The sequence below is a fragment of the Antechinus flavipes genome, chromosome 3, assembly GCF_016432865.1.
Source record: "Antechinus flavipes isolate AdamAnt ecotype Samford, QLD, Australia chromosome 3, AdamAnt_v2, whole genome shotgun sequence".
Taxonomy (NCBI): domain Eukaryota; kingdom Metazoa; phylum Chordata; class Mammalia; order Dasyuromorphia; family Dasyuridae; genus Antechinus; species Antechinus flavipes.
This window is the reverse complement of record NC_067400.1, coordinates 585,407,424-585,473,703: the sequence shown is the minus strand read 5'-3', so window position 1 is coordinate 585,473,703 and position 66,280 is coordinate 585,407,424. Positions and strand designations below refer to the sequence as shown.

General features: G+C 37.4%; 2 protein-coding genes across 4 annotated transcripts; one reads left to right on the top strand and one right to left on the bottom strand.

Moving 5' to 3' along the window:
- Positions 1–6,110: 6,110 nt before the first annotated feature.
- Positions 6,111–47,455, top strand: OTUD3 (OTU deubiquitinase 3). Of its 3 annotated transcripts, XR_007952282.1 has the most exons (11): positions 6,111–6,424; positions 12,073–12,221; positions 13,677–13,789; positions 15,268–15,390; positions 17,555–17,686; positions 18,395–18,491; positions 19,262–19,467; positions 20,120–20,266; positions 22,335–22,415; positions 23,280–23,460; positions 47,197–47,455. XR_007952282.1 is itself a non-coding variant. In XM_051988373.1 (10 exons), the coding sequence occupies exons 1-9, from the start codon at positions 6,213–6,215 to the stop codon at positions 22,377–22,379; spliced, it is 1,224 nt and encodes a 407-aa protein (XP_051844333.1). In that variant the 5' UTR covers positions 6,111–6,212; the 3' UTR covers positions 22,380–22,415; positions 23,280–25,637. The 3 variants fall into 3 exon arrangements, 1 of the variants encoding a protein (XP_051844333.1); XM_051988373.1 differs by lacking the exon at positions 47,197–47,455 and having other exon boundaries at positions 23,280–25,637; XR_007952283.1 differs by lacking the exon at positions 47,197–47,455 and having other exon boundaries at positions 6,112–6,424; positions 20,120–22,415; positions 23,280–23,456.
- Positions 47,456–59,261: 11,806 nt separating this feature from the next.
- LOC127557523 (group IIE secretory phospholipase A2-like) lies at positions 59,262–61,463 on the bottom strand. The gene is made up of 4 exons (XM_051990836.1): positions 61,424–61,463; positions 60,004–60,235; positions 59,696–59,802; positions 59,262–59,542 (listed from the first exon to the last, which is right to left on the bottom strand). The coding sequence occupies exons 1-4, from the start codon at positions 61,461–61,463 to the stop codon at positions 59,400–59,402; spliced, it is 522 nt and encodes a 173-aa protein (XP_051846796.1). The 3' UTR covers positions 59,262–59,399.
- Positions 61,464–66,280: the final 4,817 nt, after the last annotated feature.

Sequence of the window (66,280 nt, the reverse complement as noted above, 5' to 3'; positions counted from 1 at the left end):
GAAATGACGATTTTGGTGGGTGAAGGCAGGGGAGTGGAAAAGGAAGGGGAGGAGAGACTTTTGGGATTGCCATTGCCATGGCTCGGCTCGCGTCTCTCTCTCTTAGCTGCCTTCCTGTCGCAACTGCCTATATTTGCTATCGCAATCTTTCTTGCCTATATTTGCTATTGCAATCTTTATTCACCTCTTCACTTCAATAAATATTGAAGATTTTCCCCTTAACCTGAATTCCTGACTCCGGCTGATTTTAAATACGTGGTCATTACATTCCAGTCACTGGTATGCTAATTATATGGCTTAGAGTAGAATTGAAGATTGATTTTAGAGGTAGAGTTGAAGAGTGTTGAATTCTATGGCTTAGAGGTAGAATTGCATGGAGAATTTATTACTACAGCACTGTTTGTGGAACTACAGCACTCCCAAAGCCAGGTAGCATTATGATTATTGCTACATCCTCCCTAAGAGCTACACAACATCGATGTCATAGTATCCAAGATTATGGAGATGTCATAGAAAGAAAAAATGGAATTAGGGTTAGAAGAACTCCAATACTATCTAGCTATTTGACTTTGGGGATACTGCTTCATGTCTTTGAGAGCCAGTTTCCTTATATGGTGAGAATAATAACACTAACATCTGTTTCAGAGTGTTACTGTAGCTAATATACTTTGTAAACTTTGATGCATTTAAGATTTCATTGATACAATATTGCTTCAGTGTTACAGATTCACATCTTTGTCATCCTATAGATCCCTTTCCTTTGCTCTTGGTAAGTTTTGTACAGAAGAGGTTTTTGACATTGTGTGGATAAAAAATGGGGCATGAAACTGTTCATTTGTTTTTAAGTGATGGCTTGCTTTATTTTCTGCTCACACATTTCCCCCATGATATTTTTTACTCAGCTTCTCCTATCTTGAAATATATAGTAGTCTGCTCATACCCATTATGTACTTCTCTCATTGCTCTTTGGGTAACCTACAACTGAGCTACTTTGGAGATTACAAGAAAAATATTTAAGATATTAAAGATTAAGATTTGTTTCAGAGGGGGCAGCCAGGTGGCACAGTGGATAGAGCACCAGCCCTAAAGTCAGGAGGACCTGAGTTCCAATATGATCTCAGACACTTAACACCTCCTAGCTGTGTGATCCTGGGCAAGTCACTTAACCCCAATTGCCTCAGAAAGGGGAAAAACAAATTTGTTTCAGATAAAATCTTGAGGTTATTAAAAGCAGATTTTTGATGCTGCTTATTATTTATATATATTTTTTCTAAACTATCTGACACCCCCTTACTGAAAACATTTTGATAAAGAAATAAACAGCAAATTACATTAGAATGTCTGTCAATAGACAGGCACTGGGAGACAGATTTGGAGGAATAGCTGATCTTTTCTTGAGAGTTTCCTTGGGTTTATTTATTTATTGGGTGAAGTGATTCACCATTCTCTCTCTTTTCTGCCATATCAAAATTCCTCCTCCCACCTCCCACCCAGTCCTCTCTTGCTCCATGATTGCTTTGACCTTTGGAAAACAGAAACTTAGAATCTCAGAAACCTTAGAATTCCATTCTGAGAGAGTTCCTTCATTTCAAACTGCTTTTGTGACCAGAGTTGGAAAGCCTGTTGGTATGGTCCTTATTCCTCACTGATAAAGAACAGAGTTCCTGCATTCTTGGAGGGAGGGGGGGAAGGGAGGAGTTGGTCAGCATTCTCTTTAGTGTCTTGAGATTCTACAGGTTCTTTGGGTGCTTCTAGCCTCCAGCTTTGAAAAAGAAGATGAGTGATTCCAACTTCATTTAGGGTTGCTTCTGAAGGGAGATTAAATCTCCAGGAAGAAGTTGACATGAGAGGAATTGGCAGTGCTCACCTTTTCCTGGCTTGCTATATACTACTGGTTATTTTGGGGAATTTCTTCTTTGCATGAGGATTGGGATTCTCTTGATTGGGTTGAGTTATCTGATTCTCAGTGGAAGAGTGACGCTACTCTCTATTATCTGGATATATTCTCATGTGTATACTTTCTCTGACTTATATTTTGCTTTCGACTTGGATAAATGAGTTTCTTTGCTATTTTCCTGCGTATGTTCATTATGTAACTGATATTTGGTGGGAAGAGTCAAGCTTGGATAGAAAGGTTAGGACCCTTCTTTCCTAATTGAGAAACAGGAATCAGCAGTCTAGAAACCACATTCAGACTAACAATATGTAACGGAGCAGATAGCTATAATTCTAGCCTGTTAACCCCACTTCTCTGAGAGGAGCAGAGTGGTTATATTCCTAGCTCCAATCTTCTGTTTTCCCTCTTGGCAGGAAGGAAAATTTTCACTGAAGAAGATTGTGGGGAGGGGAAACTAAAGATGTGCTTCCCTTTGAGCCACACAAAGATGTTCCCATGCTATATTTATGTGGCCTAATTTTTCATACAAGGCCTTGATTGAATCACATATGTGTAGAAGTCCCATTTACACTTAGTTCTGATTGTGTAATTAAATCAAAAAGTGTTCTCACTGAGTTTTGCTGTTTTGTTTTCTGCCACACTTAGTGAGAACACTAAGTCAAGGCACCATTGGGATGTTCTGTAGAACTGGAGTTATTTTATTTCATTTGATCCTCACTCTAACCCCATGAGTAGTTACTATTTTTATCCCCATTTTACAGATGTCAGGAAAGAGTCGTAAAATTGGAATGAGACACTTTAAATAGCTTGATGCAAGATTATAAAGTTGTTAGGTATCTTAAGCAGGCTTTGAACTCAGTTCCACTCCCCGAATCTAAGTTCCTTCCCTTCTTTTCTTTAGCCAAAGCTTCCACTAGCTCCAAAGACCAGCAGTGCTAGCAAAAATGTCCAATAGAAAATGGCAAAAACATTAACATTATTTTCTATATATTTCTATTTATTCTATATATAACATACAACTTTGCTTGTCTCTCCCATTAGATTATAAGCTCTTTGGAAGCAGAGAGCATCCTTTGTCTTTCTTTGTGTTCTCAGTTGCTTAGCACAACACCTTGTATAGAGTAGGTGCTTAATAAGTGCTCATTAATTGTCCATGGAAGCTTCCAGAAAAAAATCAAGCTCAGCAAATGTATTTAGTAGAGTAGTGTGGCAGAACATAAACAGAAGATCCCAGTTCATTACAGAAAAACAAAACAGCAAAAAAAAATCATCTTGCATCACCAGAAGACATATTCCTAGTGCTTAATGTGGTACCTGGGACATAGTAAGAGCTTAATAAATGCTTTATCTGATCTAATCCTTCAGAGGTACAGGTTGCCCTGAACATGGGTATGTATGCACTGACCACATGATTAGGACCTGGAGTCAGAAAGACCTGGGGGTTTGATATCACAATCAGTCTCTTACAAGCTCTAGGCAAACCATTTTCTATTACATTCCTTAAATGTAAATGTAAAATAAGTTTAATAAATAGATGTTGTGATTATTTTACAGGGTTGTGGTGAGGATCAAATGAAAGCACTTTGTAAACTTTCAGCTTTACATGGTTACTCTTCTCATTTCCCACCCAGATTCTCTGCACTATATATAGATCCACTGGCCACACAGAACTCCTGGATGTACCTCTTCTTGAACTGGTGGTACATATGGTGCTTGGAAATGCGTACAGTCTCCTGTGTGTATAGGGGAGCCTTTAGGCACTTATTTTGCTAGGTTGTTTAATACATTTTGCTTTGAGCTGATGTGTATTCTGAGAGGACAAAACAAACATATGAGTGATAACTCATGAGTTGTGATTTTGATTCTGACCTGATACCCACAATCTGCTTCAAATTTGGACCATAATTTAGGGCAGGATCCACATATAAGATGCTATGAAATAATTTTGATGATCTTCTGTGTCTTAAGTTTATGCTGAATCCAATTTATCCTCCATACAGTATCCTGGAGCTGTGGACAAAGTGTCAGGCCTGAAGTCAAGAAGACTCATCTTCCTGAGTTCAAATCTAGCCACTGACACTTACTGGAGGTGTGACCTCGGGGAAGGCACTTACCTACCCCTGTTTGTCTCATTTTTTTCATCTGTCAAATGATCTGGAGAAGGAAATGGCAAATCATTCTAGTATCTTTGCCAAGAAAACTCCAAATGTAGGTTCATGGAGAGTCAGACACTGCTGTAATGATAGAACACAGCAGCCAAAATGAATTTCCTAAAGTACAGGCCTAAGCATGTCTGTCACCCTTCTCTCCTTCCCACTCAATAAACTTTAGCAATTTCTTATTACTTCAAAAATGAAGTTTTGTTTGGTCACTCCTTATTTTTACAGATTTTGTAATAGATGATTCTCCTCCTTCCTCCCATCCCCCACTTACTTTGTGGTCCCATTCTACATATTTCCTACCTTCCTACCTTTGCACTTTGTTCTCCTTGCTTGAAATACTTTCCCTCCTCACTTCTACCTTGGAGTCTCTGAATTCTTTCAAAACTTAGGTCACAGGTCGAATTATTCTGGAGGCTATTTGATTCCTCTAGCTGCTAGTTGTGTCTCATCTACTCTGCCTGTGGTTAGTATAATTCAGGGCTTCAGTTGCAACCTTCTACCTGTTTCCTCACCTGTAAAATGGGAATAATAATAGCACCTAGCTCCCAGGATCACACAGCTCATGTGGTGAGATTAAATCCCTCTCTTTCTGATTCCAAGTATCCAATGCTATTCATTGCCTGGGAAACTTATGTGGCCAGGGCATATTGTTGGAAATGAAAACTTCAGACCCAAATTCTTGAATTGGAGGAATATATTCTTGCAAGAAGCATGTGCCATACCCCTTTGAGAGGACACAGACACACTTTACAGAGGCCAGAACCAGCAGTTATATTTCATAATCTCACCTTGCCTCCTCCTCTTCTCAAAATTTCCACTGATCCTTCTAAAATATAATATTTCATGCCCTCCTTGATATATTTCTATGTTCCCCTCTCCTTTTGCTACATCATCATGTGTTCAAAAATGGCTATCTCCTCCTTAAGAAATTAATATACATGAGGCTTATTAAACTTGCTCAAATAAAAATTTAGCTTGCCTGGGGCCTAAACCCGGTTATTGGACTCAGCCAGTTCCCGTGGTTTCTTCTGTTGACTTAAGACATTCTTTAATTCTCTTCAGCCAGGATGTACTGATGCTAGAATGTCTATTTCCACCGTGCCAACGAGAGGGAGGCTGCGAGACTCTGAAACTTTTCAACCTTGGAAACAAAACCTTACAATTTTACTTCTCACAGTACCTATGTGCAGGGCAACTCGTGCTTCTGAATAATTTGATTTGATTAAAGTATTTATTGTTGTTAGAATGATGTCAAGACATGAAAAATATCCTTCGCACTTAGTACAATGCCTGATAGCGCTTACTAAGTATTTGTTGATTGATGAGCTTAAGTGAGATAATGTATGCAGAGCCTCAAGATTCTGAGGTTCGCTGCCTTGGTGAGCTTGCCCCTCAGTACATTATTTTAATAGAAGTATCCTTATCTGCTTTGCCGCTCCCACGCTGTTTTTCACTTGATTTGCCTGGGAAACCTTCCTCCTATTAGTGGGAACTACGCCGGAGACACTACGCTAGTTTCTCTTTGTATCCCAGGGCTCAGCGCAGCGTCCTCCATCCGGGAAGGGTTTGATGCGCACTCGGTGGTTCCATCACCCAGAATTCTTATCTGCAAAGAATGCCCGGGCTGGAAGCTATAAGACACGCCCCCCTCCCTCGGAACACCACCTCTCTCGGAGCATCTGCCCTAGAGGACCATGGGGAGGGGAAAGCCATGACACGCAAGTGAATAGGACTGAAGTGAGAGGGAGGACTGTGCAAGGGCACCAGCCTCACTCCGGCCTCTGGAGCCATCGGGGTCCCGCGACAAGATATCGATCGGGAGGACCGGAGATGGCCCTGCATGCAGTGGAGACCTTGGCTTTTCTCCTTCCTCGCTAGGGGGCAGAAGGAACACTCTCGGACCTGCGGGTCCTCTCTAGCTCTCCCCACAGCTCTCTGTCCCCTCTGTCTCTGGGTCCTGCGCGCCTGGGCCACGTGACAGGGGCTCCTGGAAGCCGCTGCCAGGCAGAGGCTCGAGGGACGCGGCGCAAGCGCAGAAGCTGCTTCGCCGTTGCCCCGGCGCCGCTGCCGCTGCAGCCGCCGCCTGCTTCGCCTAATCGGCTGCGCTCGGGGCGTCGTCTCCTCCTCCCGGCGCCTAGGCTGGGGGCCGGGTCATGTCCCGAAAGCAGGCGGTGAAGAGCCGGCCGGGCAGCGGCCGGAAGGCCGAGGCGGAGCGGAAGCGGGACGAGCGCGCGGCTCGGAGAGCCCTGGCCAAGGAGCGGCGGAATCGGACGGAGCCCGGCGCCGGCGGCGAGGAGGAGTTTGTCAGCTTCGCCAACCAGCTGCAGGCCCTGGGGCTCAAGCTGCGCGAGGTGCCGGGCGACGGGTGAGGAGGCCGGGGGAGGATGGATGGAGGAGGAGGCGCGCGCAGGGGAGGGGTGTGGGGAGAGGAGGCTCGCGCAGGGGCCCGACCGGTGCTAGGAGGGGGAGGGAGGGAGGAGGCACGCGCTGCTAGGACCGGAGGACGAGGGACTGGGGAGGCGCGCGCCGGGGTTCGACGGGTGAGGGATGGGGGGGAGGTGAGAGGGAGGAAGCACAAGCCGACTGAACGGGGGAGCTGAGACTGGGGAGGGAGGATGCGCGCACTTGGAGGACCTGGGGAGATGCGGGCGCGGAGATGCGAGCTGGAGACCTGAGCAGGTGAAAAGGTGAGGAAGTCACACTTTGCAAGCATTTATTAAGTACAGTCGCATAACCTTTCTCAGCCGCAGTTTCCTCTTCTGTAAAACGGGACACCTACCTTCCAGGGTTGCATGTATGTGTCTGGGTGTGTGTATGTGCTTGTGGATTTGTATGTACATATATACATATATATATATGGGTGTGTATTCCAGACGATAACGTGAGGGTATCAGATGAAATAAACGCTTTGCTAACCTTAAAGCGATATGTAAATGACAGCTATTATGATTAATAGTAGGGAGCACCCACCGAACTAGCAGAACCAAATAGATTTTGTCCTCCAGGATTTTCCTATCGGGAGGCTTTATTAGCCTTGATTAAAACTTAACTGTGTGAGTATATGTCAAGCCTGTGCTAAGCGATAAGGGTACAAAGAAAGACAAAGGACGTGGCCTCAAAGGCTTCTTTCAGAAAGTGGGATTTGTCGTGAATTTCTAAGGAAGCCAGGAAAGTCTTGAGAAGGGGGAGCATTCCTGTCATGGAGGATTGCTTGAACAAAGGCAGGAAGATGGGAGATGTAGCATCCAGTTCAGGAACAGTAAGAAGGTCAGTTTGGACCATAGAGTTTGAGGAGAGTAATGTATAATAAGATGGGAAAGGTTAAGGTAGTGTTAGGGTGTGAAGGCTTATATATTTAATTCTAGAAGTAGTAGGGAACTATTGGAGGTTGTTGAGTGGCTGGTCAGAAAGGGTGTGGCTAGCTGACCTGGGGATAGAAAATTTGGAGCTAGTACCTGTGAGGGAAAGGAGTCCCCTAAGGATATGGTAAGGAAAGAGGAGGCTGTCAGCTCCTAGAGGACAGAGACTGGTTGGCTTTTGTTTTTGTGTTCACTGAGCCTGATCTGGGCTTTGTTGTTGTTTTTGTCTGAAACTTGTGATTTCATTGGTGTAGGGAAATCCCTCTACTAATTTAGATTCATACTTGTTTGACACCATAGCTTTAGAACTTGAAGGGACCTTAGGATTGAAGGGACCTTAGGGTCACCTAAGTCAACTTCTTCATTTTACAGATAGAAAAACTGAGAGCATGGGTTAAGTAGCTTGCTAAAGATGATAGAGATATCTCAGAAGTAGATTCAACTGCAATTCTACTGTAATTCTCAAAATCCAGTACTTTACCTTTATAATGGACTTTTTCAGCTTAGAATTGTTTGGAACACTGAAACATTTAGGTGATTTGCTTAGAGTAACAATAATATATGTCATAGGTGGGGACTTGAACCCAGATTTTCCTAACTCCTAAATCTTTTTGTTTAAGCCTCTGCTTATTAAGTTGGATTGGCTGTGTTAGGTGAGCCCCAGGAAAATGCATCAGAATGAAGGAGAGTGGCAAGGGAGTTGATTTAGGAAGGATGGGGCAGTGAGTGGTAAGAGTGTGGGCAGCTGGAAGAAAGGTCTCTGGATGATAAGATGGATGAGTCTAGAGGAGGATTGTTCTACTGAGGAAGGAGTCTACTTTGGGAAAGGAGAGGGTAGCAAGAGTTAGTCCCTGGAAGAAAAGCAATCCTAAGTGTAAGTGTTGATGGATTACATCCATGGCTTTCCTCATTGTAGATCATCATACTTGTTTATAAGTGGAAAAGTAAGGCCTAAAGAAGTCAGGTTACTGCTAATGTGCTCACAGAGCCTAAAAAAGTCAAGTTACTGCTAAGGTGCTCACAGGAACTAAGCTTAGTTAGTTAGGTCTGTGTTTTGCTTTCCGGTCCAGGGCTTGATTTTAGTCTGTTTCAGGAGAGAGCAAAGGGAAATAATATATGGAAAGTGGTTAAAGGATTGGGAGTAAGGGATCTGGGGGATTGGGTATAGTGGAAAAGAAGGTGAGAGGAAGAAATGTGGGTACAAGGGCTCATTTGATGGGAGTGGTTTTAGGGATCAGAGGTAATGGGATAGAAAGTGGGACAAGCCTCTGAAAGGCAGGAAGAGACACAAAGGAAGGACTTTGGAAATATAACCTGTCTCTTGAGAAAGAAGGATGGGATAGGAACAGGAAAAATCTTGGCAGAGCCTTTCTCCTCTTCTCTCAGGTGGTGAGGTTGTAGGAGTGCAAGAAGGATGGGATGCAAGAGAAGAAAATTCATTGGAAACAGGGTTCATGTACCTTGTCTTAAAGGTAAAGAAAGGGGCTTGTGATTCAGACTTCCACCTCATGTCCAAGGCTTTCAATGATATAATCTCAAACTATTTCCAGCTTATTCTCCTACCTTACAGTCCAGCTAGACTGGATTGTTCTCCAAGAAAGACCCCCTTTATTCCTTCCTTAACTTTGTTCAGATTCCATTTTCTCATCCTTCTTTGACTCTTGATATCTTAGTTATCCTCCAAGCCTCAGCTTGAACACCATCTTTTCAATAAGGTCTTCCTTGATTTGCCCTCCCAACCTTCTGCTCCTTATTAAGTACCTATTGTGCAAAACTGTGTAATATTCTGGGGATATAAAGAGAGAAACAAAAACAAAACACTCCTTGCCCTCAAGAAACTTGAGATTCTGTTGAATTATAGAGCTTATGGTCATCCTGTGGGCTTTGTCAGTGTTTGCCTTACTAAAGGTACTCCCTTGGGAAAGTGACAGGTGTTGGCATAAATTGTTTTGTCATTTATCATGTGGTAGTGATTTAATAGTTTATTGATTTTTACTTCTGAGCACCCTTTGGTTATTACATGAGGACAAACAAATTCAGAATTTAGAAAAATCAGCTGCTGCTTTGAAAAGTTTTAGACTTTGTTGTGATTCATACAAATGTGCAAACTGAAGTAGCATCTTTATGAAAACTGTGACTTCCAATGGGTATAGATGGTGATGGGAACTAGTAAGAGGGATCAGTCAGAACTGACTGTAAATCCCAGGCTGGGTCTGATAATTGTATTTTTAGTTAATATCCCTAGGAGACTTTAAATCATTGCTGAATTGACATAACAGCTAGCATTAAAATTTATTTAGAAATATATACTTAGAATATTCATAACAACTATTTAGAAGATTTATTTTGAATTTATTTAGAAAGACTTAAATCACATGAAAAAAATTACCTGCATGTTTTTCATTACAATTCCTGCTATTTTATCTTATCTACCTTTAGTTCTGACTCTGCTAGTAATTTGAGATTTTATGATATTTGGGCATGGATTAGCCAGTGTCTTTAGGAAAAAAGTTATTTAAAAAATCAGTGAAATTCTACCATCTCTGTCTTCTTTCTGCCATCCTCTCTGCCTTCCTTCCCATTGAGAAAGGAAGAAAACCGATAACCTATTATTAAAAATGTATAGTGAAGCAAAACAAATTTCCCATAATAGCCATGTCCAAAAATAATATATCTTGATCATCACTCATCAAGCCATCTTCCCTTTCTCAGTAGGTTGTTAGCATATTTCATCGGTCCTCTGGAATCATGGTAATATTGTAGAAAAGTAAGTACTTTGGAATAAGACTGGGCTACTGTTAGGCTTTAAAATGGTATAATCACACTCATTGCCAATCCTCCATAGGTTCGGAGATTGTGTTCTTGTCTTGTTTGGATCTCAGTGGTATTGGGACCTTTTTGTTAGTGATAAGAGAGGAAAATAGATTAATCTTTCATCGATTTGAAAGTTCAGATGGAGTGTTCTGGATTTGGAAAATAGAGACCAAGGTGAGTGATTTTCCTCTGACAAGATGTTGTTGATCCCCAGGTGATTGGTGAGGAGTCAAGGGAAAAAAAAGACATTCCATTTCATAAGAGAGTGTTGTTTGTTCAATGAATGTTCCTTTGTATAGGTTTCTCTATCTCCTTAGGGGTCAGACTAGATGTAAGAGCTTTTGTTTCTCAATTGCTTAGCTGGACAGATTCCTTTGGAATCTAAAAAGTACTTAACTTTTGGATGCTTTATCTAAAATGAGTAATGAGATAGCTGTGTTACAGAACCTCTAGTGAAACTTGGTTCAGAAAGAGGGCAGTGGATATGGATTGTTACACAGACTATCTATTTCTAGATAGAAGGTGATGTGGGGAAAATCTAGATCTTGGGTCCAGAAGATGGACTTCTGGAAGAAATCATCTGATATAGGCCCCTCCTTTTGCCTTTATGAGGTAAAACATTATTTTTATTTTACAGATATGGCAAATAAAGCACCCAAGAATTAAGTGGTTTTTCCAGGACTGCATAACTAGTAAGTGGGTTCAGAATCAGAGGTCTTGTGCTTCCAAGTGCAGTTTTTCCTATTGTGCCACATTTTTTCCTTAAGTAGATATAGTGTTCTTTCAAACACTGAAAAACAATCACAATGGTCAACTGAAATTTCAAAGCACTAGATGAAACATCTCTACTTCCAAATAGAAAACTAATGAACTTAAGACTGTAGTTCATCATATTTTCTTTCTTTCTTTTTTTAAATTTTATTTGAACATGGCTGTGGAAATATTTTTGTTTGATTATACATATTTTGTAATGGGTTTTGTTTTTCTTGTGTCTTATTGGATGGAGAAAGGAGAGAGAGATTATTATTATTATAGTAACTCTGGAGCCAGTAGATCAAATTTTTCTTTTCTCAGTTGGTAGCTGGGTGCTTGCAGGCAAGTACTTTCCTTCTCTGAGTATTATTTTTTTCCTCCACAAAATGCATAGGATACTATTTCTATTTCATACCTCAAAGGGCTCTAAACCTTAGAGCATTAGGTAAGTGTGAGGTAATCTGTGAAGGCAGTACCCTGGGTGCATAGCAGAATCTTTCCATAAGTTCACTCTCCATAAATCCATTTAAGACCATACCGTGTAATGCAAAGTAATGCAAAATTGTAATGCAAAATGTAATGCATTTTGTAATGCAAAATGCAAAAAAAATACATTTTGTAATGCAAAAAAATTACAAATGCAAATTACAAAATGCAATTTGTAATGCAAATTTTGTAAATGCAAAATGTAATGCAAATGCAAAAAATACAAATGCATTTGTAATGCAAAAAATGTAACTGCAAAGAGCAGTGGATTTGTATTTTTTTTTTTTTTTTAAAGAATGCTCTGAAATTGGAGTTATGATACTTATTACCTGGGGGACTTAAGACACATTATTGAACTTCCTTATGTTCAGTTTCCTTTTATGTAAAATGAAAATGATAATGCTTGTGCTGCCTACTTCACTCATAAGGCTTCTGTGAGGAAAATAGCTCATAAATCTATAAGTACTGTGTAAATCGATAGTTATTGTCCAATACTCTGGAGTCTTCCCTCAGATTCATTTGATAAGAATTAATTTGTTAGCTATTTTTTCTTGCTTTATTAAAATGAAAATATTGTTTACTAAAACTTCTTTCTTTGCAGCAATTGTCTATTCCGAGCTCTTGGTGATCAGTTGGAGGGACATTCACGAAATCATCTCAAACACAGACAGGAGACTGTTGACTATATGATAAGACAGCGGGATGATTTTGAACCCTTTGTGGAGGATGATATTCCCTTTGAAAAACATGGTAGGTCAATGGGATATTCTATCCTCCTTGACACATTCATTAGGTAATTATACTTACTAGCAGCCTCCACTGTATTGTCCAAAATGATTCTTTAAAAGCTGTTTTTTCCCAAATGAATGTCAGTTAAGAAATATCACTGTACTTCTCAAATAAGCCTTTCTTTGGATTTATAACTTTTATTTCTTATAATCTAAAATGAGAAGAAAAACTGCAGATCTTGTGGTTTTGTTTTTACTTAAAGATTGTTCCAAGTAGAAAGTAATCCTTTAAATGTACAGTTAATATTGCTCAGTGATCTGCAATATGGTCCCTCATAAGATCTATTTAGAATTGGAAGGGACTTTTGAGATCATTTATCTCAACCCCATCCTTTTATAGAGTCTGCCCTGTAACTGAGCCTCTGAGAGGCAGTGACTTATCCAAGGTTACACTGTAAACCTATAATGGTGCTAGAGTTCAACTCAGTTCCCTTACAACTTAATACTGTGTTATTTGAGCTCCTTTTATTCTGAGAAGATTGCCATAATTTTATTGGAATGTTTCAGTTTTTACACATTAGGCTGACATACCTTAGATAAAATTCTCAGGTCGTTTTCTAATGTTTAGTCAGATTATATGCATTTTGCAAAATGAGTTTGTGGCTTGGCAAGCATGAATTGCATTCTGAATGTTTTTGGTCAGAGAAACTTGTTGTGTTTAGTATTGTGGCCCTAGGGAGAATAGAAACTTTCAATTTAATTTCCTGAGAAACTTTTATGTAGATTAGGAAATGATTTTTAGAAAAAAAAATGTTACTGAACATGCCTGATAGTCCTTTGGAGGAATATAAGAATGAGAATGAAATAATTGAGGGAAAGACTCTGTTACAGCAAAGATGAAAGAATTCGGAATCTGTACATCTTCCATCTGTAACAGATAAAGATTTGAAAGCCAGTCTTTAATATATGTTGTGTAAAATTATAAGATATTTGTTAAAAATTTCAAGAGTGGAACACTCCTAAATATTAGGGAAAATAATCTTTTCTTTGAATATTAACATAAGAATTAGTTATTATGATTTTAAAATTGCAGTTAGCTTAGAAAATAGCAAAATGACTTAGCATTTTAAAAATTGACAGTTAATTCCATTTTTCTGTGGATATCACATAGGTCTTCAGTCTCAGAGTCTTACTTCCTGTTAGGAATCTGTAACTCTTGAGTATGAATTCCCTAGTTCTTTTTCAGAAGTCACAATCTTGTTATGACCACATTAAATCTCCATCTTTTCTGTAAGAATTTCAGACAAGGTATGCAGGTTGGGGTAGGTATTTCTTTCCAGAAATGTATTTGATCTATAGCTGTTTATGAATCTTTTATACTACTACTTGTTTTTGTGTGTAGCAGAATAATTACTGAAGCTTTGCTTGGATTTTGAGTGTTTTTTTCTGAAACCATCTTTCTCCCATTTTCTTGTAGTTGCTAGTTTGGCAAAACCTGGTACTTTTGCTGGAAATGATGCAATTGTAGCCTTTGCAAGAAATCATCAAATGAATGTTGTTATTCATCAGCTAAATGCCCCTTTGTGGCAGGTAAGTCTCCTAATAGAAAATTCATAGCAAAGTCTTTTATAAATAAATCAGCTTTGGGGCTTCTTTAAGTGCAGGATAGGGACTGGAACTGTAATTCCATTGGTATAGGAACTCTCAGATGAAAAAATTCAGCTTCTAGTGCAGGTCAGCATCTTCCTTGTAACTTTTCATCCCCTAAGTGCCTAAAGCAATGAGAGGTCAAATGACTTTTCCTAGGGTCTTAAGTAATAGTGGACAGAAATGTAATTGATGGCTTATTCAGGAAAAACTTATGATAATTAATCTGAGTGCATAGGAATGGGATTGTAATACCATAAAATTACACATTTGCTACACTGAAGTTGATAAGCAGTCAGTTTTAACCAACATTTATTCAAATTGGGTTAAGCATACTTTGAGACCTATCAAAGTTAGAGGTGTTTGAATAATATAATTAGTTCTTTGGGAAAAGAGTGAGCCATACCATATATATTATAGCAATATTTCAGAAATTTATTTTACAGAGAATTTTTAGAAATAAGGATTTTAAGGATGTTAGGTGAAACATTTCTTTATTACAATTCTGGATTCAAGTACAAGGAATGATAACAATAGATATATTGTTATATCTTTTATATAATACTTCCTTATATAGTGTAATTATACAGACACTGTATAATTATTGACTTATTTGATCCTTACCTCCCCCACCCCCCCAGGAGAAAGATATTGCTATTATCCCCATTTTACAGGAAAATGAAGCCCACCATAACTTTCCTAGAATTACCTATCGGACAAGTGGTCTTTAGGTCCAGTAATCTTTCCACTGTGCCAATTTGTTGTACCTAAACAGTGTATAAAATTCTAGTTCTGTTTCATTTTTTGTTGTGAGAAGGAAAAAAAGGAAGCCTTATCTGTACACTAAAAAAGATAAGTTTTTTTTTTTTTTATAAAAATGAATACTGTTGATAAGAATAGTAGCTTATATTTTGTCAGACAGTCCACTCTCTCTTGTCTGTTGGCTCCTTCTTATTCTTCTCTAGGGTTTGCAGAACCAGTCTTCTTACTGCCCTCTTAGAAGCAGGCGGTGCCTCTATTACCTTTATTTTAAAGGTGTGAAAGTTGGGGCTCTTAAATTTGGGGCTTGACTGGAATAACCCAATTCAAAAGCTTCAGTTCAGCAGGCAATGATTAAGTGCTTGCTATTAGTGTAATGTTTAAGACATGGATCTGGAATTATCTTGGTATCTGTGGGACTTTTTCCTTCTTTATTTGACCTCCTTGCAATGTATTTCTAGCAGTGTAAGAGGGTATAGATGGCATAGTTAGTAAATGAAAACCAGTTTGATTTCTCCTTGATGTGAAGTTCTTGTGTGGTTCCTACTGGCATATAGGTCCTTCTTCCCTCATAGAAAAGCAATGTCACTGAAGGGTATTGGGTGTGGTTCAGGGTTTCAGCATGTATTGCTGGCACATATCTCTTCTTGCTTTGCTTTCAGATTCGTGGTACGGACAAAGCCAACGTCAGGGAGCTGCACATTGCATATCGCTATGGCGAGCACTATGACAGCGTTCGGAGAATCAATGATAATTCAGAAGCACCTGCCCATCTTCAGACAGACGTGAGCATGGTCTTCTTCCCAAATCCCTCAGCCTTGTAATACTAGCCCTTGAGGGAAAACAGAGGGAACTCTTGGTGTTCAGTAGCTAATATGGAGAGCTAGCTTTAGGGAGTTTCCTGTTCAGAGTTTAGGTAAATGAAACAGGTAATGTTTTCTCTCACCAGAGTGCTTTCTGCCTCTTAGAGAAGCACATGGTACTTAAACTGATCTCTCTTCACTGAAATTTTCACTCAACCACTTATTCTTTTGCTTTTACCTTTGGTTTTTATATGAAGTAGCATTTTCCTTACCTTGTTCCCATTATAGACTAGAGCCAGAGATGGTGATTCAGTACTTTCTTTTCTTCTTTGCAAATTAAGGCCTGATGCCTCTCGGAGTGAATTATGTATGTGAAAGGTCTTAGGGAGCCAGGAGTGGATTATTCTTTGTGACTGTGGAAATGGAGTAAGGATATTCAGATGGAATTAGAGATGTGAGATTAGGTAAATTATGGTTGGATAGGGTTGATCAACTGGCATAGAAACTATATCAGATCATGAGTTTTTTAATTTTTAGTCAGAACCCAGGAACCAGATGAAAAATATATATGATGGTGGTTTCTCCCATCATATGTGTCTTCAAACAATATCTAAAAGTAGACAAGCTCTTTTGTTAGAATTCAGATGGGGCTAGAGCAGTGCAGAGGAGATGGAGGTGGATTCTTTTATTCTTCCTTCTGGCACTTCATTTTTTTTTTTTTTTATTTAATAATTACTTTATATTGACAGAATCCATGCCAGGGTAATTTTTTTTTACAACATTATCCCTTGCACTCGTTTCTGTTCCGATTTTCTTCCCCTCCCTCCCTCCCCTAGATGGCAAGCAGTCCTTTATATGTTGGATATGTTGCAGTATATCCTAGATACAATATATGTTTGCAGAACCGAACAGTTCTCTTGTTGCATAGGGAGAATTGGATTCAGAAGGTATAAATAACCCGGGAAGAAAAACAAAAGTGCAGATAGTTCACATTCGTTTCCCAGTGTTCTTTCTTTGGGTGTAGCTGCTTTTGTCTGTCATTTATCAATTGAAACTCAGTTAGTCAAAGAAATCCACTTCCATCAAAATATGTCCTCATACAATATCGTTGTTGAAGTGTATAATGATCTCCTGGTTCTGCTCATTTCACTTAGCATCAGTTCATGTAAGTCTCGGCAGTCCTCTCTGTATTCATCCTGCTGGTCATTTCTTACAGAACAATAATATTCCATAACATTCATATACCACAATTTACCCAGCCATTCTCCAATTGATGGGCATCCATTCATTTTCCAGTTTCTAGCCACTACAAATAGGGCTGCTACAAACATTTTAGCACATACAGGTCCCTTTCCCTTCTTTAGTATTTCTTTGGGATATAAGCCCAAAGAAACACTGCTGGATCAAAGGGTATGCACAATTTGATAATTTTTTGGGCATAATTCCAGATTGCTCTCCAGAATGGTTAGATTCGTTCACAACTCCACCAACAATGCATTAGTGTCCTTCTGGCACTTCTTTGTGAGAAGTGTTTGCCCCTAATGTTAAATCATCACTATCAATATTATGGTTTCTAGGACCATAAAGAATAGCTATGGACATTGCTTATTTGGTATAGATAGGGCTGAGGGTTCTCCATATCTAAAACAATTTAGTAAAGGCCTTAGTGGGACAGCTGGCCCTGGAGTCAAGAGGATCTGAGTTCAGATTTGACAATTACTAAGCTGTGTGACTCTGGACAAGTCACTTAGTTCTGATTATCCTGTTCTTCTTTCCCTTCCCTCCACTCCCCATTGTTTTAGTTATCTTTTTATATTGAGGCCTTCTGTCTATACATCAGAGTTGCTTCTGGAAAAAAAGATCTCCCTCATTGCAACCAAGAAAAACAGTTAAACAGAAACAGTGAGGTGTCTGCACTTAGATATCTTTTTGGGGGAATGGGATTGGGGATATATCTCAATTTTCTTGTTTGAATGAAATATTGACCCACTTAATGTTATTATATTTAAGTGATCTTGAAATATCTTATTATATTTACGATCATTTTTCTCTCATGCATTTTATTTGAGATCAAACTATCTGCCTCTGTAGAAAACAATAAAGTCCATATCTACGATTCTTGTCTCCAAATTTAATTTTCTTTTAGTTTCAGATGCTTAATAAAGATGAATCAAATAAGAGAGAGAAGATAAAGCCAAAGGAGGATGACTTTGAAGATGACTTGAAAGATGAAGTGGAAGATGCTGTTCAGAAAGTTTGTAATGCAACTGGATGTTCAGTTAGTATCTGCACAATAGACAAATACTTTTTTTTAAAAAATAATTTTATTTATTTATTTATTAATAACTTTTTATTGATAGAACCCATGCCAGCGTAATTTTTTACAGCATTATTCCTTGCACTCACTTCTTAGACAAATACTTTGTAATCAATATTAGAGGACATAGCTCTTGTTGATCATAGTTTGTAATGTTAGTACTACTGAGGAGTCCTACCACTTTCTGTGATAAAAGCATGGCTGTTGTGCCAAATAGTTTCATGAGAATTCTTATTCCTGCCTAATGATAGTATACTTGCTGGATTATATTGGCTAATAATATATGATGGGATTTTTTTTTTCAACTTTAATGAACATTAATTATTTCCCTTATATTGCTCTCATTATAAAATAACATGTGGGTTTTTAAATCAGTGTTTGGTATTAATAAAAATCTCTTAAAAAGAAGGAAGTTTTTTACATTAAAAGTAGGCAACTAAACTAGTATTTGGCTCTGCCCCAAAGTTATTTAAAAGGCTGTATTGATCATTTTAGATACATACTCTGAGGTAATGCACTGTAGTATTAAAGTAAGGAAATTTTCTGTTGAGTAAAGTATATAGAAATCTTTCATTAGGATAGTTGCTATATTAAGTTGCTGCAATAGAATATTGACATCTTTCCTTTTTTTTTTTTTTTTTTTTTTTTTTAACTTTTGTTTTGGGGTAGGATGTTAATTTAATAGTCCAGAACCTGGAGGCTGAGAATTATAATATTGAATCTGCAATACTTGCGATGGTACAGATGAACCAAGGGAAAAGAAACCGTAAGTATATAAAACTTTTTATTGTTTATAAAACTGAAAAATGAATTAGCATTAGTGGAAAGTGAAGTCTTCTGTTCTCAGACTATAAGCATTATAGATTTTGTTAGCATTAGCTCCTTGAGATAGAAGTTATTCACTTCATAGTTGTGAGAACTCTTCCAATTAAAATAGGACAGAGTATAAAATTATACTATTTGGAATTCTTAGCGAGACTGTACCATGTTATTTAAATCACCAACATCTATCAAATGATGGCTTTTAAAATATCATCTTGAATTGTGAATCTTTACTGGTGCTGCAGAGATAAAAGGTTTTAAATTTTCATCAATAATCTTGAGCCATGTAGTTTTCCAGTTGCTTGATATATTGTATCTACCCCAAAGGATACAGTTACTGTATCTGAGATTTTTATGACTGGCAACATTCTTTCTTTAGGGAATTAAATGAAAATGAAAATATGTCAAAAACTTATGTTGACAACTAAAGTACCTTACTTAATTTGTATGAAGGCTAATCATGAGAAAAGCATTAGGAATGTGTGTGTGTGTATTTTTGTGTGTGTGTGTGTGTGTCCATTTATCTGAAATATTTAAGCCTGTTTGGATCTTTTATTTTCTGTTGTGATCATTTGATATTTGTGGCTTGTTAGCAGAATACCTCAAGAAAGCTAGCTTCCTAAATAATAATGTGCTAGGGACTCAATTAACCCTGGAGTCATTTAACATGACAGTGATATTCTTTGACCATCTTGGTTTCTCAATTTATTTCAGCACAATACTTTTCTTTGGATGAAGCAGAGGAGAAACCGGAGATCTATGGCAAAACTCAGAAACAACGTGGCTCGATATGGGAGGAGGGTGGCAGTGGAAACAGAATCTTTGGAAATCAAGGCCTAAGTGAAAGTGGAAATGAAAACAATAAAACACAAACCAGTCCTGTTGGAGAAAACAAAACAAATAAAACCCAGACTCTAAAGGTATATATGGAGGGAGTGAAAAGGGTATGGTTGGGATGCTGTTTATTAAAGTTATTTGGAATTGAAGACTCAGAATTGGAAGAAACTCCAAAGGAACTTTATCTTCCATTTTACAACTTTTTACTGAATAAGTGCCTTCGCTTAGAGCAGAGAGCAAACTGTGGGACTACATCAGATTAAAACATAATGGGGAAATATTTAACAAAATAAAAATACAATACAACATAAATTGTTAATTTGTGGTTTTCTAAATCAGCTATTCTATTGGAATTTGATATCACTGCTCTACAGCATTCCTGACAATTGGTCATTAGAGTCCACTGGAACATTTCTAATGGACAAGAATGCATGAAGACATTTCATTCCACTTTTAAATAGTTCTGATTGTTAGGAAGTTTCTCCTTATGATAATTAGTCCCTTATCTTCCTATGACTTTCAGACTTTAATTCTGATTATGCCCTCTAGAGCTACGGAGAATAAAAAAGGAATAATAATTCCTCTTTCATATGACTGCAGCCTTTGTATTTTGAAAAGAGTTACTATGTTCCCCAATCTTTTTCTGAACCAGATATAGGATTTAATATAATTATTGGTATTCATTTTAAATGGTCAAAATGTGCTTCCACTGATATGGACAATCTTCTCTTTCAGGTAACAAATAAACAAAAGAGAGAGCAGCAGCGTTTGGAGAAGAAGAAGCGCCAGGAAGAACGACACCGTCAGAAAGCTCAGGAGAACAGGAGTAATAACACTGATAATAATCGCAGCGAGACAGATGCTAGTGCACAGGTCACCTTGGTGAAGACCTTTGCTGCCCTCAACATCTGACTGGTCTTAGTGTCTTTTAAAACAATAATCTGATGGAGAATGGATTGCTGAATAGGAAATAGACTAAGCTTTCTGATAAGGCCATCATTTAAAAAAAAAAAAAGGAAAAAGCTTACAAAACATACAAAAAGATTAGTTTGTCCCTAGCTCTTTTTAATTTAAGCATTTGTTTAGTGATGTGGTTTTTTTGTTTGTTTTTTGTTGTTGTTGTTTTGACCACATGTGCAGTAAAAATCACCTGTAAAACTCAAGAACTTAGGAATGGTTAATTAGGTCAGTGGAACATTTCAAGTGTGGCTCTGCTCTCCCTGACAATGAGTTCAGTGTTTATGAACTCTTTCCTTAATATTTGGGGTGAGTTTTGCTGTATTGTTCACAAATTAATTCAAGTTAGTAGTTTCAAATTTAGAGTGACAAGCTTTTTTTTTTTCTGTTCCTTGTTTTTATGCAGACATTAATATACAGGGTAGTTTGCAAATGATCTCCAACTCAGGAACAAGTTTAGATTTATTTTCTTCTCTTTTTAATTGCATAGACAAAACTTCAGGAACTGTTTTCCAAAGCTATATAATATAGGGACAGATGGGGCCTACAGTCAGGGTGAAAATTGAATAATTTAGGTTTCTCCCCTTCCTGGATTTTAATATTGAGTTTCAACCTGGACCAGGTGCTTTTCATGTCTAGTTGTACTCAAGCCATATGCTTGCTAATGCTTCTGACTGTTAAAGAGGGAAGAAAGAAAAAGCAGAATTGTTGATTTCTTGGTATCCATTTCTTTGAAATGGAAAAGATTGCCTTTTTGTTTACAAGACATTTCTGAATGACATATGCCTGGAACAGGGGTTTTTTTTTTTTTTTTTTTTTTTTTCTCTTTCATAGTAATGAAAGGGAAGTCAAGGAATTCTTGACCTGATGTCTAAGAAGAACCTTCTTTCAAAGGGATTCTTTATGTGTAGGACTGTTTTTATAAAGGGAGTACCATACAAGTTAGGAAGAATGATTCCTCCTCCCCCACCCCCCCACCCAAGTTGACATTTTAAACATCTCAGATTTCTTCCCCTCTATTTTAGATTTGGAAAGCTGCTATCAAAGATGTCAAGGGAACTTAACTGTGTTGGTCCATGAATTAAAATTTCTTTAGTGTCATAGAAATCAAATTCCTTGTAATAATGAACTTATTTCTCATTCTTGGGTTTTTCTTAGTAGAAAAAGCTCACTGCACTTGTCATTGTGGATCATGGGTCAGAACAGGTATCTCGGCTATGATCCTTAAACTAAAAGTCTTAATTCTGAATTTGCATAGCAACTTGAGCATATTTTGTTTGGATTCTTAGCTTGTGTCAAGGAACACTTTCCTCTCTGGGAATGTCTGTGTGTATGGTGTCTAATCTTCAAAATTTGACTGATTTGTGTGAAACAGTACTTGATGGGTCATAAGTTAATTATGTGCTAATTTCCCATTTAAAAAAGTTACCTAGTTGTAAGGTCTTAAAAGGGAGACCTATAAAAGCAATATTGAATTGTATAGATACTGTTGTCTGGGCTGGACCTGGATTCATGGAATTATCTTTTTAGCAGCAGCATTTATGCTTTCGTTGTTTGAATGATGTGTTTGGATTTTTTTTTTTTTTTTGTCTCCATTTCGATGACCTATTGATTGGAACATTAATATTTTTCTGGGATTGTTCTCAGGATATTTGGATTTGGGATTTTTCCAGGGTACAGATTGTAATATTTATCAGGTTTCTTAAACAGCTAGATGGAGACAGACCACGCAATACTGTTCAACAGTTTTTGTTTTTTTTCCTTCTGCATATTGTAGAATCCCTTGAGTTGAGAGAGTCTCCATTATTTAACAAAAGATTCCTTTATATCTTTGAGAGCTACCTTTTGAGTGTCTTCTGAACACTTTTATAAACATAATTTAGGATTGGTTACTCTGTTGGTGTTCGTCTCTGGGCACGTTCCTAATTGGGACCAAGCTTTTTCTGAATGAGCTGTCTTTCTGTTCTGTTGGGTTTGTGCTCCTACGTGACAGCTGACAGAGGAGAGTGGGCCCCATCAGAAAGAACAAGAAGAATGACCTGAACGTGAAATTCAGCAGAATTTTTAATCAGAGGTAACTGAAGGGACCCATTGTAAGAAATATTGGAGGAAACTACCTCTCTGCTTCATTGGTCACTGATAGTGGTCAAGAGGAGCATATCTATTTCTAGGAATTTGGGAGACACTATAAAGATTAAAGGACATTTATTTTGTCATATGTTGTTTCTACGATTGGGTAATTTATAATCCATACATTTTTGGGGATTAAGTGACAGTAATTATGTTCATCAACTAGTTGCTTTAATGATTTGTTGGTTTTTTCTCATGTCTTCCATTGTAAATTGATACTGTTTTAAATGCTAATTTGTAGGAATTGGGGATATGAATTTTTATCTTAGTAGACATCTTTTAGCTTAACATTTGATTTAAGAATTTATTGCCTCAATTTCCATATAGCAGGATACATGGAATCTATGTATGTACCTTGATATTAGGATGCAGCCACAATTTGGGAAGCTCTCTATTTTTAATATTTGATAAGAACACTTATTGGTGGCTGCTAGTCTGGGGATTGAATCTTTCCTTAATTTTTGTCATTGAGTGGTTATTTAGTGTTAAGTGAAGTTGTCCCTGAAGAGAAAAGTAGGGAGTACTCAAAAGTTCTGTGGTAATTTAAGTTGTCACACTACATTTATAAAAGTTTTAAAAGAATTTTTCATATTAGGGTGGGAAGGGAAAAAAAAACTCTTTGGTGGCAGCTGAAATAGAGAGCAATGTGTAAGCCAGTCAATTATATTTAATACCCTTAGAAGCCACTAGAATAGATTGTGGAGTTAGATTTTCTGTGTGTGTGTGTGTGTGTGTGTGTGTGTGTGTGTGTGTGTGTGTGTGTAATAAGCTTAATACTTCTTTTGACAAACTGAATCTATGCTTTCAGGTATGATCTCTGGGTGAGGAAGTTGTGACAAAAAGAAAACTCTTAACTGCTAGTTGAGGACCATCTAGAGTTCCATAAGCACAGAAAACATTTCCATAGCTCTCTTGGCATCAAGGGTTTGCACTGTGTGACCTCTCCTGTGGAGCAGCTAGACCTGGGCTCAGGAGAAGCCGGAATGTAGGTAATTTCTAATCCTCTGCTAATGCTACTCTAGGGAAGCCTTTGCCTGTGAAAGTACAATTGAAGAGGGGAAACCTTTCCTGGAGTTTATTGTGAATGAGTTAAATGGGCTGTGTTGCTGTCTTGGGCATTCAGCAAGCCCCCATTGTAAATATACCCTGACATCCCCTTTCAGCTAAAATGGCAGATCTTGATTCCCTTGCTGTAGTTTTTCTAGTTTAGGAGAACATTCCTAGCCTTTGCCTGGCTTTTATTGAATCAGCAGTCGTGATCTCAGTTCACATTCCTGAAATGATAAATTCTAATGAAACTTGATCATTTTCAAATTAGGAAGTAAAGAAATACAAGTGTGGGTTCTGGGGCACAAGAAACCTCAGAAAGGCATGCTTGCCAATTAGATTCTTTAGAGTACAATTCATTGCATATATATTCTTAGGTCTTCTTCATTTTTTGGAGTAGAAATACAGGTGTGCACATTTTGGCCTCAGGACATTATTCATTTCAATGCTTTTAACTACAGAAACTATACAGTTTGCCTAGATATTGGTGGTCTTAGTTATTTCCTAGTATTATTGATCTCATAATAGGCATCATTTAAAATCAGAGAGCTTTATATAGCTATGCTGACATCAATGGTATCATTGATTAGTAGACATCACTTTTTATAGAGAGATGCCTTTTGACAAAATTAAAAATTTTTTGAATTGACTATTCTAAAATTTTTGTCCCTAAGTTGTGATAATAATAACTCACATTTACATAATGTTTTAACGGAATACTTTTCCCACAATAAATCTCGTGAAATTGGTTTTGCAAGTGTTATCCCCATTTTACAAAGGAGGAACCTGAGGCTTAGAAAAGTGAAGTGGCTTGCTCATAGTCACATAGCTAATAATTATCAGAGATAGGATTTGAACCCAGGTCTGTTGACTCCCAAACCAGCACTTTTTCTACAACACCATGTTGCCTAAAGCTGAAAATGATCAGAATCCCTTTAAAATCATATGTTTAGATGAAAGATGGAGATTTTCTGAGAAGATGATAATAATGAAAATAAGTCACAAAGTGCAAATACTGTTCTCTATCTCAAAATGTATATCTTGAGAATAGAATCATTTGAGAGATATATGCCTTGTCTGTTTCCTGAATGTTTCTGTTTAGATATTTAGTAACATTACCAATTTTTGAAATTTACCTCCACAAGCATAGATTTCTATACAGTAAATTCCTTTTAAGCCAGATTACATCAGTGATGCAGAACCTCTCTTCCTTCTCTTCCTTCCTCCCCCGCCAGCTTTTCCCTTCTCCTATACTCCTGTTACCTGAATCTTTTTCAGGGTTGTAGGAGTGGAAAGTTATTTACCATTTAATGATGATTCTGTGGTTCATAGGAAGTGGATTGGCATTAGCCAATTCTTATTAGGGAACATCTGAAAAATTACTTGTACGATTTCCTTACAATGATTTGAACTTGGATATGGAGACCGAACTACTGTTTGTTACTCTTGCTGCTCCCTTTATTAGAGCGCCTGGCATGGAAGTATTTGGGTAGAACCTTATATTGTTCTGTCCTTACTTCTCATTTTTATGTGGATTAAAAGGCACCTGGTTTCCCTGGCTTTTAATCTGGTACACTTTAGCAGCCATATATTCACATAAAAGAAAAAAGAGGTGAGTTATCATCTCAAGCCTGCCTGCCTGCCCTTGGGTCTGCAGCTATTGGCGCTATTGTACCAACATGCCATTTTATGAAGGGTATGAATGTGTTAATGTATGAGGGGCCTTCTCTTTTCTTCAGATTGCACTACACTTGTTCTAGCTTCAGTTTGGAGATATTTAAGACCTCCATGGGGTCATGATCCATAGACTTAGCAAGTCTTGTCTTATCTATGGAAATTGGTGATGAGAAATGTGTCCTAAGTCTAATGTCTGTAGTTTACACCCCAGGTGTTTTTTTTTTTTTTTTAATTCTGTCGATCTAAGCCTTTTTTATTTTTGATTTACCAAAGTACTGTACTTGGCTATTTGCAGTGTTTTCAAACCAAATGTTTGTTTTGTGTTCTTAATTTTAAATTCTTGGTGCAATAGAAGCTGCAAAGATGTGCCACTTTATCTATGAAAATGGAGTTTTGTATTCTGATGAAATCTAGATTAAAAACCAACTTTAAAGTTGTTTTACCAATGTGTGACGACATTTTGTGAATGAATGAGACTGAGAATGGCTGGTGTATGTTGTCAACACTCTTGGTTTTCTTTTCTTTTTAAAAAAAAAGTTGTAATCACCTATATTTCCCAATATGTTGCTTCTCCACTCACATGCAGAGGCTCATTCCTTGTAACAAACAAGAAAAACAAAAACAAAAAGAATTGCAGCAAAACCAACTAGTGTATACAAAAAGTACATGACTTTCTATTTAGCATTCTGTACACCCGATCTCTGTAAAGAATAGTGTTAAAACCTAGCCAAGTTATATGTGGAAAATGGGTGAATATGCCAGATACTTTTGGGGTCCAACTCTATCCATTTGGGGAATGTACTTGAAACAACTTTTAACCTGGTCTGAAATATTTGGTTGTAGTATTCAGATGACTTTCCTCCCTCCTTCCAAATAATCCTTAAGTTACAGTAGTGTTGCCAGTAAGTATGCAAATGTCCTTATATGGTCAAGAACACAGAGTTTTATTACATGTGTATCACCTTTAGGTCTGACTAATTTATGGTGCTGCCAAAGATTAGTATTGAAACGGAAACAAAATGGACTACCTTTAACTCTCTCTTTAAACTACTAATGGGGGGGAAAAAAAACTCCAAACCTCTTAACAGCTGAAAATTCGAGTATGAAATTGTCCTTTTATAGGAGCAAGTAGGAGCTAGTACCCCTAACTTTTCTTTTTCGCTCTTTTTTAGTTAAATGGTAAATTCTTATACAAATGAAAAAATTTTTGTATTTTGGGGAATCTGGTTATGTCAGTGTGGTTCTTTCCTCCGCTGATGCAGATCAAAGCTTCTTCAGTATCTTTTTTGTCTTGTGCTAGTCTTAATTACCATATTATTTAAATCATCTATAAAGGGTTTATTGAATATACCAGGAATTTTCCTTTTGTTCTCTTAAAATTTTGTAGAATTAGTGAATTGTTTTATCTGTCAATCTGTTGTTTCATTCTTGTTATTGTGAACATTCTTAATCATCTCTTTTAATCATGTATGCCTTTTATAATATCATTTTATATCTTTTCTCATATATAAGCCCTCATTAGTAACATGCTAGTTGTTTAATAATCATCATTAATCTTTCCATTGTGTTTTGGGTTGTCATTTACATTTTTTGGAGATCATGGTATTCCATGATTTGTGACTATATAATAATCATTGAAAGCCAGTGGGAAAAAAGTACCACTGTGCTACGGAAGGGCTTTTTATACCACCAGTAGTTTGGGATCCTTGAAAGCACTGCACGGTTTCCTAGATACCATCAACTTCTATCTTCTCCTCCCTGATTTTGGATCCAGCTCACTGTGCATCTGTAACACCTAAGATACATACATTGAAGGACTAATTCGATGGGTGCCTGTCAAGCTACACGTCACAACTGGGACAATGTGTTGTTTATTAAGGTTTTTTTTTTTTTTTTTTGGTGTTGATTAAATTGACCTCTTTAATATGGACTTTTTATGGACTTTTAAGCACTGATCAGGCTTGAATTAATTAAAATACTGTGTAATGTGAAAATAGTATTTGGATTAACATTTCTATCAATTGGGAATCATTTTATTTGAATTTTATGCAGATCCATCACCATCTTTCCTGGTTAAAACCTTTTGTAGCTTTAGCTCTTTTAGGAAGTTTATCTTTTAAACGGTCCTCTAGGAGGTAGGAGTCTTTACAGATGCTATAGCTGTTCCTGTTTGCAAATGATATTATTCTGACTTAATCAAACCCTAGACTATTACAGGCCATTTAGCGAATCCCATAATTGTCCACAGATATTGCTAGAAAGGATCATAGCTCTAGAGCTAGGATAGATTTCAAGACCATCTCATTCACAGCTTTTGTTTTTACAAAGGAGAAAACTTGAGTACCAGGGAAGTTTAAGTGGTTTGCCCAGGATCGTATAAATGATGTGCTATTTGAACCAAGAGCTAGTATTTTTCCAGTGTGCCCTGCTACTCACCCTGAGAGGTCACCTTAACACTAGTCAGAAGAAGCTAAATGTATGAAAAATTCCTATTCAGACTCTTATATGGAGTTGAATGGTCAGTCCATTTAGTACATGAATTCCTATATTTGGAATAGAGACTATGGATAGACAATGAATCTGGTCCAGAACTGAAGGGAGAATGCTGATGGTGGTTTGCATTTGGGATAAGGGGATTAGAAGTTTTTTGTTTCCAGTGGCTCAAGATGTTATACAGACCCATCTTATATAATGTGATTTAAAAGTGTAGTATAATGGAGATATCACTGAATGCTATCAGCAAAGAAAGAGGGCCAGTCCTGTAGCAAAAGCAAAGATTAATGGGTGGTTAGGGGATTACTTTGGTACCCAAAAGGTATTAAAAAAGATCCAAAGGGATCTAGGGTGTTATGTAAACCTCTGTGGAGAGGTATGAACAAGAATTACACAGGAAGAGGAGATATGGATGGATTTCTCATGCTTAGAATGTTCTGACTCAATTCTATCCTTTTTCAAGTCTCGGTTCAAATATTACCTTTTGCCAGAAGTCTTTCCCAGTTCTACTTGTCAGAACCTTCCCTTCTAAGGTTATATTTACCTTTGTTTATTCTTTATGTGTCCTGTACATCTCTCTACTATAACTGTTACCTCTACTATAACTGTTTGTTCCCTCATTTGAATGTCAGCTTTTTGAGAGACTATTTGTCCTTTGTGTGTGTGTGTGTGTGTGTGTGTGTGTGTGTGTGTGTGTGTGTGTATTCCCTTTTATAATTTCTCTCACTCCTAGTTGCTGTTTGAATATTTAGGGATCAGACAAAGCAAAGTATTTTTCATATTCAGCCTTTAAATTTCTTATTATTCTCATGTTTTATTTTGTCTATCATTTGAGGTTCTTCCTGTTGATCTTTCTCACAGGCTTCCCAACCTTAGAGGTGGGAATATTATAGCCTTGGCTATATTCCAGCTTGTCAGTGTCTTTCCTGAAATATTCCCCGTTGGCTTAGATGCTGCCTTTAATAATAGCACCTGAGAATGCTATCTTTTTTAGACTGTCATATGCTAAATTTTGTAGGACCAGAGAAATAAACATGAAAGAGAACTTGGAGATCATTTGGTCCATGTTTTTTATTTGACAGATAAGGAAAATTGGGATGGGGTAGAAGTACAAAGGAAATTTGGGGAGGTAGTAGAGGAAAAAATTCAGGACTTTTCCTGATGGAAGAGTATCATGTTGGAAGTTATTCAGCCACTTCTCTCATCTTGTGTCTGTGAATTTGATTTTTCACTCCAAAGCACAGAACTGTACATTTGTCTTTATTAAGTGTCATTCTTTTAGCTTGTTGAGATTTTTCAGATTTTAATTCAGTTGGCCAACTCTTTGATTTGATTCAACAGTCATATATCAAGTTCTTATGTTGTTTGGGTAAAATACTGTATAGGGTCTGGGAGAGTAGCGTAGAGAGTAGTTATAAATTCCTATCTTTTTTTTTTTCATAGCTTTTTATTTACAAGACCCAATTCATGGATAATTTTTCAGCATTGACCCTTGCAAAACCTTCTGTTCCAACTTTTCCCTCCTTATCCCCAACCCCCTCCTCTAGATGGCAGGTAGACCAATACATGTTAAATATGTTAAAATACATGTTAAATACAATATGTGTATACATATCCATACAGTTATTTTGTTGCATAAGAAAAATAGGACTTAGAAATAAGGTAAAATTAACCTGAGAAGGAAATAAAAAATGCAAGCAGACAAAAAGAGAGGGAGTGGAAATGCTATGTTGTGGTTCAAACTCATTTCCCAGAGTTCTTTTTCTGGGTGTGGCTGGTTCTCTTCATTATTGAACAAATGGAACTGATTTGGTTCATCTCATTGTTGAGGAGAGCCACGTCCATCAGAATTGATCATCATATAATATTGTTGAAGTATATAATGACCTCCTGGTCCTGCTCATTTCACTTAGCATCAGTTCATGTAAGTCTCTCCAGGCCTTTCTGAAATCATCCTGTTGGTCATTTCTTACAGAACAATAATATTCCATAACTTTCATATACCACAATTTATTCAGCCATTCTCCAATTGATGGGCATCCGTTCAATTTCCAGTTTCTGGCCACTACAAAAAGGGCTGCCACAAACATTTTTGGACATAATGCATCCCTTTCCTTTCTTTAAGATCTCTTTGGGGTATAAGCTCAGTAGTAACACTGCTGGACCAAAGGGTATACACAGTTTGATAACTTTTTGACCTTATCTTGGTATACAGTGTTAAATGTCAGTCGGTGCTTAGTTTCTGCCATACTAATTTCCAATTTTCCCAGCAATTTTTGTTAAATAGTGAGTTCTTATCCCAAAAGCTAGTTTGATAACTTTTTGAGCATAGTTCTAAACTGCTCTGCAGAATGGCTGAATGCATTCACAATTCCGCCAATAATGTATTAGTGTCCCAGTTTTCCCACATCCCCTCCAACATTCCACATTATCTTTTCCTGTCATCCTAGCCAATCTGAGAGGTGTGTAGTGGTATCTCAGAGTTGTCTTAATTATAAATTACTATCTTTAAGAAGCTTGAATTCTGCTGTGGAAAAACAGCTCAGGGTCACAGATTTACAGTGGAAAGGAACCTGAGAGGTCATTTTGTCCAACTCTCACATCTTTAGATGAAGAAATTGAAGACTGAAAATTTAGATGATAGAAATAAAAGACATGAGAGATGAAGTGATTTCTCCAGAGTCAAATAAATGTGGAGTTGGCAGACTTGGAAATTCATCCCCAGTCTGATTCTCAATCCAGTACTCTTCTCAATCAATGTACCAGACTGCCTCTCATGTAGACAAATAAGAAGATGCAAAATACAAAGAAAATACAAAATAAAACTGGTGGGGGCTGGGGAGCAGGAAAAAGCTCCTCAGTACTTTTCCTGATAGGAAAGTCTGCTGTTGGAAGTGGCCCTTAGTATGTACCTCAAAGGGAGTTAGTGATTTCAAAAGTAAGAGGTGAGACAGGAGAACATTTCAGGCATGGAAATCAGTCTTTGTAGACTCAAAGAAAGAAAAGGAAGATAGGCACTTATGGAATTCTTTCCTCTTTCCTTTTCTGCAAGAGCACCTTACCTCATACTTACTGAGGCTAACAATTGATACCACACTCTGTAATAACATATTTGAATATTAAAGCTCATACTATCCCCCCATTCCCCGCCTCCAAAAAAAAAAAAAAAAGATCAGGAATATTTCACAGCTTCGTAAGAGGTAGTTTAACCAAAAATTAGATAGAGGTGTTTACAAAATGTGAAATACTTGGAATCAAATACCTTTAATGCAGCTAGCATAAGAAGTATTTGAATTCAAAAAGTTTTTTGAATGAACTATCTCTGATCAGGGCCTTGTATTCAAGGTATTTAGGTAACTAACAAAAGATATGAACAAACTATCTTAAAAAGAATTCCAAAATCAACAGGCATATAAAATAATGCTCCAGATAATTAATAAGAGATACAAATCAAAATAATTCTAGATCTTTACCTCACATCCAGAAAACTGACTTAGATAGAAATAGTCAATATATTAATGGACAGTTAGTGGATCTATGAATTAATTCAATCACATTGGAAAGCAATTTGAAATATGTGAAGAAAGTGACAAACATTTATACTCTTTGACCCAGAGAAACTATTGCTAAGCAGATACTTCAAGAAAGTCAGTGACAAAGAAAAGAGCCATATAAATCAAAATATTTATAGTAGTACTTTTTAGCATAGTAAAGAACAGGAAACGGTTGATATCCATCTGTTGGGAAATGACTAGCAAATAGTGATATGTGAACATATATAGATTTATGGTGTTTAAAAAACCACGAGTTTAAAGAAGCACAGGAAAACTTAAACATGAATTGTTGTAAAACGAAGCAAGCAAAACCAGGTAAACAATCTACACAATGACTGTAGCCATATAAATGGAAAGAACAACTACTGCAAAACAATTGAGATATAGAGGCATCACCCCAGCTTTTGTCTTTATGGAAGGAGTACAATTATATGGAACACTGCATATAATGTTAGACTTTTTTGATATGTTGCCTAGTCCACTGAACTTTCTCTTTTTTCTTCCTCCTCTTTCTCTTTCCTCTTAAGAGATGACTTCCAGAAGAAGGAGAGAAGAAAAATGCATTTGGAAGTATAGGTAATACAAAAACAAAAGATCAGTAAACATTTATTTTATGATGAGCAGGCTGGTTTCAGAAAAGCCTAGAAACACATACATGAACTAATGATGAGTGAACATTGTATACTGTAACAACAAAATTATGTGATGATCAATTGTGATGGTCTTAGCTCTTTTTAAAAAAATCTATATAAGTATCTTTTATATCCATATTTATAATATATCTATATTAAATAATTAAAAATTAATGTTTAAATAGTAAACATAAATAAATAATTTGATTTTTTTAAATGTTCAGGGGTAACTAGTTGGTGCAGTGGATAGAGCACCAGCCGTGAAGTCAGGAGGACTGAGTTTAAATCTGGCTTCAGACATTTAACATTTCCTAGCAGTGTGGCCCTGGGCAAGTCATTTAACCCCAATTGCCTCAGCTAAAAAATGAGAGGGGAAGGAGGAGAGAGGGGAGAATTGAGAGAGGGGAAGGAAGAGGGAGAAGGAGAGGGAGAGGGAGAGATGATTCAAGGCAATTTCAATAGTTTGGGATGGAAAGTGCCATTTGTATTCAGAGAAAGAATTATGGAATTGGGATTGAAACATAGTATTTTTACCTTTTTTTGTTGTTTGCTTGTCTTTTTTGTTTCTCATTTTTTTTCCTTTTAATCTAATTTTTCTTGAGCAGCATGATGAATATGGAAATATATGTAGAAGAATTGCACATGTTTAGCCTATATCAGATTGCTTGCTGTTTTGGAAGGGAAGTGGGGGAGAGGGAGAAAATTTTGGAACACAAGGTTTTACAAAGGTGAATGTTGAAAATTATCTTTGTATGTATTTAGAAAAATTAAATACTATTTAAAAAATTAAAACAAAATAAATAGTTATTTTAAAAGTAAGTAAAAAGTGAGGTTATTGTAAGCTTCTGTAATTCCCTATCTCAAATTATCTCAGCCTTATTCCCTATTCTATTTTTTACTTTTGGAGGACTGAATTGGCCTTTCTTGGGTAGATTGTCTCTTCTTCTACCTTCTAATTTTTAACATCTCTTTATTCTTTGCCTGCTGTCTATAAACATGTTCAAATCTCTCTTATCTTTAAAAAAAAACAAAAACTATCTCTTTAAGCTGTCATCCTAAATCTCTCTTCTTGGCCCCAATATTCAACTGAAACTCCTCTCTTCAAAGTCACCAGTAGTCTTTTTATTGCTAACTAATTGTCTTTTTTCATTTCTTATCTCTGCCCTTTCTGCAGTATTTTGTGCAATTGATTCCTCCTTGATATTATTGCCTCCTTGAGTTTATATGACAGTTATCTTAATGGTTCTCTTTCTAACTTTGGATTCATTCTTGGTCTTCTCTGTAGGTTCATCATTTATGTCTTGCCTCCTAGACATTGTTGTCTTAGGCCATCTTCTCTCTTTTTATGTATTCTTTGATCTCATCAACTTTTATGAATTCAGTTATTGCCTCTATGTAATGACTCCGAGAGTTTCATATCTAGCCTTCATTTTTCTCCTGAATTCCAGTCCTGTTTCTCTCACTTAAATGTTCAAAAATATTCAATTAGATTCCCACTAGTTCTCAAACTTAAAGTATATAAAACAGATCTTATTTTACCCCTAAACTCTCTCCATTTCTTAACTTCCCTGTTACTTTGAGGCTACTACTACTACTTGGAGTCACTTAGACTTGAAGCCTTACGGTTACTTTTGAATCTTCACTCTCAATTATTCCCCTTCCCTCCCAAATGCAGATAGTTGCCAAGTCTTGTTGATGCCATCTCAGTTTTCTTATTTGTCTCTTTTTCTTCATTCACGACAGCTATTGCTATTTTATAGCCCCTATTCCTTCTCACCTAGAATATTTCTATAGCTTCCTAGTTGGTCTTCCAGTATCCCATTCTTTGCCCTTTCCAGTCCACCTTCCATAGCTGGTTGATTTTGTTAAAGCACAGATCTATGTCACTTCACTCTTCAGGAAGATTCATTGGTTGTTAATTGTCTTTAAGATAAAAGACAAAGACATATATTTTAAAGCCTGTTAAAGCCTGACTACCTTACATTTATATACTGCTTCCTCTCATCTTCCTGAGTTCAAATTTAGCCTCAAACACTTTCTGTTTGACCCTGTTTCTGTGTTACCCTATTTATTTTAGTTTCCCCATTTATTAAATGATCCGGGGGAAGGAAATGGCAAACCACTCCTGTATCTTTGCTAAGAAAACCCTGAATGGGGTCATAAAGAGTCAGACATGACTGAAAAATGACTGAACAAGGGAAAGCTTCCTGGCAATTTGGCTTCAGTCTTTTTCAGACACAATGGATTTTCTATAACTAGCGGTCTAAAGAACCTAGATAATCCATCAGAGAAGTTGTAGGAGAATTCACTGTATATATGTTATACTAAATGGTCTCTCACGTTTCTTTAATGCTGAGTTTCCAGAAAACTTAAAAAAACTTAAAACTGAAAATTTGTTATGTACCATTTTCCATGGGGAAATCAATTCTAGGAATTAATTTTTAAGTCCGTGAATCTTTTCAATCTTAATTATACCTATGGAGACAGCTTTGAACTGTACTAGTCGAAGTGGAAGTTTGATGGTAGTTAATCTTTGAGGACCACTGGAAATGGATAGATTTTATGATATGAATATGCCTTTGCTGGAGCATAGGATTGTTTTGAGATTCCAGATTTAGGTTTTGAATTAGACTATCCTGGAGATCAAGTGGGAGAAATTCTGGTAACTCAATACCCTCAGGCCTTTTTGTTTTGTAAGCTTGATTAGAGTAAGATTTGTTTTATTTTTTGATCTTATTGTGTATTTCCAGTGGTTTGCCTAGTTCCTGCCTCTTGATAGGTGCTTATTAAATGCTTGCTAATTGTTCAATCTGATTTTCCGACTATTGTGATCACAAAAGGAATACTAATGTGGTTTAATTCTCTTTTTGTCCCCCTTTCACCCTGTCAGGCACTAGCAAAATGATCTAAGATCTACACACATTACAGGAAGACAATCTTCCTACGTGCTTGGAGAAATTCTGACAGCCTATGGAAGAAAAGCTTAGTTACTTGTAAATATGACTTTGAAAAAAACAATATTTTGTTTCTGCTAATTATATGTTAAAACAGATTTTTAAATTTTCTTTCAAAGTTTTGAGTTCCAAATTCTCTTTCCTTCCTTCCCTCTTCTCCTCCGTCCCTGAGACAGTAAACAATTTAATATAGTTTATATATGTGCAGTCATGTAAAAGATTTCCATATTAGTCATTTTATATAAAAAGGAAGAAAGAAAAATAGCATGCTTTAGTCTACATTTAAACAGTATCAGTTCTTTCTCTGGAGGTAGATAGTGTGCTTCATCCTGAGTTCTTTGGGATTTTCTTGGATCAGTGTATTATTAAAAACACCTGGGGCAGCTAGATGACAGAGTGGATAGGGCACCAGCCCTGAAGTCAGGAGGATCTGAGTTCAAATATGACCTCAACAAAAAATAAAAAAAAGAAAGAAAATAGCTAAGTCATTCAGTTGTTCATTGTACGTTGTTACATTGTTCCTTTTTCTGTGTACAACATTCTCCTGGTTTTGTTCACTTCACTTTGCACAGTTCAAGTAAGTCCTGTTTTTTTTTTGAAATCTGTCATTTCTTGTAGTACAATAATATTCCATTATCATTTATCATAACTTAATTGGCCATTCCCCAGTTGATGGTATCTCTTTGGTTTTCAATTCTCAGCAGCTATAAAAAGCTGCTGTAAATATTTTTGTACAAATGGGTCCTCTTCTCATCCCTCTTGCAATACAGACTTAGTGATGGTATTACAGTTTTATAGCTTTTGGGCATGTAACTGATTCTTTATATAGGACACATAGTTTCTTAAGTATTAGCTTGAGAAAAAAGTGAAACAACCTGATTTCTACCAAATGTTTGCTCTATGCCTTCTACTTCTAGAAAGTGTCATCATATTTATCAAGTGAATCTCAAAAATTAAATGCACTTAGGCTGCCTTGACTTTTTTTTTTAAATACATTTTCATTGGTATCTTTTGTTTTTTCCCATAGCATGCATTTCCCCTGTATTCCTCCTTGGTTTTGATCTCTTTTCAATAAGTTTTTGAGTTTTGGCAGTTGTCTGCATTTTGATCTTGGAACATGACATCCAACAACTGTTAAGGAAAAAATTCTGCATACTAGTTCTTTAGCTACTTTTACTTTTCTTGGTTGCTTGGAAGACCTATTCATATGCACATTCATGGCTCATGGTTAGTGATTTTTTCAACACTTGCCTGTTGAAGATAAATGTATTTAATCCAAGCAGTTTTGAGCCATGGATCTATTTCTGGAAAACAGTATGGTATAGTGGAAAGAACACTGCATTTAGAATCAGAGCATGTAGATTTGAAGTTGATGACTAGAGAAAAGGCTTTTACCTCTCAGAGCTTCAGTTTGAAATGGTCCTAATAGATACAATACAGTAATACACTATTCAAGGTAGTTATGAAGAAAATGCTTTATAAATTTTGAATGCTATTTAACTGTGAAACACCATTATTCATGTAAAATAATTTGTATCTCCTATGAGAAACAATATGAATTGCTGTAAATAATTATGATAGTTAAATATGAGTAAATCTTAATCTCCTCTTCTTTCCCTCCTCCCAGCTCCCTTTCCTCATGACCCACAAAGCTGAAGGATGCCTTTATTGTCATTTTCATAAAAGAATATAAAAATATGCAGAGAAATTACTTCAGTAAAAAAAAAATCTCAGATTAACATGAAGGGAATCAGAAATGTAAGCATAATTTTCATTCTAATTTTCAACAGATACTTATTCAATGCCTCCTGTTGTTTAACTTACAGGATCCCTGTGCTATTGCCTTTCTCTTTCCTCTACTTTGAACCCTTACTTTTTCAGCTCTTGTCCTGGGGTTCTGGGATCCTGACTGGGGAGATCCATTTTTAGTCTGAGCAGACTTCACGCAGCCATGTGTCTTTTACTGTCTCTCTCCTTTCACTTCTAGCTATGACAATAGTAATCATTCTAGCTCTACCATTCCTTGAAAGAACTTGTCAATTAACCTCAGCATTGGTTGAGCATAAGGCTCATAGTCCTTGTTACCTTTCAAGCCAGAGATGTCTCCTTGGCCTCTCTTCCCCTGCTTGTACTTCTGTTCTTCCTTATTGGAAAGTAAATTCCCTAACGTGTGTACCTGTCTTGCTTTTATAAGTATAACCAGGATGTAGCCATGTCTAACATGCTGCCAGTACTTAAGAAGTGCTTTTCCACTTACTCAATCATTTACAGGATTAAAGCATTGTAGTCAGAATGACACAGGACTCAAACAAGATCAATCTCTGTGCTAGCACTAAGAGGGATACAAGCAAATTTAACTTACATGGTCCCTGTGTCACAGGTACTTAGTGTCTGATTTGTGAAAAGACATTGGAGACAAAACGTGATGAAAAGAACACTGAAGCTCAAAGTAAAACCCCAGTATGTGACCCTGACTCTCAGGCTTTTTAGGATTCAGTTTCCTTAATCTGTAAAATATGGTCAGAATAAGCGAAGTCTAATGTCCCTTTCTGTTTTTTGTTATTTGATTCTCAGTAACAGCAGAAAACAGTATAAGCAGTCCCCACCTAATAAATGGATTGTGCTTAAGATGTTTATATATAAGCCAGTTATTTGGAACTTGGGGTATATTTTCCCATTGAAACAATGGTAGTACACATAATAGTTCATTTGCCCTCTAATCTCCTCCCCTCTCTCTTTTCCTGCATGTGCGCATGTGTGTGTGTGTGTATATTTTCTTTCTTTTGACCAGTTCAAAAAAATGAAGTTCACATCAGCCACTTTTCCTACCCTCCCTCCTTGCTTGCATCAATGTCTGCTTTGGTATCCTTGTGAGTTTCAAAAAGAGTTATTTAACCTGAAATATAGTTAAAATGCTGTACATTTATGCGTGAAAATAATTATTCAAATTCTTGTTATTAGAGCAGAAAACCTGAATTTGAATAAAAAATGGGATCATGGGATTTAGAGTTGGAAAAGATCTTGGGAGGTTCCTAAGTCCTGTCCTATCATTTGACAAATTAACAAATTGAGGCCCAGAGAGGTTAATTGACTTGTTTATACTTACATTAAAGTGGTACCGTGAGATTTTGAACCCAGGATCTCTGGAGGTAAATCCAATACTTTCGCATTATACAAAATTTACTTGAATGATGATGCTTGAAGAAAAGCAGATGCAATCTGAAGTTCAATCTAAGATGAAAGTAGATAGATGAAAACTTGTGGAGAATCTAGTAGGGAATTCTGGAAACTTCTAGGAACTTGAGAAAAGAATAGCACTATTTCTTTCTCATGTTTATTTTCACTTCAAGGTTTATGGCTTTGGGGCAGCTAGGTAGTACAATGGATAGAGCACCAGCCCTGAGTTCAAATCTGGCCTCAGACACTTAACACTTCCTAGCTGTGTGAACCTGGGCAAGTCACTTAACCCCAATTGCCTCTGCAAAAACAAACAAAAAAAGATTTATGGCTTTACTTTTTCCATATATATGTATTTACATATATACACACAAACATTCATATACAAACATAATACATATATAAAACAAGCACTTAGTTTTTGTGCAAAACAAAGAAAGTGAGAGAAAAAAAAATCAAGATGGATTTTCCTTAAGGCAAATGAACAGCTATTCAAAGAGAAGAAAAAAAATTATGTGTATATATTCAATTCAGTTCAACACAAGAATTAATGTAGAATAGAGCTAACTGAGCTACAAGCAACAAAAGACAAAAAAAAGAGGGAACACTATGTATTGCCTCCCTGAAGAGAAGGCGGTGGTAGGGAAGAAAGATTGGGATTAATTCTCAGTGACAACCACTAGATGGTTCCGTTGGCTAACTATATTGTGGCTGTTGTCAATTTTAGGGTGGTTGGGAGATGGAAACAGTATGTACACCTTGGCCTAATTTAGGGCTGAATATATAAGAAAGTGTCAGGACAAGGGAAATCTAAGGATTTTCCTTGCAGGATTATTAAGGGATTGGCACATTGAGCTATAACAGAGTTTGGTTTTGATGTAGGGAACCCTGAAACTATATCTCTGATTTTGGGGAATGCTTGAGAAACTCCTTGAACCCTTGGAGGTCTCCCCTGAGAGACCTGACTCAGGGAATCAATATGGTTTCATTCTGTTATCTTGATGGGACTAGTTGAGTCCAGACCATTTCTACTCAGATCTAGACTTCTGTGGAACTCTATTGAACTGAAAATTGGCTCAACCACTCCCAGTAAGATGTCCCATTCTACTGGAAATGTAGGCCTAGGAGCAGTAACCTAATTCAATTGAAATTTTAATTCATGAAGATTTCCAGCTGATTTCTACTCAAACTGAACCTAGCCCCTACCTAAAGTTTCAAACTATAAATTCCCACCCTCCCAGTCTTTGTCTTAGTTGTTGTATTTTGACTTACAACCCTGTCTCCCAGCTCATCTGCCTGCCATCTATGACCTATTACAATAGGGATGGTCATGAATAAGAACTTTGCTTTTGGATGAAATAAACCTGATTTTGAGCCATAGGAGGCTGATAACAGAAGTATAATGTAATCCAAAAGGGGAACTGCCATCTCTTCAAACTTTAAAACCTTTTTTTCTATCAGCAGCATGCTTGACCACACAAAGCTATAGGCAAGAGGAAAAGGGATTCAAGAGTGGACCAGTAACAGAATGTCCAGCAATTAGTGGTCAAGAGAAAACCATCAATAAATATCACATATATATAAAATATATCATAAAACTGAAGCAAAGTCCACCTCATCTAGTAAGCCTCTCACACTATTGTTTCACAGGAACTAAAGACATTCTTCCCAGGATACTGATGGGGTTCTCTAGTGGCAATCAGAGAGTTGTGGGAATCCCCTTTTGGTCGGAGGCGCAGGTCCTTTGTGAACAAATTTACGAACCCGAAATATTAATGGCAAAAAGGAAATTTTATTGGCACTGCAGAAGTCAGCTTTGATAAGAGACTGACTTCCTCAGTGGCGGAGAAATTACAAAAAGGTTTTTCTCTGAGAAGAGAATGTCTTCACAGCAGGCAAGGTCCTGGCAGCTATGCCAAAGAGACAAAGCATACTGATGCTGTTTGAGTGGTCTAGATTAGTGGCTATAAGAGAGTTGTTTAGAATTCCCTTTAAATGAACTGCAAGTTTTAGGAGTGAAAGAATTCACCATTCCCGAAATATTAGTTGCAAAATGAACATCATTTTACCAAGAAACTGATTTCTATAGTGACAGTTCTATTGGAAAATGGAGTTTTGCACTGAGAGAATGCAGTTCTCAGTGGACAAAAGGTCCTGGCAGCGAAGGGAGCTACCAAGTTCCATCTGCAAAAGACCTTCATTGAAGGAAGCTGTTATATTGGGTCTTAGTTGGGGCTGGGCCAGCCCAGGTTGGCTCATCTACAAGCTAGGTTTCAGCTTAAGCTGGAATTTGAATAGAATTGAATAGGGTTGGAATTCTTATGCTCAGGACTGAACCAACCCCATCTAGATAACAGAATGAAACTGTCTTATTTCCCTCAATCCGAGTACCTCACTGAGGCAGAGTTGGTGGAAATTTTCTCCTTCTAGGAGTTTTAGAGTTTTGAGGTCCCTTCTTCAATACTATTTTGGACATTCTGCAAAGAAATGAGAGAGCAGAAACCTATTTTATGAGCAGATCTTGGGACTGAGGGCAGTTTGAGCTGATCAAACCAGGATCTCCCAGTTGAAATTACTTTGAAGGCTTTTTCAGCCCGAATTTGAATGGAGATCCAGCTATCAATGGGAGTGATTTGTCTTAGAAATGGCCCAGTCTGAGAAACACACTCTGTCATAGACTTTCTGGAGTCTTGCAGGCCAGGAATCAAAGGGGACAGAATTTCAGAGTGTTGTTTTTACAGATCAAAAGGAAATACAGTTCACAGCCCTGTCATCACAATTATGCCCAAGCCTGAAGGTTCAAAGTCTATCTCATCGCAGCAATAGATTTTGTTGTTGTTCTGTTATTTCAATCATATCTGACTCTATGACTCCATTTGGAATTTTCTTGGCAAAGGTACTGTGGTTTGCCATTTCCTTTTCCAAATCATTTTACAGATGAGGAAACGAGGCAAACAGGATAAAGTGACTTGCCTAGGGTCACAGAGTTAGTAAGTATCAGATACTTATTAACTATGTGAACATAGGTAAGTTATTCAGTATTTCAGAAGTCAAGTTTAGTTATGTGTAAATTAAGGATGGTAAAAGTAAGACTTGCCTTACATACCTCACAGAGTTATAAGAAAAGTACTTTCAAAACCTCCAATTGGCATTGAATTGTGAAATCAGAAATTATTCAAAGAATGTGCCTATACTGTGCATTGTTTGGTATGTATTCTCCTATGTATACCTTTTCAGATGTCTGTTTGGCTACTGACTTGGATAAATAGATTCCACACCTACCTGCTGTGTGTGTGCCTTGTGGAGCTGGCATTTGGTATGAAGGGAATCAATTTTAAGATAAAGAGCATTAAGTCCCCCTTGTCCCTGTTAAGGAACAGCACCCAGAAGTTTAACTTTAATTTGAAAATTACTTCCATTAGCCTAAAGATATTTTTTTCAGTACCCCCTCTCTCTGAGGAGAACAGAGGGGCCCACTTCTGGCCCCATTTTTTTTTTTTTTTCATTAGCAGGAATTAAGTCTCCTTTGGACAAAATTGTAGGAAAAGCTCAGCAAAGATGTACCTATTCCTGCCTCCATGTGATCCATATATGGCACCCTGAATGTTACATTTTGCTTATTTGTATCCATATCATTCTCATAACCATGTTGTTATGTGGGGTAGGTAGTCCTAATATCTAGATATAAAGAAAACAGTTCTGGTGAGGTAAAATAAGATTTATCTGAAGAGACTTATGTTGATGTACAGAGAAGTCTAACCAATTCTCACTTTAAAAGAAAAAAAGGAACAAAATTTGGAAGCAAGAAAAGGTAAAGGAGAATAAATTCAAACATATGCTATTTTCCTTTAAGAGGAATGCTAGAGGATTAGGTAGTTAATGTGGGAGAGGTTGTGAGACAAGGCACATTTATACACTGTTAGTGGGGCTGTGAATTGGTTTATATATTTTGAAAAGCAGTTGGGAATTATGTTATGAAAATGACTGGCAAACCCATACTCTTTGACCCAGAGACCTTACTACTAAGCATATATGTTAAAAGAGGTCCAAGATAAAAATAAGGGTCTTTTAATACATATAATATTTTAGAATATTTTTAGCAACTTTTTTTGTTTTGTAATAACAAAAAATTGTAAACAAAGTAGATGTCAATTGATCAGAGAATGGTTAAAACAAGTTGTGGTTATGTGAATATAATGGAATATGTTATTTTGTCATGAGAAAATGAATATGAAGAATTCAGAAAAGCATGAGAAAAATTTTTTGAACTGATTGATGCAAAGTGAAGTGAACAGAAGCAAGAAAACAAGATACATAATGACTACAATCATGTAAATGCAAAGAACAAAAACCTCATATTGAATATAATGTAATTCATCCCCAAGGAAAAGAGGAGAAAATGTAACTCTTTTCCTTCATTGTGGAGGTGGGAAATCTTTAGGGTACCACTTGACTCAGTTAATGTGTTGATTAGTTTTGCCGAAACTGCTTTATTCACTTTTTGTTTCTAGGACTGGTTTTTGGAGTAGGGAAGAGAGAAAGATGATGTAAAGACAAAAGATAAAAATAAAATCTTTTAAAATGAACAATATATACATACACATATACTCAAAACAGTGATTGGAATGCCAAACTTAAAAGTGAATTTAGGTGAGCAAAAAAAGCCAAGGACAAAAGATTTTTAAAAAATATTTTATAAGTTCTACGTGGAAAGGGAACATTTAAAAAAAAAGTATATAATTGCTGTGTGTCATTGTACTGGTAATAAATGACAACAGGAAGGGGGTAGCTAAGTTCTTACTTTGTATATTCCCTGCAAAGGAAAGTGATCTTTGGGTTGGAGGGGATTGGAAAGTTTGATATCAAAAGTGAGTAAGAAAACAATAAGAGAGTAGGCACTTGCCTCTGATGAATACAAGTCAGATCTCTATGAATTTGTGTGTATATTTTTATCTATATCCATATTTTTAAACAGCTAATTTTATATCTCTGAGTATTAAATGAGTTGGCAAATGTGATTGCTAAACCAATGTCATTGATATTTGAAAGATCATGGAGAATCAGAGAGGTAGCACAAAATTGGAGAAAGGCAAATGTTCTATTTTTCAAAACGGGGAAAATTACAGATTCTGCAAGCTACAGATTGCAAGCTTGACTTTGATTTCTGATAAGATTTTAAAATACATTAATAAAAGAGTTGGTAAGTAAACATCTAGAAAAGAAAGATAATTATGAAGCGCTAAGGTGCCTCATCAAGGTACTGATCTATACTGGTAGAAGAAATTCATCATTTGGAGCTCCCTATACTGATGAAACCAGTCTGGTACAAACAAGAAAAACCCTAAACTGGTAGGTCAGTGTAATGATGTAAAAGTTATTCAGATTTTAGCAAAACATTTGACAATTTCTCTTGTTATTCTTATAGAAAAAAATGGAGAAATGTATATTAGATGATAGTATAGTTATCAGAGTTGGTTGAATGCTTGGGCACAAAGGGTAGTCAGTAAAGTTTTCATATCAACTTGTAGGCTGTTCTCTAGTAGAATACCCCACAGATAAAGCTTCCTCCTGTAGTATTTAATATTTTTATCAGTTAATTGAATAGATGACAGATGATAGATTTTTCTAATCTGCAGATGACACATGAGATGACAGAGCCAAGATCTAAAAAGATCTTGATGGACTAGCACATTGAGCTATAATAGATGAACTTTAATAATGATAAATGTGTAGATTTAAAAAATCTACAAGTATAAGATGGGAGAAACATGGTTAGATAGCATTTAAAAAAAAAGATTTAGGGGTTTTATTGTAATGCAAGCACAATATAAGTCAATAGATAATTATACTCAAACACTCAAATGTATTTAAGATCTCATTAACCTGGGTATTTTCTTCAAAAACATAAATTGTAACTAGTTCATGTATGGCAATTCACATTTTGTTATTGAGAAAAGTCTTAATATTTCTCTATTTTATTGTATTTATGTATTTTTCTTAATGTCAGTGGTGCACTTAAGTTTTCTACCTTCACTCTCACCACTAAACAACATCCTATATTTTATTTTTATTACACATTTCTGTGATAATATCTTTTATTACATTCTTCAAAGTTCTTCATTGCTTTTATAAAGCAGCTTGCCAAAGGACTATGTACTTCTTCATTGTTTCTGTGTGGTATTCATTTTCAGTTTGTCATGAACAGTCATGCCCTATATAACACACACACACACACACACACACACACACACACACACACACACATATATATATATATAGGACACTATCACTGGAACCAGTGATAGAACATTAATATTAATTAGTCTGGTCTTTGTTTCTTGGAGAAGTTTGAGGTCAGCAAAGGATCTTTGAAATTTCCTGAAGGCAATTAAGTCTATTTTCCTTCTATTTAATTGTGAGCCTAACATATAATTGGGGAGTTTCCTTTTCCTCCTCTTTTTCCTCCTCCTCCTCCTCCTCCTATTTTAGTTGTGTGTCAAATTCTTTGATTTGCTTTTTATGCTTTTATTTTTTTTAACTTCAGCTGAAGCATAAGATTATGCTTATTTTTAACTCTGTGTGTATCTTTGTGTGTGTTAATTTTCTAAATAACATATTGTTAAATTCTAGTTCCTAATTCATTCTGCTATCTTCTTCTCTTTTATGGGAGAGTTCATTCCATTCACATTCAAAGTTATGGTTGCTAACTGTATATTTCCCTTCATTTTATTCTCTTACATTTCTTCTTTCTTTTTTTTTTTTCTTTTTTTTTTTTTTAATTTGTCCCTTTCTCAAGAGTTTGTTTTGCTTTTGATCACTGCTTCCTATAATCTATCCTCCTTTTTATCTCTTTCCCCCAACCCCCTTTGAGACAGCTACATGACACAGTGAATGGAGTGCTAGGCCTGGAGTCAGGAAGACCTGAGTTCAGATATGGCCTCTGACATTTACTAGCTGTGTAACTAACTGTAGGTAAATCACTCAGATCTGTTTTATTTAGTTTCCTCATCTTTAAAATGAGCTGGAGAAGACAATGACAAACCACTTCAATATATTTGCCATGAAAACCCCAAATGGGGTTACACAGACACAATTGAACAACAACTCTCTTTTCCTACCACCATTTTTTCTTAGTTCCTTTCTCTCCCTCTTCCATTTTGGGTAAAATGAATACAATCACTTCGTATATATATTCTTCATCCTTAAACCAGTTGATATGATAGTGAACTTCAAGTTTTACTTACTCCTTATCCTTTCCCCCATTCTCCCCTCCATTATATATACTCTTTTTTTTGTTTGCCTTATTTATTTAAGATAATTTTATTTGTCTTCCTCTCTTTTCCCTTGTCTCCCATGGCAAGCTCCATTCTGCTTTTGAGATCATGTAAACCTAAGAGACTCATACCCATGCTCTCTCTTATGTACATACCTTTTAACTACTTTAGTTATGATAAAGTTCATGGAGGCTATATGAATTATCCCATAGAAGAAAGAGAACAATTAAAAAAGTTATAGCCCCTTACTCTTGAGTCTTGTGTTTGAATGTCATATATTCTATTCAATTTTGATATGTTATCTGGAATGCTTATAAATACTTTATTTAATTAAATATCAATTTATTAATATCTCTATAATATTTCATTCTTTCTGGCTATTTACAATAGTTTTTCATTGACTTAAGAGCTCTGTATTTTGCTTTAAATATTCCTGAAAATTTTCATTTTGTGATTTCTTCATCTTCCCTCCCTCTCCCCCTCCCCCAGGTAATTGAGGTTAAATAACTTGCCCAGGGTCACACAGTTAGCATGCGTTAAGTGTCTGAGACCAGATTTGAACTCAGGTCCTTCTGACTTCAGGGCTGGTGCTCTATCTACTGCACCACCTAGCTGCCCCATTTTGTGATTTCTTTCTGATGTTTTCTTTTAATTGTTCCTTTGCCCTCTGGTTCTAACATATCTGGGAAATTTTCCATTATAATTTCTTAAAATACAATGTCTAGGCTTTTTTGTTGTTGTTAATAGCTTTCAGGCAATCCAATAATTCTTACATGATCTCTTCTTGTTCTATTTCCAGATCAGTTGTTTTTCTCTGAGATATTTCATATTTTCTTCTGTTTTTCCTAGACTTTTGATTTTTTTTTTTATTGTTTCTTCATGCCACATGGAGTCATTAGCTTTCATTTAACCAATTCTTATTTTTAAGGAGTTCTTTTCTTCAAAATTTTTTTTTATCAAGCTCTTCATTTTGTTTTCATAATTTTCTTTCTAAGCTTTTATTTTGCCCACCTCTTACCCTCAGTTTTCCTTTTATAGCTGTTATTTGGTTTTTAGGATTTTTGCTTTAAAAAAAAACCTTTCTTTGGCTCTTCTGATAATTTTTAACAGCTTTTTATTTACAAGTTATATGCATGGGTAATTTTACAGCACTGACAATTGCCAAATCTTTTGTTCCAATTTTTCTCCTCCTTTCCCCCACCCCCTCCCCTAGATGGCAGGATGACCAATACATATTAAATATATTAAAGTATAAATTAAATACAAAATAAATATACATGACCAAACCGTTATTTTGCTATACAAAAAGAATCTCTTCTGAGAATTCTTGTTGAGCTTGTGTCCACTCTATATTTTAATTTGAGGTATTGTTTGTTTATGTTTTCAAGTCATTGTCTTTTCCTTGAGCTTTCTTTAGCGTTTAAGTCTTAATCTTCAGTTTTACCATAGTAGCTCCTTATGACTGGGTTCTTATTTTGTTTGCTCATTTTTCTAGCTAGTTCTTGACTTTGCACTTCATGTTAGTGTTGAATTCTAATTACATATTGGGGAGATGTTGTTGTGCTGCTGCTTTCACAGTTCAATCTGGTGATTTGTAAATTTGTGGTGCTCCCCAGTGGTTTGATTCAGGGAATGATCTGGTCATTGCCTTTCTGTTCTGTGCTCTAGTATTTATCTAGATAGGGTCCCTGCTCCCTTTACATTAATCTTTGCATTAACATTTTGCTTTCTCAACTCAAATACTTTTTCAAAATGAACAAATATTAAATACAATTGATTAAGCTTTTTCTGTATAGTCAGCTCACTAATACCATGATAATAAATAGTAAAAGGCTACAAAAAAGTTTATTTTTATTATACCTATGATTTTATCAGTAGCAGGACCATCCACTGAGAAACCTTCTTTTTGCCTTATAGGATGAGAAAATTGCTTACCGCATTGAGAGGGCCCTGGCAGCTATAATGAGGCAGTGGTGAGGCTGGAACCCAGCTCTTCCTGATTTCTCTTTCTTTTTAAAGTTTTAATGATAGATTTTGTTTTTACTTTGCAGTCATTTATGGATTACATTTATGGATTTTTCCTTTGAGAGATCTCAAAATAGAATAATTAAGCAAAAGCTAAAATATTGTGATATCACCTGAAAATTATGTAATGAAATAAAATTCTATGCTCTTACCTTTGACTTGTTTTGTTCACTTTAGAATTTTCATATTCTCTTTTCCCCTTAGCTTCCTTATTTTATTCACATTCTGTCTATTTTTATTCTTTAACTCAAAATCTTCATACCAGTTTAATCCTTCTTTAGTTTCTTTGTATTCCTCATGGAATTAAAGCTTCTAAAGTACCTATTTTGGGTCCCTCCTTTTGAACAGTTTCCATATTATTATCCTGTATATGTTATCCCTTGGATATTTTTTTTTCCCATTGTGCCTCACTCTTAGAAAAAATAACAGCAACAACAAACAATTCTTGCAGAGGGTAGAAAGGATATTGCCCCATGATAGGAATTTTCCTATATCCCTAATTGTATACTTCATTTTTAATCTTTGCTTTCCTCATGGTAAATTTATAATCCATTTTCCTTGAAATTTCCTTTTAGGGGGGCAGCTAAGTGGCATAGTGGATAGAGCACTAGCCTTGAAGTCAGGAGGACCTGAGTTCAAATATGATCTCAGACACTTAACACTTCTTATCTGTGTGACCCTGGGCAAATCACTTAACCCCAATTGCCTCAGCAAAAAAAAAAAAAAAAAAAAAAAAAAAAAAGAAAGAAAGAAAGAAAGAAAAGATTTACTTTATCTATATCCTCCCATTCTTCTAGAATTCAGTTAACCCCAGTTATTCTGCCTTACCTTTTTCTTTCTTTCTTTTTTTTTTTTAATAACTTTTTATTGACAGAACCCATGCCAGGGTAATTTTTTTACAGCATTATCCCTTGCACTCACTTCTGTTCCAATTTTTCCCCTCCCTTTCTCCCCTCCCCCAGATGGCAAGCAGTCCTTTACATATTAAATAGGTTACAGTATATCCTAGATACAACATATGTGTGCAGAACCGAACAGTTCTCTTGTTGCACAGAGAGAATTGGATTCAGAAGGTATAAATAACAGGAAGAAAAACAAAAATGCAAGCAGTTTATATTCATTTCCCAGTGTTCTTTCTTTGGGTGTAGCTGCTTCTGTCCATCCTTGATCAATTGAAACTGAATTAGATCTCTTTATCGAAGAGATCCACATCCATCAGAATACATCCTCAAACAATATCGTTGTTGAGATACATAATGATCTCCTGGTTCTGCTCATTTCACTTAGCATCAGTTCATGTAAGTCTCGCCAGTCCTCTCTGTATTCATCCTGCTGGTCATTTCTTACAGAACAATAATATTCCATAATGTTCATATACCACAGTTTACTCAACCATTCTCCAATTGATGGGCATCCATTCATTTTCCAGCTTCTAGCCACTACAAACAGGGCTGCCACAAACATTCCTTTCCCTTCTTTAGTATCTCTTTGGGGTATAAGCCCAGTAGAAACACTGCTGGATCAAAAGGTATGCACAGTTTGATAACTTTTTGAGCATAGTTCCAAATTGCTCTCCAGAATGGCTGGATGTGTTCACAATTCCACCAACAATGTATCAGTGGCCCTGTTTTCCCACATCCCCCTCCAACATTCCGCATTATTTTTCCCTGTCATTCTAGCCAATCTGACAGGTGAGTAGTGATGTCTCAGAGTTGTCTTAATTTGCATTTCTCTGATTAATAATGATTTGGAGCATATTTTCATATGGCTATAAATAGTGGCTTCCCTTTTTCTGAATGGCTTCTCTGAGCACCAAATCCTTGCAAATTGTAATTTCCTTATCTCTTTTATAGAATATCTCTCTTCTCTCTCTGGAGCATTCCTCAATGATATCCCCTCTGACCTCTGAATTAAAATTTTCCTCTTTCTTTCCCTCTTTTAGTCCCTCCCTTGTCTTCTTTGTCCAGTCTTCTGTAGGTTCTCTATTTCCTGAGAGACTATAAGAGTTAATTTTCTCTTCATTGGTAACTTGGTTAGGCTACATCATTTATTTCCCTGTATCATCTTCCTTCCCTCTTCCCTTTTATGTAATTTTCCTTTTGGAATACAATTCTGTAAAAAACATTCATTCACCTATAAGTGAGGTTTAGTCCATGATGTTTCAGACTTGTTTCTCAACCACCACTTCTGTTTGACTCCTGCTTTTGTCCCTGTTACCTAATGTGTGTTTAGAAAAAAATTTTCTTAATGGTTCCTTTACTATTATTTTGTTGTTGTGTTACTTGGTTGCTGTATTTATTTACCCTTCTTATATTTCTATTGTTTGGGTTGTTTTGAAGAAAACAATTTCTTCAGGTATGGTTTTCTTTGTAGGGATATTTTAGATCCTACCTTTTTATTGAATGTCTGTCTTTTTCCACTAATGTTGAAGCTTAGATTGGCAAGATAAGTTTATGTTGGATTTTATTTTAAGCTCTTTTACTTTAGTGAACACATTTTATTCTCTCCTGGACCTCACTGGAGGGTATAGAATAATCTTGTATTATTCAGATTTCTTTTGTTTTTGAAGGCCTTTCTTCTGGGCACTTGCAGAATGTGTTGTTTTTCAGTGGAATTGTTAAATTTAACCACTGTTTGTCTTGGAGTTTGTAGGTCTGGATTTTTTCCCTCTGTAAATGTTTGGCATTCTGTTTTCTGTGTTCAGATTTTTTGCATTATAGTGTTCAGATTTTTTTGACTGGTCATGTTCTTTTGGGAGAGTTATAATCCTTAAATTATCTTCACATGTCTTGTTTTCAAGGATATTTTGAATTTATGGAGATCTTTTAATATTACTGCTTTTTGCTTTTCTTCCAGATTCTTCACTTTTTTGTATTTGTATTTTTATATAGTTATTTTTTCTTTTATTGCTTTTATGAGATTTGTGAATGTGGATATGTGTTTGTATTCTTTAAAAAAAAAAACTAATAGCTTCTTATTTTTCAAATACATGGAAAGATAGTTTTCAACATTTACCCTTGCAAAACTTTGTGTTCCAAAATTTTCTCCCTTCTTCCCCATCACCCCGATCCCTAGATAGCAAGTAATCTAATATAGGTTAAACATGTGCAGTTCTTCTAAACATATTTCCACATTTATCATGCTGCACAAGAAAAATCATATCTAAAGGGGGAAAAGATGAGAAAGAAAAAAATAAACAAGCAAATAACCAAAAAAGGTGAAAGTACCGTGTTAGATCCACATTCAGTTCCCATAGTCCTCTCTCCAGATGGCTCTCTCCATCACAGGTCTATTGGAACTGGCCTGAATTACTTCATTTGAAAAGAGCCACATCCATCAGAATCGATCATCACATAATCTTGTTATTGCTGTATACAGTGTTCTCTTGGTTCTACTCACTTCACTTAGCATCAGTTCATGTTAGTCTTTCCAGGCCTTTCTGAAATCATCCTATTGATTGTTTCTTATAGAACAATAACGTTCCATTCCATTCATATATCATAACTTATTTAGCCATTCTCCAACTGAGGAGAACCAATCAGTTTCCAGTTCCTTGCATATGTATGTATTCTTCCAATTTTTGTTGTGTAGGCCACAAATTCTGCTTCCTTACTACTTCCTTATTACTTATTACTTCCTTTTTAAAATCATTTAGGAACATCATTCTATGGTCTTATTCTTCCTTTGGGAATCCATTTGGTTCTCTGTTGTTGAGTTGTTTCAATTGTATTTGACTCTTTATGACTCCTTTTGGAATTTTCTTGGAAAAGATACTGGCGTACTTTAAAATCATTTCCTCATTTTCAGATGAGGAAACTGAGACAAATAGAGTTAAGTGATTTGCCCAGGGTCACATAGCTTAGTAAATGTCTGAGGCAAGATTTGAACTCAGGAAAATAAGTCTTCTGACTCCAGGCCTAGTATTCTGGTCACTGTACTATCTAGCTGCCCTTTCAAATGTTGATTTATTTTCCTTTTTCTTAAAATATTTATAAGATGTTTGAACTTTTTATCTGATCTGGAGCCCCTATTCTTTTCTGTTATTAATATCTTCCTTATTGCTTTACTTATATTCAAAGTCTTTAATTGAATTTTCTTACTTGTGTGAGATTTTTGGTAATTCCAGGTTTTTTTTTTTTTTTTTTTAATAGGATCCACTTGCCCACTTTTTGGCTTATTCTCCTTTGAATGTGCTTTCCTCAGGGTCTGGACCTCAAAGATATCTTGGCCTTTTCCCATTCCAGGCAATTCACAGTTCACTAGCCTAAAATTCTGTCTGAAGTAATTTCTGGAGGTTCATAATTTGCCCTAGCTGCCTGCTAGGCTCTTTCCTTCAGGAGTATCATGTGGCGTATCATGAATGCTTAGTTCCTCTGTTCCTTAGTTCTTTTACCAAATTCTATTACAGTACTAGGTTCTATAATGCTTGATTATTTCTTTATTTCTTTATTTTTTACTTGGAGCAGGCTTCTGCCTTTTGATTGTCTAAAATTGGAAAATGGGAGTAAGAGTGTGGAATTGGTCAGCTTGTGCAGTTCTGCTGAGACAGCATGATGAGTGGTAGGGGAGAGGAGGCTGAGTGAGTACATTAGGGGATCGGGATTAGTTTTCTCTGCTATAGGTTTTGTTACTTTGTTAGGTCGTTCAGTTTCTTCTTGTACTAGGCAATGGAGGCGACTGAAATAGCTTTTATTTCTTGTATATAAATCCTATTTGGGAAAGGTTTGAGAGGTCTTGAAGATCAGAAAAATTTTCTACTCTGATTGTTCTCATCTGAAAGCATGTGCAACATTTGACATGAACTCTATTAAGAAAGTTATTTTTTTTGAATGAGCAGTAATCTATTTTCTTTCTTCCAACTCTAGCCATTTAGAAAACAAACAAAAAAATTTCTTGTAATAAATATGCATACTCAAGGAAAACTCTTTCCATGTGAAAATATATATTTCTAATTTTGTACGCTAAATCTATCCTACTTCTGTTAGGAGATGGATAGTTTATTTCATCATCAATCTTTTGAAATTATGTAATTATTTATAGTCCTTAGAACTTTCAAAGTTGTTTGTTTTTGTTCTTTTGGTTCTGATCATTTCAATGTTCATTAGTTTATAAAAGTCTTCAAGAATGTTTTATAATGTTGTCATAGTACAAATTATTCTTTGGGTTCTGCTTATTTCAGTTTTCATCAGTTCATATATGTCTTTTCAGTCTCTTTGAAATGATCTATTTCTTCATTTCTTAGAGTATATCAGCAGTATTCTATCTAATATTATATATATACCACAACTTTAATAGAATAATTTCCCTTGGAATTTAGCTGTTCCAGAAGTTTACAGGCATAAGAAAGGGCTATTTGTGGGGAATTGGTATTCCTGAAGTTCCTAAAATCTGGATGGCATAGTCGATATACTATTGAGTTTAAGAATTAGAATCTAAGTTCAAATTCTGTTTCAGATACAATGTGCCTTAGGACAAGTAGTTTTATCTGTCTGAGCCTTAGCTTCCTCATCTGTAAAATGGGGATAAAAATAGCACCCACCTCCCAAGATGGTTGTGAGGTTTTAATGAGGTAACATGTAAAGTGCTTTGCAAACCTTATAGTGTCTTATAAAACGTTAACTTGTTTTATGTGACACAGCTCCCACTTTTCTGAAAGACATCTTTCTGACCCAGTGTTATTTGCCTGGAAAATGCAGAGGCAAAGGATTACAACCTTTGTTTTAATGAATTATATCCTTTTAGTCCTATTTTAAGTAATTTTTATTGAACCTTATGATCTGTGAACATTTTATGATGTTCAAATCTGCCTGAATCACTGGCTTGAATGAGAGGGCTGATCTAGAAAGCATTTGAAACAACTCTGAACAAGTATTTTTAAACAAATATTATGTGAAAGTATGTTTAAGAATATTTAAGGCATAATGAAAACTGTACAACAGAAATTACATCTGCTCCATTATGAATTTTTTTTTTTTTTGCAAAAGTTTAACTCATGTAAATGAATTGCTATAGCATGGATGCCAAAAGAATGCAAAAAACTCCCAGTTTAGCTTTCTAGGAGATGGTGTGTGTGTGTGTGTGTGTGTGTGTGTGTGTGTGTGTGTGTGTGTAAAATCTGTTGCCAAATAGCATTGATTTAGCATATGAACTCATCTATAAAACTTACAAAGAAGAATGATTGATGATTATGTTTTGCCTTAACAGAAAGAATTGGAGGGTAGAACCAGTTTAAAGGAAGTTTGGCCTGAACTCTAACAAAGTCACCCTGAGGACATTTAAGGGTGAAGATGGAAAGAAGAAAACCAGCAGAAGAACAATGGACAATATGTGCAAAGATTTTTAAAACAATTGGTTTTAACTTGAAGGGCAGTAGAGCTGCTTTCCTTGGATTTTAGCACTAGTTCTGGCTGCACTTAAGGAAGCGGTATGAATGGCACCCAAGGGAGCAGAAACAAGAAAAACCAGCCAAGGTAGACCAGGCTTTCATAGAAGTGCTGTGTGCTGGAGAGTGCTGATAAAGTTTGGAGAAGGCTGAAGGACTGATTCACAAGGTATCCTGAAAGAGGGAAACATACAGAAGGCATGGAAAAATTCTGATATATTGTTAATAATGAAAAATTGTGATTGAGGGAGCATCAGCTAGTGTCACCCCACATGGCTGCTCTGCTGATTCTAATAAATCCCTCTGAAAGTCATCTACACACCCATCACACTCTTGGTGAAGGCATTAGTAGGGAACTGGCAGGAGGGGACTTCAGAGGCCATCTGGACCAATCCCCTCATTTTAAGGTGAGGAAACAGGTCAAGGAAATCAGGTGGCTTGCTCAGGTCAGACAGGTAATAAGCCTCAACAACAGGATTTTAACCTAGTTCAGTGATTTCCTGAACCAGAGTTCTGTTACTGTTATGGTCTAGAACAGTAGAATGGGGCATCTCGAAAAGCTGATGGCATCTTGGGCTGCATTCAAGACACAAAGCTTGCACGTGTCTCCAGGAATAAGGAAGCAATAAAGCTTGGATTCTATCCTGTGGGTCACATCTGGAGTATTGTGTTCCATTCTGGGCACCACATTTTAGGAACAATGTTGTTAAGCTAGAGAGTATCCAGAGCAGGGCACTCTGGGTGGTGAATAGCCTAGCATTAGGCCACATAAGGACCAGGAGAGAGGTTTAGTCTGGAAAAGAAGAGTTTTAAGAGGAGCAGCCTTGGTTTTTGAAGGGCTGCTCTGTGGAGGACGAATGAGCCTTGTTCTACTGAGTGCCCGAGGGCAGAACCAGGAGCCCTGGGAGAAGCTCCCCAGAGGTAAAATTAGTCTTGCTATAAGGAAGCACTTGTATGGACTGCCCTTCCTTTGAGGTCTTCATTCAGAGTCTGGTGACTCACTAGTGCCTTGTACTGGGTATGGCCTGCACTGCTTGGCCTTGGAGGTCTCTTCTGACTTGAAAATCCTGGAATTCTGGTTCTGGGCTTCTCATGTGACTAACAAGGAAACAGTTGAGAGAGGTAAAGGGACTTGTTCACAGCCATGTGAACCAGGGGGTGGCCAGAATTGGAACTGAGGCTTTGGGACTCCAAGTTCAAGTCTCTCTTTTATATCATGTGATATGGGGGAATGAATTGCCTCTTGCCATCTGGACCCCCCTCCCCAAATCTGGCAAAGGGGATGGGATGGGAATGGAAGGGAAGGTAGTGACACCTGGTATGTCTTTGGGAAGATTTCAGGTTATATTGGTAGAGCTCAGCCCTGCCTGAGTAGGACCCTTGAAGAACCAGTGTGATAGTGGTCACCATTTTAGGGGTCTATCAGTGCCCAGTAACTTCTTTTTGAGGATGGGACCCCAGTGATCACATTTTTACTTTGGGGCCCCAAATGCATATTTTGACTAAAGTAAGACAATTTTTTTTCTTATTGTTCCTTCACTTCCCCACTCCTCATAGGAAAGTTAGCTAGAATGAAAGCCTGGGAACATGCTCTGGCTTTTTATTTTAGCCTGGTCTATGAAAGGATGAATGAGAGCAGGGTGTACAGTCAATAATTTACAATGCTTTTAGCAAATCTAATTCTCTTTTATCAGGACGGTTCAGCTCTCTAGGTAGATGGAGAAAGAGAGAGAGACACACACACACAGGCAGAGACACAGGGAGAGACAGACAGAGAGACAAGTAAGGGCATCAGGAAAAAGGCTGGACAGTCATGAGAGGCCCCTAGTCCTGATCCACAACAGTGGGGCTGTCAGTCCTTGGCTAGCTCAGAGAAGAGGCACACACCTCACACAGCCTTCTCATCAGATTAAATCTGGCATCAGATAGTGAAGAAGGCCTTGGGCTGAGTACCAGGACATGTACAATTATTGGAGGCAGCATGATTCAGGGAGAAGAGGACTATATCTGGAGTTAGAAGTTTTGGGTTTGAGTTCCACTGTGGCATTTAACCCTTAAATGTGGTTCCCTGGAAGCCCCTGTCCCTGTGGGGCCTACCTTTCTCCAGTTGTAAGGCTAGGAGGCTGATCTGGGTGCTCCCCCAGGATCCTTTTCAGCTCCAGATGCGGTATCTTACCATGAGCCTCATGCACAAGCACAAGCACTTCGCTTCTTGGACTGCAGGTTCTTTACCTGTTACTTTTCTTTCTGAGCTTGCCTTAGCTTTCATGGTCTTCCACAATACACTCCAGCCTCTCTGGAGCTATATTTCATTCTCCCCTTTATATGATGGGGGGTAGAAAGAGCACTGGGACTTGAAGTTAGCAGGGCCCAGGTCTGAATCCCTTTATGACTTGTACTACTTGTGTGATGGGTGAGACCACCTTCTGAGCCTCGTTTTCCTCATCTGTAAAATGGGAATGATAATGCCATCAACTCACAGAGTTGTAAAAGTTCACATGTCAAAATGTATTTGCAGAGTTGAAAGGACTCCATAAAAGTTAGCCATTAGCTCTTCTACACTGTAACCAAACTACCTGTCTTTCTCAATTTCATTTTCCCCCTCCCTCTCCCTTATTCCTTCATCTGGACTCTTTAAATCCTTCTTTTCAGGTGGGCAGGCAGGTCACAAGCTTTTATTGAGGACTTCGTGCATGGCAGGGACTGGGCTGAGTGACTGCCAAACAAAGGCAGGCCCTGCCCTCAGGAGATGAGATAAGAAGGTGGGGTGGGGATCATGAAGGGGCCTGCCAGGAGGGGACTGAGATGGAGTGGCTGACCCCCAGAGGGAGGCTGAGGGAGGCCAAGTCAGGGAATGGAAAATCTGGAGAGGTGGGCTCACTTGGGGTAGTGTTTCCTCCATGTAACCTTGAGAAATGAGAGTCTTCCTGCAGTCTCTTGGATTGTCACTTTGATTGCTCTGTGTTTACTGTGTTTGAACTTGGGTTAAATGTATTTCCATATCTTTCTCACCCTACTTACTAGACTGTATGATCCAGGGTGAAGAGGGGCAGGGGTGGGGGGTTCAAGGCCAGAATTGAGCATGTTTCTCTTTTTATCCTCAGCTTCTTGCACAAGAGGTTTCCCTTGGTGGCATCTGGGATGTCCGTGACATCGATACTTTGTTCCCTGATGGCCAAAATAAAAAAATTAAAAACAAATGCCAAGTATGGACCTGGTGATGTCTCTGAAGCTCAAGGATGAGCCTAGGTTTGGGGAGAGGCTATAAAATGGTATTAGCTGTAGAATATTACATTGGAAGGGCCTTAGCAACCTCTGGAAGAGACATCAGGTACCCAGAGGTGGTGGTATTTGTCAGTAGAGAGAATGCTCCTACTGATGAAGCATAGATCCTTGACACATTGAATACAATGGTATTTTACTTTAGGGTATGAGGAACTTCTTTTCCCTCTAAGCCCTTTAAATTAATGGGTATATGTCTGCTAATGCCCATTTTTACAAAAGAAGGAGCTGGGACTTAGAGAGGCTGTGAAAGATTCACTTAGGGTGATCCAGCTGAAAAATGATGGGATTGGATGGGCCAGAGGAATCCTGATAAACACTGAACCACTGGCTCTCTAAAGCTTACTACACACCAGTATGGTTTGCATTTCAACATGATCTTCTGTTACTTAAGTCTTGATAAGTAACAAAACCATGAATCAGGTGCTGGTTTGTATTTTTCATGGGATTCCAAGGTTTAGAGGCTTGCAGTGAACATCTAACAGTAAGCTCTTGTGAATTGGACTGAGCTGACTCTGGCACACTTTCTACTTGAATCCAGAAGGCAGAATACTTTCTTTTCTGCCACATAAGTCATCAATACTCCTTATTCGATGTCCTTCTTGCCTGTGTTGGGCATAGTGGGCCCTGGGATACCTGCTGAATTGGCTTCGTAAAATGAGGACCCTGGGTTTGATGGTTGCTGTGTTGAGTCCTGAATAAAAAATCCTAGCCACCCCTCCCCTTCCTTACCATTAGGACTGGAAATTGAGTTTTTAAAAAGAGCCTAGAAAAAAACCTTGAAGCTCTGACCACCTTTACATACCATTGTCATAAACTCCAGGTGCATTATCTCGATTCTTGCTAGGATAATTCTTCCTCCCTTTGAGTATTGCCCCTCACCTCGCTGTCTCCTGCCCTCGACCTTCTTATCTTGACCCCTATTCAATCAGAATTAAGTTATGATCTTTTCCTGGCATTATGGCTTGTCCATCTTCCCAGTATTCTTTCCTCTTTTATCTGCTTTTGTTTCCCCGTAAGATTGTATACTCAGGTTATGTATTCTGTTTACAAACCCCAGTTAGTTAAAACTCTATATAAGTTCCCTGCCTCAGTTTATCTGTATTGAATGCTTTGGACAAGAGTGCCATCTGGTCAGCTAGCTTAAACTCCACATTAAAGATTAAAAACCAAGTCTCTTGCTTGCCTCACTTTCTTTGGTATTATAGCTGGGGCCCCTTTTAATTCCACGATTCTGTAATGAGGGAGATGGTTAAGTCAGAGGTGGTAGGAAAGTCCATCTTTGGGCAGAGGACTTCTTGGCCCCTCTTTTGGTTATATAAGGCCTTGGGTGAACTTCAGATATGTGAGATTCCTCACCCCTGACATCCTCTGGAGACCTTGTTCATTGCTGACTTTGGGAGTCAGCTCTTGCTTCAGATGCTTATCTTTGTGACCCTGAGCAAGTCATAGAAGTGCTGCCTGCCTTAGTTTCCTTAACTATAGAGCGACAACAATAGCACCTTATGGGGTAACTGTAAGGATAAATGAGAATATTTGTGAAGCATTTTAGAATCCTTACAATGTTTTATAAATGTTAGCTATTATTATTGTTTCTAAGGTGGAGCACTGAACTTAAGTCTGGAAAGTTGGATTGGCTGTGTGATCCTTGGGCAAACTCATCTGTAAAATGGAGTCTCTCTCAGAAGTGTTGTGAGGACCAATGATATAATACAAAGCAAATGTTTTGTAAGCCTAAAGCACTATCTAAATGATAGTTATTATAAATGGTTTTAGTTTTAACAAAATTCCTTTCAACTGTCAATCTGTGCTCTAATATCTTTTCTAATTCAGAGGGAATTAGAGGCAGCTGGATGCTATAGTGTCTAGAGTACCAGGCCTGGAATCAGGAAGGCCTGAGTTCAAATTTGACCTTAGACATTCACTAGCTCTGTGACTCTGGGCAAGGCACTTAACCTCTGTTTGCTTCAGTTCCTTCATCTGTAAAATGGGGATTAAAAAATTCTTACCCCCTACATTTGTTAGAATAATTATAAAGTTTTTAGCAAGTCTCTAGCACATTGTAAGCCTTATTTAAATGTTAACTACTATTATTATTAAATATTCTGTTGGTCTGAGGTAAAAGGAATTGATTAGCTGGGGATGATGATGTTTTGGCTAGTACCTCAAAGAAATCGGAGTATTTGTTACCAAAAGGAGGACTGGGCCAGAAAAACTGACATTTATTAACAAAGCCATAGTCTAAAAGCTTCCTCAAAGAAAAGATGATTCAGGGAAAGGAAGACTCCAGAGATAGCCAAATAAACATTTATTAAGTGTTTGAGAGAAAATTCTGGTCACAAGTCCCTTGAATGTCTGGAAAGACAGGAAGAAGATTTTGTGGGAAGACAGTGGTGGTTGGGAAGGAGAAGGTGACTTTCTGCCCAGGGTTTCAGCATGGTGGAGTGGGGCCCGTGCACAGCTTGTTGGGGTAGTGGGCATACTTGTGGTTGTAGGTGCTGAGATTGTCTCGGAAGCACAGTGTGGCATTCTTGTCACATTCACAAGTTAGCTTTTGGCAGGAAGTTCTGCCCCCTAAAAGGGGAAGGGAAAACGTCAGGGCAACAGAAGAGAGATCTGACCTTCCCAAGCAATTACAAGAGACATCTGCCTGTTGTCTTTCATCTGCCACTTCTATCTCATGGCATTTCTTGTGACTTCCTACCCTTCTCCCCTTTCTTCACCTACCGCAGATGATGCTGTTCTCTGTAATAGAGAAGTTGTACTTTTCCATTTTGGGATCACAGCCTAGCTTAGTCATCCGTCCATAGCAGCAGTCATGGGCATGGCAGCACCTGGTGGGGATAGCACAGCCTGGTGGGGGAGGTGTCGAGGGACCAGGGGAGGGGAGTCTGGATCCAGGGAGAGAGAAACCCCCAGGTCCCGAGAGATCCTTCAGGGAACATAGTGGCTGAACACCAGAGTTGAAGGGATTCTGGTAAAAAGGGGGAGGGATTGTTTGTTCTTCCCAGACCTCCTCATGCCTGTCTCCTTACCAATCTGTCTCATCCACAGGCCATTTGGAACCACCGATGCCACAGTAGCAGCCGTAGTCATTGTAGTCCAGTGCCGACTTCCCCGTCAGCCTCTCAATCATGAACCCAAACTGTAGTAGGTTCCCACTGGCCAGGGGCACCGCTAGGGAGGGAAAACTGAAGACAGCTGAACCTGCCACAGGTCCCAGCCACCTGCCCTGCCTGAAGGGCCCCAGTCCCTGGTCTGGTCCTACTTATTCTTATAAGCAGGGCCATGCGTTCGAATTTTGTCGGGCACAATCCAAACATCTTCTTAATATCATCCCAGTTACTCCTGCATTTCATTAATTATCTCCCCAAATATGACTCCAATCATCTTTCCAAATATTGCCCCAACTATCTCACCCTAGATATCATCCTCATCTTCCAAATACTATCCAGTGTATTTATGATTGTTTCTTTATCTCCAAATGTCCCTTGAAAAGCTGTTCCATCTCATTTGGCACCCCAGCATGTCTCTAATCACCTTATCTAATACTATCCCTAAATCTATCATTTCCCCAAACCTTTTCCACTGCTTACTTCTACCTCTCATCGTTTCCTCAAATAGCTTTTCGGGTACTTCTCTATATGCAGTGGGTGCTAATCATTGGGGAGATTTTTTTAGGATAGAGGGTAGGGATAAGGTGGAGGTCCATGAGGCAAAAAGTGATGCTAGAAGTAGGTTTAGAGTTCCATGTCAGAAGCCATCCATAAGGATGGAGGCTACTTGGCCTTCCCATTTTAATCTGAATTTCCCTCTAGCACAGAAGAGCAGATTCACTGGTGCAGGGTCCTAGTCTTAGGCTGTTTCCCACCTCTGATGATTTAGTCCAAGCCTACAAGTAGTGGCTGCAAATCTCAAGAAGAAAAAATGTGTCCCTGAGAACTTTAGACTCTCTTTGGTGGGGGTAATGTATATGGAGGTTCCTCTCAACTATCTTTTTTTACATCTTGACTTAGAGATTCATAAGAAGTTAGAACTGAAGGGAGTCTTAGAGATCATTTAGAGAGTGTAAGTTAGTAATCGTGGACAAAAAATATTAAACCTTAAAGAGGGCATGTAGACGTAGACTGTCAGAAGTAGAATGTCATCTTGTCCAAATCCCTCATTTTATACATGGGAAGAGGGCCCTAGGAAGCACCATGTAGTGTTCAAAATTACACAGTTAGTTGAGGAGCTAACATTAGAATCCGGGTCTCCTGACTGAGTTAAGGACTTCCTATAGTATACTAAGCCAAAACTCATTTCTGCTCCCTGTGCAGTGGTTGAGCCCATATGGATTAGACTTCCCTTGTGGGTGAACTATTGGGGAACTTTGGGTTCTCCAAAGGGATTGAGGGCTATGTGTGTTTAGAAAACCACCATCCCAAGGGGTTTAGGGAAGAGAGAATCACTTACCTAGGAGGCAAAGGAAGAGCAGGATGGGTGGAGGCTTCATCCCAGTGACAAGAGAGAAGATAATAGCGAAGGGAAACCAAACAGGAGAAGGAGGAAAGTAGTAGTCTCAAATCTGGAACCTTTCCTCTGCTGTCTCAGGCTCCTCTCTGATTAGTTAAGTAGCCGGATCCAGTCCACTCCCTGTCATTAATCCCCAATCCTGAGTGATGCAATGATCCTTCCAGTTCTCACGCCTGGGAGTCAGGCCTGTTATCAGAGGGGAGTCGGGGTGTGGCCAGTGGCCCCGTGGCTCTCGGCTTTCCATCAGCAAATTCTCTCCTTTTACCCCCTACTCCAAGGTACTGAAATTCTATTTCCATTGATTAATCATAAGCACTCCAAGGTATTGAGTGGAATCGAATGGAAGGGTTGTATGATTTGGCCCAGGTTCACCAGATCTGCTGGATCCCATTGTTGGTCTCCTTGGAATTTCAACTGCCCTTATAGATGCAAAACTAAAGCTCTGAGCTAAACCTTAATGGGTTTCTTTATTGCTCTCATTCTCTCTAACACAGCTCTTTAACCTAACAGCAATGCTCTCTAAAGGCTCCAAGGTATTATATATGGGATAATCTCCAATTATCTAGATGGTTTAGTTTCCCAAGAAATACTGTCACACTTGTGTTAGCTGGAAAACTCTTCTGGGCCAGTAGTAGTATCTGTCTTGTTGCACTTTGTCCAGGAGGATATAAATATAAGTACTGGCAGAGAAACCCTCTTGCCTGCATACCTTCTGGAGAAGGATCATCCCATCAGCCTCTTCTCTCTCTGATTCTGCCATTAAACTCAAGCATGGACAAGAATAAAGGAAACATTGTGAAGATGATCAGTAGGAGTGATTCTGGCTAGATTGATGGTCCTATCCACCCTTGCTCTGCTGGGGCCTCTTTCTACCTCCCCTGACCTCCAGGCCAAGGCCCTATTTCATTCAATTCAGTCTGTGTTACAGGAATCTAGAATCAAAGTACAACATTGTCATCACAGTCTCTCTTCCATCTAGGAGCTGGAGAGATGATGAGCATAGGGACGACTTGCTTTTTTACTGTCCCCATTCTCCTACCTTTGTTTTCTTGAGATTTGGAAGCAGAGGCAAGAGACCCATGGAAAAGGTCGAGGCCAAGTAAGTCCATGCATAGAAACATTTTCAAGGACAGGCAATTGGATGAGACTTGTCAGAGCATGTGACTTTCCTAAATTCTTTTGGAAATAGTTGTTGAAGACTATTTTGCTCAGCTAAGTGGTACAGGCCATATCAAAGTTATTTAGGGTTAATGATTTGATTCTAATACTACATCCTCAGCAAAACATTGACACATAGTCTGGAGCCCTCTCACATCTTGCTAATAATGCCTCATGGTCTTGGATTCCCTTTTATCTCAGTCATTCCATTTTATAGGGTAAGGGGAACAGGGGTAAAGAAGGGCTAAGCCACCTTCTAGAGATCACACAGCCTGAGATTCTGAGTCAGAGACTCAGAGCTGGGCTCTAGCTATTGCTCACCATTTGCTTTTTAATTTTAATGAGGGCACCTCACCCTGTACCTGGCTACAAACAAGGGATAACGATGGCCCAAACGGTGAATCATCCCAGAAATATCTTAACAACTTACTATCCTTGAAGCTCAGTCTTCCATTGGGAGTTTCTCATCAAGTCCTGCTGTGTAGCTAAAGTTTTCCTGAGTCCTCAGGCCAGAGTTAAAATGATGGAGTGGAGGAATATATTTCTCTGAAACATAATAATGGGTGAATGGGCCAGAGGTGGCTTATTTCTAGTTTTAAGGGTATATAAAGTTTGCCATCAAATATGAAGACGTGAGCATTCCAGAAATGTAGGCTAATAGAGGGACTAGAGCTAGGCCAGATAAATCAAGGAAGACTTCTCAGAGAATGTTTTTAGTTGGATTTTGGAGAGAAGTGAGCTAACATAGTAAAGAGCAGAGAAACTTATTGCCAGGATCATAATTCATCACACCTAGTGCCAAGTTTGCCAGTCTTGGGTGAGAGTTAGGATTATGAAGGAGATAGCTGGGAGAGGAGACAAGGCACTTTGATGCCCTGCTGAGTTATTTTGCCTCTAGATAGACTATAGGACAGGTCAGAGGGATGTTGAAATCTTGACTCTGCTATTTACTATTTATATGATATTGGATAATTTTTCTGGGCTTCATTTTTCTCCTTTGTAAAATGAGAAAGGGATTCATAAAGAAATGTATATTTAAAAAGTTAATATACATGTATAACTCTCCCAAAATAAAACAATTAATAAAGAAAAAAAGTAAATTGCGATGATTGGTTTGGGTGACTTTTAAGGTTACGGTAAATCTATGATCACATGATCTTTTTCTGACCTCTAAAATGAGAGCATCGAGCTAAGTAATTTTCAATGTGCTTTCCATCTCTAGATCATGTGACTTTTGGACTTTTCCTAAGACTCTTACCATGATGCAGAATAACAACTGGAAAATAAGGGACCCCAGCAGAGCTAAGATGATTATGTCAGGAGGCAGGAAGAAGGTGGGCATTGTGGAATATGAGGGATAGAAATGGTTGAGGGAAGTGGAAACTATAGTAGGGTTCCCTGCCTCTTGTAATTTCTAGGCCTTGTCAAAATCAGTCTTTTGAATAATTGGTAAATTCCTCAACCAGGAAGAGTCCTCTCAGGGATCATTCAAGAGGTTTTCAAACTATTTTCCACCCAAATAATGTTTGGTGGACTTAGGATCTTAATTTTTTTTAGAAAAGGCAGTTTTGGAAGTTTGTAGATTAAAAAAAATCTCTAATTCTCTTTAATCATCTCAACTAATAATTGGATAATAATCCTAGCATTTAGTATCTTAGCTACCAATAAACTATCCCTGGATGGAAGCACTGACCCTCAGATTGAAAAAGTAATTAGGGATATGCATTGAATGATACTGTTTTATACCTAATGCCTATTCTCCCCTACTTATCCAGAGTTCTTGGGCAGAGTCTTGTCTGATGTATTTATTGTAGCACCTGACATCAGGATCACAGAATCATAGAACTACAGCTGGAAGGAATGTCAGAGGTCATTTAGTTTAACTGCCTTCATTTGTAGGTGAGGAAACTGAGGCCCAAGAAAGGAACTGACTTGCCTGAGGTCACAGAGGTAAGTAAGCAATAACAGGTAGCTTTTAAACCTAGTTTTCCAGACTCCTTATTTTTCCATTTCTTAGTTCAGGGGGCTGAGTAGTAACTGTTTCGGGTTTGGTATTACTCAGGCCAAACTGAGAGGCATAGACTCCTGCAACAAGACATAGAACATTGCTGTAACAGGTGATGAGTCTTTTTCTTTTTTTTTAGTACTATAGTTTTTTATTTACAAAACATATGCAGGGGTACTTTTCCAACACTGACCCTTGGAAAACCTCCAAATTTTCCCCTCCTTCCCCCATCCCCTCACCTAAATGGCAGGTAGTCCAATATGTATCAAAATATATGTTAAGTCCAATATATGTATACATATCCATACAGTTATTTTGCTGCACAAGAAAAAATGGATTTAGAAAGAAAAAAAAAAAACAACCACCTGAAAAGGAAAACAAAAATTCAAGCAAACAACAACAGAAAGAGTGAAAATGCTATGTTGTGGTCCACTCTCAGTTCCCACAGTCCTCTCTCTGGGTGTAGATAACTCTCTTCATTACTGAACAATTAGAACTGGTCTGACTCAACTCATTGAAGAGAGCCATGTCCATCAAAATTGATCATCATATAATCTTGCTATCGCCATGTACAATGATCTCCTGCTTCTGCTCATTTCACTCAGCATTAGTTCATGTAAGACTCTCCAGGCCTCTCTGAAATCATCCTGCTGGTCATTTCTTACAGAACAATAATATTCCATAACATTCATATGCCATAATTTATTCAACCATTCTCCAATTGATGGGCATCTACTCTATCTCCAGTTCCTTGCCACTATGAAAAGGGCTGCCACAAACACTTTTGCACATGTGGGTCCCTTTCCTTCTTTAAGATCTCTTTGTGGTATAAGCCCAGTAGAAACACTGCTGGGTCAAAGGGTATGCACAGTTTGATAACTTTTTGAGCATAGTTCCAAATTGCTCTCCAGAATTGTTGGATTCGTTCACAGTTCCACTAACAATGTATCAGTGTCCCAGTTTTCCCACATCCCCTCCAACATTTGTAATGAGAGGTGTGTAGTGGTATCTGATGTCTTAATTTGCATTTCTCTGATCAATAGTGATTTGGAGCACCTTTTCATATGACTAGAAATAGTTTCAATTTCTTCATCTGAAAATTGTTCATATGCTTTGACCATTTATCAATTGAAGAATGGCTTGATTTCTTATAAATTTGAGTCAATTCCCTATATATTTTGTGAATGAAGTCTTTATCAGAACCTTTGAATGTAAAACTGTTTTCCCAGTTTATTGTTTCCCTTCTAATCTTGTCTGCATTAGTTTTGTTTGTACAAAAACTTTTAAATTTATAATCAAAATTATTTTGTGATCAATAATGATCTCTAATTCTTCTTTGAACTAGAAGAAATTCCTTCCTGATGAGTCTTTTTCTAAGTGGAATCAATTGGGAAGTAAAAGGACATTGGTGAACTCATAGGAGAATGTCATAAATGAAGGGGACTTCAGAAGTCGTCCTGCCCACTTTCAATCTGTATCAGAAAATGTAATATATTGATTTTTCTAAATATTAGGTTTACATTTGGACAAAATACTTTTTTTTAATCATGCATGGTAAATGCTGGAACAGATAAAATTTAAATTCTCCTACCTTAACATTAAGTAATTGTATTAAAAATGAACCAGAATGCTAA

Coding starts and splice junctions, on each gene's coding strand:
- OTUD3 (XM_051988373.1), top strand. CDS start 6,213: ATGTCCCGAAAGCAGGCGGTGAAGAGCCGGCCGGGCAGCGGCCGGAAG. Junction 13,790..15,267: donor TAAATGCCCCTTTGTGGCAG/GTAAGTCTCCTA, acceptor CTTTGCTTTCAG/ATTCGTGGTACGGACAAAGC. Junction 19,468..20,119: donor ATAAAACCCAGACTCTAAAG/GTATATATGGAG, acceptor CTTCTCTTTCAG/GTAACAAATAAACAAAAGAG.
- LOC127557523 (XM_051990836.1), bottom strand. CDS start 61,463: ATGAAGCCTCCACCCATCCTGCTCTTCCTTTGCCTCCTAG. Junction 60,236..61,423: donor GCTCTTCCTTTGCCTCCTAG/GTAAGTGATTCT, acceptor TATAAGAATAAG/TAGGACCAGACCAGGGACTG. Junction 59,803..60,003: donor CCTGTGGATGAGACAGATTG/GTAAGGAGACAG, acceptor TATCCCCACCAG/GTGCTGCCATGCCCATGACT.